We start from the raw sequence: 60948 nt of genomic DNA, 5'->3' as shown, positions 1-60948 counted from the left end.
TTTTAGTTCAATTATTAACTTAGGCGGATCAATATATTGTTCCTAAATTTTTTTAATTTTATTTTCCAGAAAATTAATAAATAAATTACAACTCAATTGACTAACCACTGGCAAAGTCGTTGGCTTGCGTTTTCGCTATGGTAAGCTATATTTTATGTTTTTTAACTGATCGTTTTTTTTTTTTTTTTTTATCTTCCATCTTATTTATATAAATTTCTTTTCCCTCGTCGGTTGTTTTAAATATATAATTTGGTTTGTGAATTTAATTGTATTTTTCTTGGTTTTATTAATATATCTATATTAACTAAGTATTCGAAAACATGCAAATATATTTTGAATTAATTAAATTGGTATAAAATAAAAATTTGTGTATGTGTACATTTGCTTCTCCGATGTCCGTGTAAAAATTATTTAACACAGAAAATCAATTAACCGAGAAGAAATCTTAGTTTTACCGGCTCTAGCTCGTCTCAATGACATATTACAAATTACAATTCTCCCACCATTAATGCATCACCTAATTCTAATAATTAAACAAATTGTATTAACATTTGTTTAAATATCAACTATTAGATAAAGCATCTTGAAAAACAAATTATCATTTTTTTTCCTAGAAATGGTATCAAAACATTTGAGTTTTTTTTTTCAAAAAAAACAATCAAATTATAATTTCACGAGGTAGATACATGTGACGTTTTAAATTTGATTGTGATTTATCATATGTATAAAAAGACAAATGTCCTTTAATCAACACAAGTTTAACTTTAACCTTATATAAAAAAGACCAAAACAATATTTAATGGGCCCAATTAATATGTTATTACAAAAAGCTTTGTAATGGAAATATCAATCAATTCTTTCTAAAAAAAAATAAAAAAATATCAATTTTCATTTTCAAAAAAAAAAAAAAAGAAAAATCTTTTTAAATGCGAGATATTGTCGGTAAACTTTAGACTTTACTAGATTCTGAGCACGAATATCAAAATGATCGGCATCATATTTAGCGCAGTTATAAAAAGTGGTGCTACGTAACTATTCAAATATATGATTGGGAAAATAAATAATTAGTTTTCTTGTCATACTCATATTTGAGTTTAAAAGTCAGTCATTTTTTTCTTTAATTTTTTAATTTATTAAAGTTGTGTTTCAGTCGTATAACTTTATTATTTTTTTGGGTTTGAGTTTTAACGTAATCTCAGGCTCATTATCAATTTTATAAGGTCCAATCAATATTTTTAAATTTTATGATAGCTTTTCAGTATCAAATCAGCAATCTACGAAATAGAACTAAAAACCATAAAAACCAATAAAACGAGAAATTACATCTAGAACATAAGTACACAATTAACTTTGACAAATTAAAAGACAAAAAAACAAAAATGACAACTTAGAGGACCATATTTGCTATTTTTTCCTAAACAATTTACGCATATTGTATTTAAAATAATAATTTTTGCATACATGAGATTCACTTCTGAATTAATTTTGCAAATATTTTATGGTGTGGATGTGAAATAAAAATAGACGATGAAAGTCATCAAAGTAAATAGTTTTTATATAGAATAAAAGCAAGACTTTAATTTCATGATAATACAAAACTGGGTAAAGAATATATTATATGTCAAGATCCAGTAAAATCTCACAAAGAACGACTATGATTATAGTTTATTTGACATTAAAATTCTAAATTCGAATGAATATATCGAGTTTAAAACCAAATTAAGCAAAAAAACTCATACAAACAACATGTTAAATCATGCATGTTTTCTCCCACATTTTTTTAAAAATAAATGCATGTTTTCTCCCCGTAGAAAAAAGGAAAAGAAATTCTGACGCAGTGCACAATGTGGAAAAATGGACTTCCTTTGATAATCGTGAATCCGTAATTTCGTATTTATTCCATAATAAATTATTTTTATAAACAATAGAAAGTTGTAAAATTTTTAATTATGGAATGATTGCACCAATTCACCCATCTCCTTGGCTTGATTATGCTATTATGTGAGGTACCTATCAATCAACGTGTGATGCATTTATAAACAAATCTTTTGTTAATTATTTGGCTCGTGATGAATGTTGGATTACCAATAATTGCATTTCTTAATTAAATGATTACTTAAAGCCATCTCGGTATTTTGTGCGCATACTTTTAAAAACTAAATTCTAATACACGAATTAGAAATACAAAAAAATTCTAAATCTCAATTGGAAATTACCATTCCAATACGTAATTCATTAAGTGAAATGCTTATTATTAAATAAGAGATATTAGTGAAAAACTGTGAAAGTCACAAAATTACGTTGAATTTTGAAAAATAAAAATAAAAATCACTCTAAGAAAAATTTCTACACGCGATCGACCGAAAATCTTAAAAACAATATATGAGTAATTTTCAGCTGCCCAAAGGAATCCACCTCGTCCCCGATCACGAGTTTTAGTTGTTTTTTTTTAAATTTTTCGTATTACTAAAACACGGTACCGGGGTTTAGTTATCGGAGACGAGTTGAGCAGCTGAATATATATATATATATATATAATATTATAGTGAAAAAATTTAAAATAAGGATTCAATAAAAAGGATGCTATTTTAATTAATTTTTACCCACATAATTCTTATAAAATCCTAGTTAGTCACCGTTAACTCAATGCAACGCATCGGTGTAAGAATAATGTTAGAAGTTTATTTTTTTATTTTATTGTTTTTAAAGGAATGCTAGAAGACAAAAGATTCTTGTTGATTTTTCGCGAATTAATAAAATATAATAGATAAACAAATACTAATAAAATTTGTTTTCCGTAAACAACTAGTAATAATTAAGATCTGTATCTTCTACAACCACAAAAATTTGGCCACTAAACTCACAAAAACATGTTAGACTTTCCACCGTCCAATCATGTCACCAAGACATTCCTCGGGCAAATAATTTCCATGTTAATTAGTCAAACAAATTAATGACAATTATGGTATTGATAATTAACTTAACTAATATCGCTGTAAGAAGTAATTTAATTTTTGTCAAATGTCAACTCTATTTTAAGTAAACCACACTCCCAAATCTCGAAGAATCGGACCATTTTAAGCTCTTACAAGTCTTTTTTTATCTTTATTTTCCATGTACATTATTAATTCAACCAACCATGCCATATCTCTCTACATAAAAATTTGTATGAGACAGACTCACATTTCAATTATTTGAAACATATATTTTATTTGATCACTTCCATGAAAAGTATTGTTTTTTTGCCAAACGTATTATTTTTCGATGTAAATATGAAACCAGATTGATCAATATCACAAATATAAATTCGCGAAAGACAATATCAAATGAAATCGACTCATGTAAATTAAGCCTTTAACATTTTCATATGTGTGCAAGATCTTTTGGGGCCAAAGAGATCAACTGTGTCTACCAATTTAATTTATAAATTAATAATATATATATATATGCCCAACTAGATATTAAAAAGTTTGTGAATGAATCATTAAGAAATAGACCATGAATTAAAGAGGAGATGGTGATGATGAGGTCACCAATCACTAATTAATATTACACACAGCAAATTGAAAACAACAATAATAACATATAATAATATAATCTCTCTAACGATTATGTATGCATTTGTCAACTTATACGTTTATCTTTCTTGCTTGCATCATATGGATTCCGCAGCATGTATAATAATTGGACCGTGTCCTAAATAGTTGAATTATATATATATATATATATATATATATATATATATTTTCGTGGTAATTAAAATATACATGACTACTCTCTACTTAATTTAAATAGGTAATTAATATAAATCAATTAGATTAATTAAAGGACAAGATTAATTAATATAAATTGGAATATTGATAATAAATACCAACAATATAAGTCGTGCCCATGGTAGCTAGAATAGTATAGGTTGAATATTATCAATTAATGTCCATAAAAAATTAAAACAAAAGCAATAAACGTCGTTTATTTCATAATTCAATGAACCCATTCGAGAAAAAGGGCAAATATTATTTTTATGAAGTTGTTCCTGATCATAATCTATAATTGCTCTTACAAAACCAAAATATATAAAATATTTTTTTTATATATAATACATATGATGTTCTTATTGCAAATTAAAGATGCAATCTTGTAATAAAAAAAAGGGTAATTAATTATTATCAAAGTGTGTGGTGAAATTAAACTTGGGAAGTACTAATTAAATAATGAGTAAAATTTTTCTAACACTCCCATGAAAATAATGGATCTTCGACCTGGAATCCTATGTTAATGTCGGATCCAGCCAGCTGCCACGAAGAAGCATAATAACAGTATTTATCACTATGATCTATGTTACTATCCAGGGATAAATCCGGCAAGTCGAAGAAAGTATCGTCGTCATGCTGCGCCGCCGTCGAATCCGAGTTTCTTGATGATTCTTGCCTGTCATGATCCAATGCTAAATGCGTGGAGGAGTGAGAGCTGGGAATCAGCAGCATGGCTCGTTCGACTTCGTCGGGGAACGTGGCGGCGGCGGCTTTAGCTGCGGCGGCTTGTATGTCCTTGGGAGCGGTGGAGGCGGGGCGGGGGAAGTCATGAGCCAAGTGCGGGAAGTTGAGGCAAGCCGACTTGCCCTTTATGGCTAAGGCCGCCACGTCGTGTGCCCGAGCCGCCATTTCGGCGGTCTGGTAAGTCCCGAGCCATATTCTTGATTTCTTCCGGGGCTCCCGGATCTCGCACACCCATTTGCCCCAGTTGCGCTTCCGTACACCGCGGTACGTCGGATGTTTGATGCTGCCGCCGCCGGTTTTCCGCTTGCCATCTTGGTGGTGTTTGCCTTTTTTCTTTGTGAGGTTTTGAGATTTGGAACACTTTTTGGTGCTCGTTGTGCTTTGTGGTCCGTTGGTTAACGAAGAGTACTTGGAAGAGGTGGAAGGGGAAATCGAAGATGCGGAGGAGGAGGAGGAGGTGGTGGTGGTGGAGGACGCAGCCGCCGCCGTGGTGGCGGAAGTAGAAACTTTGTCTTGAGCTACATTCATCGACAATGTTTGTTCCATGATAAAGCTAGCTAGTAGCTTATAACACAGAATGTGAACAAGGGGACATGAAAATAGGATCCTCCCATAAGGTCCATTACATTTATATAAATATAAAAAAATATATAATATATATATTATATTAATTATATATAAAAATGTACCTTTAATTTATAAGTCACACACAGACACAAACATACATATATATATATATATATATATATATATATATAGAAATTTTCAGCTGTTCAACCTATGATGTTCAACTCGTCCTCGACCACTAAAACCCGATACCATGTTTTAATGATGCGGAAAAAAAAAACTAAAACCCGATATCGAGAACGAGTTAGACAAGAATATGGTTGGACATCTAAAAACTTTTCTCTAAATATCCTATAATCATAGTTATTTATTCCTGCAAAATTGCACAAATGATGCAAGACATATACCTAGATGGCGCCGTTGGCATTATTATTTGATGGGTAACAATCTATACAACATGCCAAAGATTCCCTTAAAAATTCACAATGTTGAATATACTTTTTATTTATTTTTATTTGTATCATATTATTATAGCTATAATTACAGATAAACGGATGATAAATCTATAATAATAAAATCAACCCAATCCAAAAATCATCAAAACAAAACGTCTTTCTGAAATTCGATCTATTTTTAAACCGAAAAGGGCAAAACACGTATTTTTGTGTTTCATAATTTTATCATTATGCTGTTCCAATCGAAAATATCAAATATGCAAATCATAATACATGCATAATTAGTGAACCATATATATGTCTCTGCTATCTAGCGAGTGAAACACGTTAAATTTTTTTTTTTTTTTATGCGGATAAAACTCATAATCCCTATCCTTCAATGCGCATTGATTAAATTTTTGGACTAACACAATAGTCAATCAACCATGTTAGATAGGTAAATCACACTAAGTTTGACAGATTTGCCCGAGAAAATGTCGACAGAGAAAATCAAACTCGTAACGATTGAACAAACCATCATTTACTCCACCACTCGCTCATAGTCACATTAAACCTATTTGATTATTAATTCTTAATTTTATTAAAGAATAAGTAGTATATAATACCTTATTTAATTTGTGAAAAGAACAAAAAGGGAAGAAGAAACGCATCAACACAAAGCTACAAAGCTCTAGCTAATTATATAGTGATGTCGTATTATGCATGCAAGTTGTTGTGCCGACTAATATTAAATTACAATAAGGCATTGCAAAATGTATGGACCATGGACCAACAAAGTCACATACGTTGTTCGGGTAAAAGGGGCCATCTTTTTTTGTGCACATTCAATATTCCATGAATTTTCACATGCAAAATGGGTAGGGGCCCCTCCGTTTGTAGTAATTGTAGGGATATAAACATGTGGAATCATCAAATATCATGACGAGCCCATATATACACGTATATGATTGGAAAGATATAATTAAAATTTATCGATGATTGTATATTTTTTTAAAAAAATTCCTTAATAATCACAAAATATTCGTTTACACTTTCATAATTCAGACGCTAATATTTTAAGTGATGTGCGAAATAATGAATACTTTCGGTCTAAATTGTGGGCTACCTGGGGTCCTAATATAATTCCGGTCGAGAAAATTTCAAGATTTATATCTAACTAAACGATAAAAATATCTAGCTAATTACTTTTCGATCTAATACATGCATGGAACATATATGATCACCTTATATAGATATACAATACTTCGGTGATCACTCAACTTTTATTAAATATTTTGAATCCATCTCAAGTAATTAAACAATCTATGAGAATGTATACACCTCGTAACTGTTTAATGTTATTTTTTTTTGTCAAATGCGACGTCGAAGAGATTGTCATTTCCCAAGATTTCAGTTAGTGAACATGGGGAGACTAGAAAATATCAAAATATATATAATAATAATTATATGCATATACAAATAAATAAATAAACAATAAATAAACAATCATAAATACCACAAAAATAATGGGCCCATCCTTCTATATATCTTGACTAATTTAATGAAAATTAGGACCAAACAAGAAAATCGTTTGCTAGAATTGAGTCGCCGCACTAATTGAGGAACAATTTTTTTCATGTTTCCCGGTCATGGCCGTGGATAGAGGCTGCAAAATCTCGAGAATTCATGCATTTCATAAATTTGATTTGATACATTAATTATTAATCCTAAACATTTTACTTCACTGGTTTAATTTGCGATTTCGTTTACTCCTAAAAATTGTTACACGTGCACCACATAAAATGAATCAAATGAATATTGTAAATCGAGGGAAACTAAATAACTAATTAAGTGTTATCTGCAATATTTTGGGGTAAAAATGATGGTATATAATCATCTTAAAATATACCTATAATTTTCTCTATTATTATTTGTTTTTGGTGTTGCCAAATACTTATTACCTGGATTTTGTTCGGAATGATGCGAAGACATAATTAATACTTCCAACACATGACAATTATATATTGATAATTGAGCGTATTTAGAGTTTACACCCTTCATATAGCTCACTTTGAGTGTCAATTAGACCTTAGTTTTTTCTTGATCACTGTTTTCAAACGGGAAGGATGGTGTGGGGGAAAAAAAAAGAAAGAAAGAAATTAAAAACACTTTATATTTCAAGATTTTAATCCATGAAAAATAAAATTTTAGGGTTCACATTCATAATCAACCTAATCAGATTAGGTGCAGAAGAATGAATTTGATATAAGAGAAGAGATATGGAGCTAGCTTGGATCTTAATTAGAATCGACATTTGATAAAATTCTTCTGGCTCAAAAAATTATTCAAACAAGAAATACTATTTCATTCATAAAATTATAGCCTTTTGGTGTAGATATATCTCTGTGATGCTCGGGCCGAACGAAGGTGGAGATTGATAGTCGATGTTAAGATGTTGCATGGATAAAGAACGATTACTCACAAGTTCTAAGCGAAAAAGAATACAAATGCATCAATCTCACATTGGAATTAGAGAGATTTTAATAGTGTAAATGTATGAGACTGTATAGTACTTGAAAAAACTTAAAAACTTTAATAGTCAAATACATATATTAATAAGATGCAAGATGCAAATTTTTTTCGGACACTCATAACTTGAAAACTTCAAATTAGTTAAGCTTGTTTGATTTAGAGCGAACAATTTTAAAATAAGAGACCCGTGGAGAAATTTTTCAGGTTACTTGTGAGTAAAAGACATAACTCATAAGCACATTTATGTTGATACAGTGAAAACAATCATCGAATTTAGAGCGTTACAACCTTCATTTATTTTCTCTTAATTGTATTTGTTAAAAAAAACATGGCAAAAGAATAATATTAAATTGGCGTATCAAGGATCTAAAAAAACAAACTTGAGTTTGCAAAATTCATTTAAAACGTAGCGGATAATGCAAAATGTCAAAGACATCATTATGTTTAAAGTGAAATTATATGGAAAATAAAAATTTTACTGTGATCATTATTAATTCATGGCAATAAATAATAACATTAATATAATATCCCCATCAACCATATTATATTTCGGAAATTTGGAGCCATTGAATCTGAAAATTAAACCACCTGAATGCTATTGAACTATATAAATATGAGACACATGGCTCACGTGCAAGTGGGTCCAAACTTGTTGAAAGGTCATCCCTTTATATATATTTTTTATTTATCGAGGTAAGACGCATTGATAGATTTTAATTCCATAAAAAAAAATTCATTAAAAAAATTATATTTGTCCCTTTAAAGAAAAATCTATGCTTAAAAAAAGATAAAAATCAAAATCCGAATTATTTGCATCTGATTCTCCGTATCGCGTACATTCTAAAATCTTGTATTATGATGGGACAGAAAGCGTTTGAATTTATCTCTAATTTTCCCTTTTAAAACACGAGGTTTAAAAAAGGATTTTAATTCTAAATAAATTTGTTTTAAAAAGTCATTGATAATTAAGATAACAGAAAATTCAAACTATTCGCAGTATCAGACCAGTATGTTAGTCAATTAACACGCAATTTTTTTTAAAAAAATGTCATTGTAAAAAAATCATCAAAAATAAGATTATATATAAAAAAACTCGTATAAAACAGTTTCACAAGTGAAAATTTTGAGTATCCTATTTGACCTGATCCCGTGAAAAAAATATTACTTTTTCTTTTTTGAAAATGAAAAAAAAAATTTACTTCTATGTTAAAAGTATTGATTTTAATTTCAAATCTAGGTGAGATTGACTCATATGATATCCTAATCTAATGTAAATGTCCTACACAATACCACGTGGTGCACTATCAATATTCGGAGTTCCGTTAATTTATATTAATTCGAACTAATTTAACTATCGATATTGTTACATATCATGGTTTACATCATCAAAGCCTTAGTACTATGTAGATACCTAAATCAATACGTAGAAAATGTCAACTCAAAAAATAAAAATAAAGAAAGGTTAGAATGTAGAGTTGTTGGACTCATTCTTTTAGATTGGGCTGATTTATACATAGATAGAGTGAATGGGCAGAGACGGAGCCAAGAGGCCGCTCGTTGCAGCTACTCTTTTCAATTTTGTTCCATTTATAAAATGTCATCCTTTATTTTGCAACAACAACCTTTTCATAAATAAATTAAACACGGTCGCTCTGCTCGTCCGATAAAAAATCATTTTCGCCCCCGTTTGGCTCCGTCCCAAATGGGTGGTGTTTAATGATTACAGAAACCACACTTTCGAGGTTTAATCGATCAGACAAACTACATCACTAGTTGTAGGAAAATTTCAACCTAAGCATGTGTAAAATGACCTTGGTTTTATGTTAGATCCAACGACAGAGTTGTGAGGTCTATGTCGGAATATATATGTGGATCTTATAAATTGATATGAACCCGACAATCCCGCTAGAAACTTCCCAGAGAAATTTAGATATTGTTTGTAACCTCTAAAAATAAGTGATTATGAAGATTCTATTAACAAATTTGTTAAGAGAATCTCCATAATCACTTATTTTTAGAGAATTTGTTAAGAAAATCTCCATAATCACTTATTTTTAGAGGTTGCAAACACCACCTTAATATACTAAAAAAATATTAAAATACATTGTGAAACTTATAAGACTTAAAAGCCATTAGAGATTACCAATATAATTTATGTAAATCCAATTTATTTTTCATAATCCAACGGTAATCAAGTCGATAGCTCACGTTACATATCATCATGGGATATTATGCTGTTTGTTCACTTGATGAGCTACCCTTTTCCTTCTTCTTTCTGTTTTTTCCCGAGTCATCATGTTTCAAAGAATCGATGATTTTCAAATGAACACCTGGATCATTTGTTGAGTAACTTCCATCCAACATGATGGAGTTGTTAATGGCCTGAAAGTTACCATTCACAAATGCAGCGAGCTCTTCCCCTTCTCCATCTCGAGGCACCGGGTTTTCCTCCGCCCCAGTACCGCTCCCACGACGCATGGTGGCTCCGACATTGCTTCCAGTCAATGTGATGATCCCAACTCCATTTTCGATTTCTTCTTTCTTCTCCGTACTTGAATCTCCGCCTTTTTTATCGGTATGTTGTATCTTGGACAGATGATTCGTGAGAGAAGACATCATCTCACGGATCCCTTGCTCGAAACTTTGTGATTCTTGAGCCATGTTGGGACTTCAGTCGATATAATCTACGTATGGGATTATTTTTGTGGAGGTGTTCGGCATTGTTATATATAGAGAAGAGCAAAGGTTGAGTATAATTCAAGGGAATTTAGTAAAGATGATACTGGTTTTCTTGAAATGAAAGATAGGTATTTCTTGGCATGTGAAGCAGTGAAGAAAGGTATAACTTGTGCAAGGGTTCGTCCATAAAGATCTTGAATCTTATAGGACATGGTCTTTTGTGACAGCCAATCTTTCACTTTTGCTAGTCCTTTGTGTCAAATCCAAACCACATTAATTCTATATTTATCAAATGTTCTATTATGAGATACACATATTGAACGTATGGTCAGTTCACGACGCATAAGGCGGATTTCCAGTCACAATAATATCATATGTATAACATCAAAGGTGTTGGTTTCAGAAGACAGACTGTCAAAATGTTTTTTCACCAGGAGAACAGAAGATTTGAAGCGTGCCATTACCACATTTTCTACTTCATACATTCTCTGATTCTCTTGTATACTGAGTGGGTTCGGCTATAAGACATTTGATATAGCAAAGGACGCAACATCGAACGTAGGGGTGTCAAAAACCAACCCAAGCCGTTAACCCGACGCGAGTCAATCTGAAAAATATCAAGTTTGGGTTGGGGATTTTGGGTTCGGGTTGAATCGGGTTGACCCGAAAGCTAACCCGAAAAAATTAATCGGGTTCGGGTCAACCCGAGATGACCCGAAAATTTTTATTATTTCTTTTTTTATATATAAAATTAAAAAAAAATTGCTACATTTTCGTATGGTATATTTGAAAAACATTTATTGTATATTGATATAATATATTTTCGTGATTTAATGTTTATTTTGTACAATTTTGATTATTTAAATATTTTATATTTTTTTTGTAGTAAATATACTTTAAATTTTCTCATGGTTCTAAAATTCGCTAGGCGCTAGTCGGGCGCCAGACCAGCGCCTAGCGCCTAGGCGAGGATTAGGCGGCACTAGGCGGATTCCACGGTTTCAACTTAATAAATGAAATATTATAACTCCAAGACAGTAATATTAAATTTAAAATGAGTTCAGCATTTGAAGAAAGAGCAAACACCAATTTTTTCTTCAAATATGGCACTCAAAATGTGGCTTCTTCATTCGCTTTGATTCTTCAGCCTTATAATTTGCGAGATGCTCTGGTTACTCAATCATGCAGACAATGAAAGATAAATTTTGATCTAGGGCAAGCCAACGAATCAATTTTCTTGTCGTACATCAGTTTAGGGCTTATAAAACTTAAGCCCAACAAAAAAATTACATTTCAGTTTTTTTTTTTGTAATTTGGGTTTTGAATTTAAAAGCCCAAATTTAAAAAAAAAATCTGAAAATCCTACCCTATTTCCGCCTAGCCCCGCCTAGGACCGCCTAGGGCCGCCTAGGCGGACCGATTAGCATGTTTTCGGTGCGGCCACCTAGGCGCTAGCCCGAGTTTTCGAACACTGAATTTTTTACAACTAGACTTTCAAATTTAAATTATATATAAACTTAGATTTTGTTATCATGTGATTAAAGGTCCAGTCTATGCTGGCAGATCGGGCATGTGATCTCCCGGGTGATTCGGGTCGTTGATGCTGTGCCCGACTGCCAGCATAAACTGCTCCGTGATTAAATTAAATATTACTATTATTATTGTGCGTTTTGAATTTTTATTTAATTATTTTTAAAAAAATAACAAAAAAAAATTGGGTTGGTTCGGGTTGATCGGGTTAGACGAGTTCGGGTTCGGGTTGAGAAATTTTAAATATTTTTTTCGTCAACCCGACCCACCCGAATTCACACCCCTACTTAAACGTAGGAAAAATGGACAGGGACAGTAGAAAAAGACAGTGGTACTCGCAAAACATAATTTTTTTTTTCCAATCGATTCCACGTTTATTCTGTGGGGTTGCAATTGTGAGTTGTTACAAACGGTGGAACATGTGATAAAGAAGATAGAATTGCAGAATTCATCTATTACTAAAGTTTGAAAAAAATAAAGAAATGTGCATATACCGTATCCGCTGAGTGAAAATCCAAATCATAGCTTAAGTGTGTCAATATTTCGCTTTCCTTCCGGTCCTTTTGTGTACCATGATGAATAATAGTCTCCATAAACCACTTGGTGGTACTTTGGCGGCCCAAAGGCTGGGCGTATGATCTTCGTTTTTGCAGGGTCGTGAAAGGAGGAAACAGATAATCGTGCTTTTTTAGAATTAGTTATAGCCCGGTGGACAGCGCTATTATACTCCCCATTCGTTATGATCTGAAAGCAGAAGACAGTTCTAAATCAAAGAACATGAATTGAAATTAAAACTTCTTTGAATATAATTGTTTATGCGCTCACACATTCTTTATTTGTTAATGTAGCAGATATGATAGCCAAAGACACACGAAAGTGGATATCAAATACAAGGTACTAATGATTCCACAGAGAATGTATAACTTGAAATAACTTTAAAAATCGCTCCAAAATTTGCATAGTAGAAGATCAGCAAAACCCAAAGATCAGTTGAATATATCTCCTAGATCTACCTGGTCTAAAATGTCTTCACAATGAGCACAATCAGTGAATATGGATATCAGGATATGCATATATAAATACATGTAGGCACAGAGTATACTGTACATACATTCATGTTCGCCGGTTTTATTCTTGGATGCGTGGAAAGGTGATCTGACGTGGTCATGGTAAATGAGTAAAGTACAAATGTAACAGGTGTCACAGCGGTCCACCCATCGAACATCCATGTTAGAACAATCCAAAATTATATGCTCTATTATATCACTTGGTGACATGATACCATTCTGATCTCATGTGAGCAATTAAACTTCACTCACACACCACATACATACAATCTGATACTAGCTTCCATTGAAACCATAAAAAAAGAATTACAACGTTTAATAAGAAATTAAAGATGAAAACTTGATTTTTATAAACAGTAATCTGAGTTGAGAAACTCAGCCAAGGGGTAATCCATTTTACAAGAAGAAGATGGAGCCCTCTCATTGCCATAGCCCAAAACTAGCCAAAAACAGAAAACAATGAGAGGGGGAGATTAGCCAAAAACAGAAAACAATGACTGAATGCCCTCTAGCCAACTCTAATCTCATATCTATCATTTTTTCCCCGCTTCCCAGCCGCTCCCCTTCTTCAAGTTACCATTTCTAAAATAGTCTATCACAATAAGATGACAATGGCTATCTAGGCCCAACTTATTTGGGCCCGTAACACAATCAGATTAATTGTATGTTCAACATTCGAGATTTAAAAGAACTGCAAGTAATAAAAAAAAATATAAGAATTCACTGATAGCAGAATGCAGATGCTCAAAGACTCTTGAGATAAAAACAATGAAGAGTACCTCAGTTTGGTCAGCCAAAATAACTACAATGGCATGAGGTAATGGATTAATGGGTATCCATTCCCCATTTTTCAAGACCTCAAGGCCACCAACATCATCTTGGATGATAAGTGTGATTGCACCGATATCAGAATGTGATTGTAATCCAAGAGTAAGTTCGGGCTGAGGGCAAGGAGGGTAGTAGCTAACAGTGATGTTTTGATAGAATTCACCAATACCATCTTTCATTGATGAAGATGGCAAGCCTAGGCTTTCAGCGATCAAACCGAGTAGTTTTTGAGCGAGAAAGTGTATCTGCTCACTGTAATCAGATACTGTTTTTCTGTACATGAGTTCTTACACTTGGTCATTTCGCATAACAATAAAGATGTTGGGGTTATGAACTCATAGAGAGAGAAGTTCACCTGTAATCAGATGAAAAATGTGGCCAATTAGATGGATTGCGGCGGGATAGGGGTAAAGTATGGTGATCAAAATAATCCCTCCAATCCAAAACTGTATCATTTGATGAAACTAGCATTCGGCTGCCGTAGCCCTCAGAAGCAGGGGAATTAGGGTCACATGCGTAACTGAGCTTTTGATCCACAGTACAATCCTCGAAAAAAGAACGGCCCACCCTTATCATTCCATCCAGCAGTTCAAGTGGAACCCCATGATTGATCACTTGAAAGGCACCCCATTCCCTGCAGGCTTTTCCCAGCTCTTCATGGAAAGAACTAACGTCGCTAAAATCTATCAGGGGCGCAGTTGGAAGATGCTCATCAGTTCTTTTTTCATGATTTTGATTCGGCCTCGTGTCGGGCGGCTGGATATATTGCCGTGGCACTACCATTTCACCATCTCGCGCTAATGATTGCACTCTGATGTGATTGCCAGCAACTGCCATTTTTGTTTCTTCAAGGCCTAATTACAAGAATAGCCTATGAAAAAAATAACCCAAATACACACATCGTTCGCTGCAATGGATTTTTTTACCCCCAACTTTTAGTGCGTAAATAAAGTAGATTTTTTCCCGTTAACCCTTTTGCCAAAAATATTTTCGATGAATAAAGAGAGCTGTTTGATATTTCAGAACCCATTACAAATAATTATTAAACAGACAATTAGCATAAAAGAACCATGCAAATCAGATCAACTCGTAGGTAAAGGAGAGATTTATAATGAAATCAAGATTCAGAAATGCTGAAAATGTCCAAAGGCGAACAATTTACCAAAAAAAAGTTTACCAGGGTTCCGATGAATTAGTCTAGCATCAATCCTCAAAGTCAATCGTATCCGCAAAGCTCCGAGCCCAGAACCTCCTCCTATGTCAAAAACAACCAAGAACTCCAAAAAAATTTAAGACGTAAAATTTATTATCATTAAATCAATAAATAATCTTATATATGTCGAAAAAAAAACATAAAATTAAAAAATTAAAATTTTAATATATAAAGTAAAAATAACAAATTTAGAAATACGTGCATTGCACGTGACCTGCAACCGAAAACCTCAGGCCCGGGTTCGGTCTTCAGTCTTCACTTCCTTCTCCCCTCACCTCCAACACCTATGATTTCTGAATTATTCTTTCTGATATTTAATTCAGTAAAAATAATGCAGAAAGATTTCGTATAATCATCCGAGTTATCATTGGGTTGAATCTTTATCTGATTATAATTTCCTCGTTCTTTTGAAATCAAAGAGCCGAACTGCTTGAGTCTTGAGACATTAAAAAAACCAGCGAAAAAAGGGTAAGCGGAAGGGTGTTACGGATCATATACATCATGATGAATCTCTTTAAAAGAAATGGGTTTGCAATGAAGAAGAATAAATGGTTAAATACTGCTGGATCACTATTCAGTGGATTGGAGCACACGCCTTCAAAGTCCGTACCTGATGTGGGCTTTGCTGAAGTTTCATTTTTGGCCGCAGAAAGATCTGAAATCGGTGATTTTTCCAAAAGGGTATGTCCAAGATTGGATTTTTTCATACTGTGTTTTCAGCTTTTGTTATTGCTCTTATATGTGAAGAAGAAATATGCTGCTCTATTGTATTGTGCCTATCTTGTGGTATTATAATTGATCATCACTACTCCAGAGTTGAAACATGTGGCATTCAGTGTTTTCTCTGTTGAGTTCGCCTTTCGGAATGGTCGCATTAGTGGTAAACAAATTGGAATGCATGGGAATGGATTTAACTGAACGAGAAGGGCTAATTCTGTTCGATAGTTCCATCCTTGTCAAGGTTGAAGTATGAATAGATTGTATCAGTCAAAAATTCAAAACAGGCAAAGAAAGATATAGAACCAAAAAAACTGTGGAACAACCAAATTGTTGGATATGGAATTGAGGATATAATTCTATTTTTGCTATTTTAACTTGGAAACAATTCTCCATATTCTTACTTAAAGAAATATAATTAACGGCATCGCAAGTGGTTGATAGGGAGGGCATAAACGCAATTTTACTGCCTGCCACGTGTGAGTCTGTTTTAGTCCGTTCAGTGTTCCTTCTCATTGCTTAGAATGATAGTTGGGTACGGTCCGTCAATTCAAGTTGCAGATAACTATGGAATCAGTGCTACTACACTATCTTTAAGAATTTTTTCTTCTGTCCTTGGCACAAGGTTTTGGTTGCTATGCATTAATAGAAAGGCTGCTACTGGACGGTGCTTGTTGATTCTATTGTTATTAATTAAGACATTGCGACGAATCATCTTTCATGATAAAATAACACAAAACTGGGTCTTTAAATTCAATAGTTAACATTTAGCCTTGGGAGATAAAAATAGATGCCTGCTTCGAATCATTTTACTTCCAAAAAGACACAACATTTATTCCTTATGACATTCTCATGTATCGATGATCTAGCGGATTCTCAGTAAAATGTAGTCTTCACTGCTAAAGGAAACAAATTAATGGACGTTATTGCTAGAAAGGCTTCTTTGGTCTGCTGCATATAAATTGTATGACCACACATCGTCAGATATTTATGTTACGCTCATGTTGAAATCTTGCTTATGAATTCTTTTGATGAGTTAATTCTTCACTCATTAACTATGACTAATACTATTATTCCTTTTCTTTTCTTTTCTTTTTTTTTTTTGCAGGTTACATATCGAATTGGTGGTTAGTATGTATTTACTGTGGCAAAATTTATTTTCTGTTATACGCCTGCAATGTGCCTGGGATTGTCTATAATTGCTGAAAGTTGAACCTACAGATTGTTCATTTTTTAACGTATTCCTCTCATTTGTTCCTCCCGGGCAATGTAGCTCAGCACATATTTTCTTGATCATATATCTGACTCATTCGTAAATATAAAAATTACATGTAAAGGATAAGACATCCTACCGAGTACCGACCGATCTCTGAAAACGGTATTGACAACACAATTTGGATACCTTGCCTTGACATTAGAAGATTAGGAGTTATTGATTTGAGCTAATATAAATATAGCTCAAACACTTTTGTGTAGCTTACTTACCATCCCCGGTTGGAATTTTACGATAGATACAAAACTTCATCATTCAGTTACTTTCATCGGTAGATACTTGCCATCAAATTCACCTGCTTAATGACATTGGTCAATTACATATTTTTTGTAGACTGCAAGATCATTCATTGATTGTTTGCTAATATGGGAGCACATGTACGGTGATCCATGTTTAAATCAGCAGACAGTAGACTTTGTTCTTTGTTTTTCCCTTTTTACTTAATTTTTTAGATTTGGGGGATTTTTTTCCAAATTTATAGCTTAAATAGGCTTTCTATTAACTATGAATTATATTGATATTCATTGACAGATCAATGTATCCAACGCAGAGATCACAGGGCCAGGCGAAATGCTATTATCTATCAGTCCCCATTTCAACTTGCCATGAGTGGCAGAGAAAATATGAGAACTGCTTGTCTTGTTAGATGCCTTTCATCCGGAACTACCGAGTCTACTAGGAAAAAAGAATCTGAGGTTCTACCCTCGGTTAAAGAATTTCTACGTTGATGTTTATACAATGGCTTCACCATGTTCTAGAAATTGTTCTATGATTTCTTATTGGTTTAAAGATACTAGAGTCAAATTTTTCTGCCAGAAAAAATAGACAGACTTTACAATTTTCTTCACGGCTACCTTTTTTTTTTAATATTATTATTGTAAAGTAAATGGCGGAGATTCCGCAGGTAAGTTTTAACGCATCTCATGAAATTTTCAGTTCCCATGTATTATTTGTTGCCCAGATATTTTAATTAATGTAGAAAAAACAATTGCGATTAGTGGTTGATCTTGTCATGTAGGCTAGGCTAATTAACGTTGGATCATCAGCGATATGAATTATGATTCTCAGCTACATGCCAAAAGTAATGGCCTTATGAAGTTCCTTATCAAGTTGCATTCATATTTATGTTTAAAAAATGTGTTACAATCATATCTGTATAACATATCTTTGATATGGTATAATTGTTATTTAGGTAGGAAATTGACGGTGATATTTGTATTCTAAATTGAGAGAGATTTCGACAATCTAGGTATTGTGTCTAGATGTAGGTCATGTCGAATTATGTAAATCATGTGTTGTGATGTGTTAACTCTTCAATTATATTTCTACTTTTCAAAACTCAATAGAATGATTAAATAATTAGGTGTACTTGTGGCTCATTGTATGAAAAAAATACTCATAATTTAGAATCCATTCCCATTTTGACAGACTCAAAAAAATATATCCACCATCGAGGATCCCTTTGATGCTCCGACATATAATATCCCAGAGAAGCCGGTGACATTTACAGAAGGAGCTTCATACAGTCTTATCATTCTTGCAGGGCTTGGCATTGCTGGGGCTGCAGCGTATGGGGTTTTCAAGGAACTGATATTTGAACCAAAAGAGTGAGCTGCATTTCATTCGTTTCTATTTCTTTTCCAATTTAATTATTTATCTGCCTGAACATGGATATTTCTAAGGTTGCCATTTTTTTGTTGTTTGGTGATTCCCATTATTTAGTTGACACTCTTTGATCATTTTAGGTACAAAATATTCGGGAAGGCTCTTGAACGGATTCAGAATGACAGTCAAGTAAGTATCCACCAAGATTATATCATGATATCATTCTTTCTGTTGTTGAGCATCAGTGGATGAATGAGATATATTTGCTTCTTCAAATTTAGAAACTAAGTTGTCGTATGCAAAATAGTGGTTAATAGACACAGCTACGTGTAAGACATTTTGAGTGTCTAGAATTTTAAATTTGAGGGGGGGGAAATTGTTAAAATGAGAAGTCTTGATATACACAAATTAAATAAAGAAGTTGAATGAAAAGAGGGGCCATTTAGGGAAAGCCAAACACACTTCATCAAGATAACACTGAGGTGCTTTTTTGTGTTAAAGACTAGTTACGTTTGTGCAATGAATTGTTGGGGCTGAAATGTTGTTTATGCAATTAATCCAACAAGATATATTAAAATTTGGGGAAAAAAAAGGTTTCAATGTGTGTGTGTTTGTATCTTGGCTGCTGAAAATGATTCCTATTCCCTCCAATTCAACAGGTCAGGGTTAGAATTGGAACCCCAGTTACAGGTTATGGATCAGAAAGTAGGAATCGTGCTGCCCGACAACATATACCCAATACTAAATGGACTGACGAAGATGACGTTGAACATGTTGTGGTAAGTGGTAACTAAAATTTTCTATAATCCTCATCCCCATATTTGTAGGGGAGAAGAATTTGATGACATTTCTTAGGCTACAGAGCAGATTTCTCTGATCCGGTGAAGAGTCATTTTGCACGCAAGGTGACAAGGAGACAGGGCAGTCAGTTGGGGAAGAACAGATGCATTTTATACTTATTTGTTTTTTAAAATCAAAGTTTTGTCCCCGCGCGCGTAGTAAATTGCCCCATGCTCTCTCTAAAAAATCTGGGGATTGGGATCCATCCATGATCATGACCCCTGAGTGACAATTTTAGCGGATTCAAAATTGCTATTCGTATTTTATGTGCTAATTCATTATAGCTGAAACTAGATTTGAAACATTTCAAGGCTGACATATTTTTCTTGAAGGTTAATTTCCAAATCCGTGGTCCAAACGGGGCTGGCAAAGTTTATGCAGAGATGTTTAAAGACAAGGCGGACAAGCAGTGGAAGTTCATGTACCTAATTGTTGAAGTCACATCGCCTTCACCAGCTCAACTAATGCTCGAGTCTTATGTTCCAGCGTGAGACAACGTACAACCCTGAAGTTGAAAACATTCCATGGATGTTGATCTCATTTACTTGCAAGAACCCATCACATAATGAAATTTTGGGTTTTTTGTTTAAATTTTGGTATCAAAGCAATGCAGGACGTGTTCGATTGAGTCTGCGCTGTGTACATTTGACCATAGCACTAGTTGTTCAGAAATGTTGTTTTGAAGTTCTGTTCGATGTAGTTGCTGTGAGGGGTTTCTTTGAGTGCTGTACTTGTGACTTTTACTGGGAGAGGAGTGCAGTATGTTTAAAATTTATCGATGGTTTCTTGGTTTTTCTTTCTTTCAATTTTTCTTCTCAGCGTTTTCTTTCTTTTTTGTGCTCTTTTCTTTTCCCTTTTTATGGATCACAATTACTGATGAATCAATCCTTGGTGTAGCAAATCATTCGACATCAATATATTCCAAAATTTACATCGTTCTCGAGTTCGAGATCCAATAATAACAAAACCACCCGAATAAAAAGTAAAAAACAGAACTTGGTAACGTTATATAGAGAACTTAAAAAACAAAAATGTATTTGTATCATGGCCCTCTGCCGTTGCCTTCTCTAGGACGTACTCCTAATCCTGTCCTTATATTTGCACCCACCACCTTCATGTCTTCTACCTACAACGTATCATCAAACCAAACAAAAAAACAACAGTGACAAGTTTAATTAAGGAGAATGCAAAAGAAAAGATTAAAGAAATTTAATAAACTTTGATGATTTGGGAGATTTTAATGGAAGGAAAAGAAAGGGAAATTCGTATTAAATTTTTAAAGTAAAAATTCACTCAAATGCTGGTGGAAATGGATGGAAAATTTTGATCTTTTTCTGCTTACTGCAATATTCAGTTGCATCTAAACAGAAAAGAAAGATGGATATTAAAGAACACATACAGAATGGATGCCGGAAGCTCGGAGAGAAGCAATGGCGGCGCAGGCGGAGGCGCCGACGAAGAGGGAGGCGACTGAGAAAGCCTTAAAGGGCATCAGACGCGAGTCTCCGGCGTGTCCTTTTCTGAATGAGGAGATCCCCCACCCTAATTGAGCTGCGCTGGCGGCGGCCCACCACCAGTACTGCTCCACCCCACTCACGACGGCTCCCGCTCCGCCTTGTCCTTGCTCTTCCATTTCACTTCCGTTCAGCGTTTACCATCAAAATAAAATGCAGAGTTCTTCTATGAAACGGGCCCTGGCCCAAATTGTGTTCTCATATCATTGGGCCTAATTGTCTCTGATTTTAGTCCAGTTAGGATTCCGTATCAAAATTTTGAAGTATTTATTTATTTTGGACAGGAACGTTATTTTATGATAATATTAATCCATAATTAGATATATAGAAAATTGATGTTTTTTGGTAAAAATTGAGGGAGGCATTTGAAAACGAACGATATCATAATTCATATCGTAAAAAATCTAATAAAAAAACTATTCAAACAGACCCAAAGAGATGCTAATGAGCACTTTATCCCTTAATTTGCTCGAAGACTAATAAGTAATACCTTCAAAAAGGATAGATGCGCGAAAAAAATGGACTGTCTCTAGATAGTATTTATTTTGTCGCGATTATATAGTTTTATTTTTTTTCACATAGATTAATAAAAATAATTGAGAAAATAAATTTTATACAAACTACCTATTTTATTCCTATTTAATGTATTCAAAAAATGATTGTACAATTTTCAAAGTGTAGGTTATAAAGATATACTAGTAAAGGGGTATAAAAAAATATTATTAAACATGATATATGTCTTTATTTGATACAAATAAAAAAAAGAGATGTCTATATAATTATGACGGAGGGAGTAAATAATGCATGCACACGCTGCATCAATCTGCACAGATGACCGACTTATGTTTTACAAATGCACATATTTTAGATTAAAAAAAAAAAAATTGGAGTAAATCAATTGTGAGACAGGTCGATTCGAATCATTTGTAGAGTAAACAAATAATATTTTTTTGCATAAAAATATAATATTTTTTATCAATCGGATCAAATGAAAATCTTTTTTACAAACTAATTCATCAAAAAACGATCAAACCAGAGTTTGTGTAAAATTGACCGATAGGAGATACAGATGCTGTTATTGCGAGTGTATGTACCCTTTTCTAATTTTCTAGTTGTTATCATACTAAACAGATACAAATGGTTTTATTGCGTGTTTTTACCCTTTTCCGATTTTCAAATTATAAATCATACCAAACAGAAAGAGACACTCGAATATCATAAACAATGGGAAACCCAATTGAGTTTACAAAGGAAATGGGCCATCTGCCAATAATAATGATCTCTGGTAACCAATCTTGAAAAGAAAGCATACAAATTTCAATACGTCTAATGGAAATTTTTGACCAAAAAACTAGAAAGATTCAACTTCTCAGTTCAACCCGGAGAAGAAGTTAAAACAAAAAATCAGTGCCTAAAACTGAAGCAAATGCTTCGGATTTAACGTCTCTAGAAGTAGAATCCGCCAACAATTTGGTTTCTCGCACTTAAAAAGTCAAGAGTTGAAAGTGTCACCACCGGCACCAACTTTAGTGCAACAGCTCTGGTTCTATATTCACCAAGGCATTGTTCTAATCTGCTGGTGTGAGGCTTCCCATCTCTAAAGACAGCTTTCAAATATCAGCATTTACATCCACTGATTTGTATAACCACTCTTCCGATCTTCTACATGTCTACTCAGGCACAAAAGCAAATTCGGACAAAAGAAACATTTGTGCACAAGTTCATTCATTTTTGCTACACACAGGAAGGATGCAGAAGATAACATTCCAGGAGATTTTGTTGATTATTGCTCATTATCTCAAAAGTAGTTCAAACAAATATTGATATGCTCTTAGTAAATACATGAAATCTCAAACATATAATAGAAACCATTACATATGAAACAAACAAACAACCGAAAGACATGTATCAGGTGTTTTATCTCTTTAGTCACTCTTTCTCTATACATGTGGGCTGCTGGTTATCAGAGAAAATATTGCTTCAAACCCATGCCTGATGCCAGTTTCTAGGTCATGATGTTTTCCCTGAAATTAATCTTCAAATTTGGATTAAGAAACAGCGGACGCGGAGGGCAAGAGCAGCGAAGAGGGAGAAAATAAAACTTGAAAAAGTCAGGGGATCAAACACCATATTTTTTCTGTATATGTATGATATAAAATTATATAATTTCAACAGAGAAATTAGTAGGAATAAGAGATGACATGCTCTTACTCCACCATTGTAACAGTTTCTCACACTTCTCAGTCTTGAGCCAAATACGATTACACAACATCGACAATCAGTGCGGTGGCAAATGGAATACAGATATATCACTGCCAAAAAAATCCCAAAGAAGAATAATTGGTAGAAGCTCAAAAACTAACTCATGTCGAACACGAGTTGCTAGCACCATCTATGCATTGTTCTGAACCCATAATTCAAGAGAAAGTGTCTTAAAATCCATATTTACATTAAAAAAACAGACACAAAAAATGGGACGCCAAGCACCTATACTTCCAGTATAGCATCAGTGCAAGATCATATGTCCAATAATGGTATCTAACCCTGTAACAAAGACAAGAATTTCTGTAAGAAAACAGTGAGAAACTAACACAATGATCCAATCACGAAAAGAAAATTTTGAATAGCTTGAAATTATTAACCTTAAGACAATTCTCGGACACTTTGTACGAATCCGGAGTTATAGATACCAACCACATTCCAGGAAATACAAACTGCAATCACAAGCATTATGTCAAAATAATTATGCTTAAAATAGAAAACTGATATAAAAACACCATACTGAAAACAAACAATTCCATCCAAATCAATCTAACAAAATTAAATCACGAGTGAACAAAGCTTTTCTTACATCCACTTGTTTCTGTACGTTCTTGGCCCTCTTCCTGGGCCTCCTCGCTGGCTTTGATCCAGTCATAGAGAAAATATCCTCTTCGATCTCCTCCTTGGTCAAGGCAATCAAAACACTGAGTTTTTTCTTCACTTTCTTTTCCCCCCCTCCACCTCCACCGCAATTCCCTTCAATTTCCCCTGATCTATTGGTCTGATTCCTCGAGGGTGAATGAGCTTTATTCTTATCAGACATAGCCGATGCAATAATTCTTGCCCCATCTCCGTTCATATTGACGCACTTGTTGATAGGCTTTCGCGGCCTCAAATTCCAAATCTTTGTTTCTTCATCGATATTATTACCCGTCTTTCCCTCTTCTTCCACCACGCGAGTCTCATCCCCGTCATCATTAATGTCGAGCTCCCTCAGTCCCTCCAATATACTACCGTCTTCTTCAGATTTGTTCTTGGGAGGAATTTTGATCAAGATTTTTGATTTATTAACTGTGTTTGATCCGCCATCTATCACTTTCTGCTTCTTTCCCGGTTTCTCCTCCGCTCGTTCAGAATTTGATGCATAAGCACCATTCTTTATGCTTACACGCGAAGGATTCTTCGAATGGTTCCTCCTGTACTCAATCAAACAACCTTTATTCTCCCCCAAAGCCTCCGATTCAGCAGCAAACTCACGCTTTGAAGATTGCCTCACAGAGTCACCACGGATCGGTAACTTCTTGACCGAGTCGCCACCCATCAGCGACTGTTTCGTCCATACGCCTTCAGAAGACTGGTTAGAAGATTCTCCGCCACCGACCTTAGACCGTTTCAGCAACTTATCCGTAGACTCAAACGCTAACGGCGACGCAGAATCGCCCAAGGGTGACGCCGAAACGGAATCTCGCAAGGGAGAATGACGGAGTGGGGACACGGGAGACGGATTAGGCCTCCTTAACGGCGATTTGACGGAGCGGCGGCGCTGGTGGTGGGCATTGGAGTGGCCGTCCTTGTTCCACTTGAGATGAGGCAGATTGAAATTATGCAGCGGCTGGGACTTGGCTGGAACCGTAGAGGCCATATCAACGATCAAAACTCCAAACACGTAGAAAGACACCTATGTGAAGCGTGATCGGCGGAGAAATTTCATTGCAAGACTGAATCGCGCAAACCCAAAACGCCTACGCATATGATGTATCGTAGAGTGAAAGAATGTGCGCAGGGATTGATTAGGGTTTTTGTTAAATTAAAAGCTTGAGGAAGAAGGATTTGTGGCTGCGCAGAGAGATGAAGAGTTCACAGAGAGAGAGAGAGAGAGAGAGAGAGAGAGTGGCGTAGAGAAGAAGGCCTAACTCATCAACTTGATGAGTGTTGCATGCATTTTTATTAATTTTTCTTTTTATATATTTTTGTTATTTTTATTATTATTGCTTCAAAAAAAATTTATTCTTTTTATTATTATTCTTATTCTTATTATTAGGGAAAATGGTCCACAAATCTCTATTAGTAAATTTTTATTTGCGTTCATTACCCGTGTCATCAAATTTATTTCATTGTCTGACAAAGCTCGACATTTGTTTTATTTCCTTATTTGAGTCGTATCTCCAAGTTTATTTTTCAACCATAAATGATTAATCCACCCGCCACAATATTGTAGATCTGCTTCGAATTGGATTGAAGAAAATATTGCTAATCGTTGTGAATTATTTTTGGAACGTGAAAATCTTTTTGAAAAAAAAAACATTATTTCAAATATTTAAAGTACTATTTTAGATTTTTAAAAATTTACAGCCAAAAAATTGCATCGCAATGTTTGATGTATTGTAATTGTTTGTATCATTTTCAATTGAACGATTCTTTGAAACTGATTATGGTATTAGTGGTTCTATTAAATTTTCATGTCATCGTGTGAATTATACAGATTTATTGGTCAATCTCTGGTTGTTCCGTCTGTGAGTGGGAATGAAGCTCATTTACCACAATTTTGGGTAAGAGTAGTTGAAATTCCTTGTTGTTCTCGATTATAACGATTTAATTCCTACTAAATATTGGTTTTAGTGTTGCATTATGACTTATATATTGATAATTTTATCATTAAAATAAAAATCGACTGCTTGAATTTGTTATTGTGTACTATTTTTTTGTGTAATATGTATTATATGAATGAATGTATGATTTTCAATTTTTATCTTATTGTATTAAATAATTTTTTCAAATAGTTTGATAATGAAATCTAGAAGTGGTTCTTGTAATATTATGTAGTGACCCATTCCGAATTCGCCTACTAAACAAATCTTACGCATGCCATTAAAACTTAAACAACGATAATCAAAGAAACTTCGGAAAACTTAAACCATCCAACAGCCGGCAGAAATACAACCGGTAAATCACTGAAACCTAATCAATACAACCCAAATCGAATAAATAAATACAGAAATAAAGTCTAAAACTAAAAACCTCTGGTGATCCCTTACTGCCAAGCCTTAATCACTAGTCAACCATTGAACTCGATCCTGATCCACCTGCAAACATGTCTCATCGAATGGGATGTCCGAGATAAAAACATGAACGTGATCGCTAATGCCCAGAACGTAAAGTATGAGTACACAAGTCAATATAATGCATGCAACATGGAATAATGAATCCTCTGGTACACTGAGAACAAGTTTTGGAACATCATTCTCAGAACACAGGCGCTACTAGTATGTGCACGCTGCTCCGAAGATACAGTGGGTGCCACACATACTAAAACCTGATCTTGGAATATCACCATCCTGGGTAAAACCGCACACGTTGCTCTGTCGATACAGTGGGTGTCACACGGTACCCGATCGTACAAAGAAACCCTAGGGCTGAGCAGCCTTAGAAACAACAGGCTATCTTTTGAAAGAATATACAGGCTCGACGTGATATGATAGCTCAGCCTTAGAAACAACAGGCTATCTTTTGAAAGAATATACAGGCTCGACGTGATATGATAATGCTCATTATATGCCATGAACAGTAATATCATGCATTTCATGCAGATAGTAATGCAATACATAATAATACAACACATACCCATTGGATATCTCAGTCAGTACTTACGTACCTCAACTCACTGACCTACAAGAATAATTGTCTACAATCTGAGTCTACAAGTCAAGATAACACCACATCACCAATACTTATCTAAAAGTCTTAACTAGATTAATAGCTACTCCCAATAGCTACTAAGAGTCCAGAATTTTACCTGCGTTCGTCGTCAGCTCGCTGATATCGAAGACCCTGACCCAAGCTCGGCTCAGCTACAAGCCCAGTAGCACCTCGCCAATGCCCGACCCTCGAAAAGGCGACTAAAAACACTAAGAATCAGATACTGGCTCGAAACCCACACCTAAAACACACACTGACTATGAGAAATATCACTTCTATTTATAGACGAAGATCGGACCTTTCGATCGCCAGTTCGGACGTTCCGAATGCTCTTCAGAGCTTCCGATCGCCCTTTCAATCAAAAACCCATACCCTGTCTGACCGCAGGACTTCGGAACTTTCGATCGTAGGTTCGAAGCTTCCGAACTACATCGCTTTTTTTCGAACACTTCAGAACCACCGATTTCCCTAGCTCTCAAGTTCGAACCTTCCGAACCACTTTGGTCCTTGGAACCTTTCGGACCATTTTTGAACGTCCTGAATCCAATTTTCTACTTAATAAACCCAAATTTAATTCCTTGACCATGTTTTAACCATTCTAGCTTGCTTAGGTACTTAATTGCTTAAAACAAAAACCGGGTTACTACAATTTTGTTTTTTGGTTGCTACAAGTACAAGAAGAAACTTTTTGTGATTTCAATATTTACTGATAGTAGTTTGATGGATATTTTTGTGAGCCTGAGAAACAATGTGCTGAAATTTCACTAGAAACCATTATTCTTTGATACATATCTTCACTATCATCTGAGAAGTATTTTTTCTTTCGTATCAATGCATTCTATTCGACGAGTTCACTTTTTCTCAAACAGACATCCTGAGATGATCAAGGAAGTTGAACGACTATTTATGGGGAGTCATCAGCTTATTGTTTGTAACAATTAGTAGATAATTTTGTGAAGCTAATAATACTAAATTATTTATTATTCTCCAATTTTATTAAAATTTGTATATACTATATATTTTTAAGATCAATGTAAATTATTTTGCTTTCATTTTAGGTGTTGAGAAGTTACCGCCTAATAAAAAAATATTAGGCTTCTATAATCTAGAAAGCGACGTATGCTCCATATTTACACTTGCACAAGAAAAGCGGTTTTTGGAAGTTGGCTCGGGCACGACTTTACCTTTGAAGAGATATACATGTTCCAGTGAAAGCATTGTTGATTTACGCTTGTTTAGATGATTTTGTGGAACACACTGTTGTTTTATGTTAATTTTACTTCTGTTTGTAGTGTACTATTATATATTGTATCCTCTTATGTTGTCGTTTCGTATGAAATTGGTTCGTAAGTTGTAGTTTATGTAGAAGTTGTTTGGTTGAAACTTTATTTTATGTTTATGAATGAGGATAGACACTTGAATGATGTGTAATTTCATTGATTAATTTATGAAATGTGTTCTTTGTTTAAGTTAGTTTTTATTTAAAGTTCAATGTTTGATTTATGATTGAGGCACAATCAACGTTTGATTTATGATTAAGGCACATTTTATATGTAGTGATGCAGAGTATGTCATAATGATGTCATTTTTTGTTTGTATTGTGAGGGTAAATATAATTTTATGATCGTAAATCAGATAGACTTTTTGTATTAAATGTACGTACCATGTACCACATATTAACACTTATGCGACTGTCTCTGTCCTTATATCCTAGAACTTGACACATTGGAACATAAATACAAATTGATGTATTACAATTTCAATGTACTCGACATTTTAACATGGCAACTTGAATCATATAGTCCCAAAACAGTGAGTTTCACTTTCATACTGCCTCAAAAGAACGAGTCGTCAAAGTTTTTGTCATATTTCCCTAAAAAATGAGTATTTCATTCTCAATCATCTATCTATTTATTCCGTAAATATATGGGATTGTTCCAAATATATTTGGAATTATCCCAAATCAAGCACAATGCATGCGTCTCATATATTTGACAAAAATAGTGCACGTGATGTTGGATGACCAATACAAATATAATTGGACGATAATTCATATGACAATGAAAATTTATCATAAAAATCATAATGTGTGTTATGCAACAAATCATATAATCTTTGTACATGTGCAAAGATTGGGTCTCTCATTCCAAATTGTCTATCTGCTTATCCCACAAATATCCGATATTGTTTCAAATATATTTGAAATTATCTCAAATCGAAGACAATTCGAAACTAACTTACTATTACTTGTGAAGGTCGATCATAGTGGTTCAAAATTTTATCCTGAAAAATATAACGTTATGTGCTCAATTGAGACGCATTTGTACTCTTCTAGCTTATGTATTGTACTCATACCCCATGATCACACATATCTTTTTAATAGTGGAGTTCAAATACATGTGTCGTATTACAAATTGAGGTAATCGATGCCAAAATATCAAGTTCAACACTTTTTGAAGTTTAGAATTACATTTAATTATGCAATTGTAGACATTGAGCAATGAATGATATCACCACCTATGATCTCATTGAATAATGAACAATGTTCATCTCTTAAATTTGACAAAGTAGTGCACATGACATTGAATGACCTCATTAAATGTAGACATTGGGCAATGAATGATATAACTATATGTAATCTTATTGAATAACGAACAATGCATTCATCTCCTACATTTGAGAAAGTAATGCACATGACATTAAATGATCAACACAAATGTAATTAGACGACAATTCATATGACAATGAAAACTCATCATGTATATCATAATGTGTTATAATGGGATATGACACAAAATTTTTCGCATGATGTGGGCGTCTGTGCAAAATATGCGCACTTTCAAATGTGTACACACACGCACGTATACACTTGTATAGCTTTCATATATGTATAATAATTGGGGCATATACTTTTGGCTACATAAATTACATATATGCGTACGAACAAACTTACAAACCAGCTATATTGTGTGTACATTCAGGTGAAGAAGATTAATGCACAATAGCTGCACAGAGGACATAGGTTTACTAGTTATCATGCATATGTAGTGTACATTTTAACGCCCAATTATCTATGTTGATATACAATTATACGAACAATTAAACATAGACAACTACTTATATTTGTATCTACATTCAGGTTGCTGAATACAAGTGTCTAAATGAACATGCACACACAACAGATTCAGATACATGAACACATGCATACACTAATATATCAACATATCTATTTCCTAATATGCTGCGCATATGTCTAAAATGCACACTAGTGTTATATATGAAAATAACTACTTGTAATAAATTTTTTTTTGTTTTTGGAAAAAATTAATGCTTGATAAATTAACAAACTTTTTAAAATAATATTTAATTTATTTTCCAGTCCTGACTTAAGTCGGTTTATTAAATCAATAATTTTGATAAATTAATAAGATAGTAAATTTTCGAAAGACCCTTATGGTACCGTCAATATCATAATTTAATAATCTTTTAAAATCAAAACATATAACTACGACAAGTTAGTAAAATACGATTATATTGTTATTTGTTTTTTTTTTTTTTGAAATTCAAATCTAATTGAAATATGGTTCTAATTAAATTTCATCTCTAACTTTTCACATTGCATCCAAAAGCACTTTTTTCGTATCGCATCCAAAAACTCTAGTGTTGTATTCTGATACTATAACAAAAAATTGTGACCATGAATGAAACTTTTCACGTAACTAGACCTTATTACTTTATACTTTATATATGTTTTACTGTACTTGTGTCTAAAACAAATTCTCGGATCCAATGTACATTTGTGCGCATATACATGCAGACAGACATTTTTTTTTTGGATAAGAAACGAGATCGTATGATATATGTACATATATATAAAGAATCATGTGATAATTACAAAAAACCGGATGTGATATCCGTAGAGAGAACTCTTTAGTACCCACTAAATATCAACAAAATAAACACTCCGATCTCTGACTAAAATGCCAAAAATAGACATATGTGTTGCACATAGACAAAATACCGAAAATAAAAAATAAAATAAAATCAAAATTGAGGAGATCCTGTCTACTCACATGTATGGGAGAAATGAATTCCCTTTCTCTACAGAAGACCCTGTAACAAGAAAGGAGAATGAATGAAGTTAACGTATTTCAACTTGAGAGTTTGTATTATTGTATATGTGCAGTTACATGCATGTGTAAAATATCATATCTATATAGAAATTTCAAAGGAGATAAAAAAACAAAGTTTCAAGTTTTATAAGATTCTCGGATCCATTGATCAGAAAATTCTCTGATCTTTCAAATGTAAATAAGAAATTATCGAATGTCGGTAAAAAAAAAAAAATCCGAATCTCAAGTTTTATTTTTATCAGTGTTATGGCTCGAACAATTTTCTGAATTTTCAAATGTGTGCGCTAAAATTTCTGAACTTCAAAAACTGTTTACATTAAAATATTGTTATGGGGAAAGAAGAGGACATTGTCATAGTAACTAGAGGAACTACAGAAGACAAGAGTTGCAGCAACTCTTAAGATGACAAAAACTATCCAAAATAAAGAAGTCCAAATATGATTTGAAACTGCAGAATGAAAAATGCTTACAGTGGCAGAAATAATTTGTGGACAAGGGGAAGGTATTGGTGCAAGAGTGAGAAGAGAAGGAAAATATATTGTAAGTTATATAGATGCTGGGAAAGAAGGTGGACTGATGTCATCACAATTAAATGAAATTTGGCCTTAATGGAAAAGAAATCAGATTTCGATTTATTTAATGTAGAAAAAATATGACTTTCTCCCACCAACACTCAATTTGTCATAGTTATTTCGCTTTGCAGTTCTTGGGGTTCTTGACTACTAGGACACTTCAATCCCCACGATTTAAGATCTACACAAATTTTTTTAAAAAAGTTGCGTTATACGGACAACCGCTTGAATGTACACATGTGTGCAGTCTATTTTCCTCGTTTAAACATAATTTCAATCCCCACAATTTAAGATCTCAATAATTGTAAATGTAATTTTTGTAGCTTTATCACAATCATATCCAATATATGTCCTAGCACCATATTGAACAAGCCTAACATACTACTTCTACAACTGACAGTCTAAAACAATATCACTAAAGAAGGGATCTGACATTAATCCTATCTAAGTCACAGGGACATAGTTAAGTGCATCTCGAATGTGTATCAATCCTATTGCATCTGAAAATAGCTGTGAATCTAAGCTCATCACGCCCTACTGAACAAGCTTATCATACTTCTACACTGACAGTCTAAAACAAGATATACCTCTGGTGATATGTCAAGGTATACCAGATCTGGGGCCAGCAATCCTGCCTCTGGAGCCTGCAAGAATAAGAGAATAACTCAAAGTAAGTATTATGTCCAGATGTTGACATACCTAGGAGGAAGAAGATAACTTACGGATGTTTGATGTTGCTGCCAAGTAATCAAAGGTATACAGATGCTAGCTGTGAACATATAATAAGCCTCGGCCACTGGGCCAGCATTCCTTTAAATCAACCCATTCTCAAGCTGTCCTACATCATCATTTTAATCTTGATAGTTGAAAAGGTGATGCTGTTTTTTAAGAAATATAATCCACACATAACATAGAAACTCGTGGTTCTGGCCTCTGTCTTAAGATTCAAGAGAATAATGATTTCCATGGTTAATATATATATATATATATATATATATATATATATAGTAATTCTCAGCTGCCCAACCATTCCTACCAACTTCGTCCCAGATCACTAAAACCCGGTATACCGGGTTTTAGTTGTTTTTTTTTTAATTTTTCATATCACTAAAACACGGTACCGGGTTTTAGTTGTCAGGGACGAGTTGGGCAGCATTGGTTGGGCAGCTGAAAATTTCTATATATATATATATATATTATAAAGAACTAAACCCACCCTCTTTCCAAAATTACCTACAATCTGCAATTGCCAATTATTTAAAGTCATCAACAACGCTGAAGATTAAGAAAACAACTCTATTTTGTGGAATTGTCAAATAAATGAGAAATAAACCAAAGCATTTTTCAGAAATCAAACTGGAAACTTAAGTCATATGTGTTGCTTATTAACCAACAGGAAAAAAGGACAATATATTTGGCAATGTAAAATACTTTTTAAATCAACCTTACTCTGCAGGTGATCATTTATCACGACAACATCACATTTTGCAACATGAAACTAGCATATGCTAATGGATTCTCACTTTCTCAGCATCATAAACAATTAGAGCTCAGAAAATCATCATATCTCATGCATAAAATCAAAGGATGTGCACATTGTCTTAAAGAACTGAAAAAATAATACACAGGAGAATCAGGCCTGTAAGAGCAGGTACTCCCAAATCATAGATAATAAAAAATATACTATACAATCCAACCAATTGAAGTTAGACGAACTTTGAGAAAAACACGTTATCACCAAAAAAACAAAAAAAAAAACAACAAACCATCATAAAAATGTAACATATCTTCTACTAATCAGACTCACCTGAAGTCCACTGTCTCCTTCGGGACAGGGGACAAGAAGGCGAGGCAGTGGAGCCCATATCTTATTTAAGAACAGAACTATAAAATTCAGAACCTTGGATAGACCACGATGAGGGACATCACACGAGCTCCTGTGGGTGGAATAAGGGGTTCAGGAACCTATATCCACAACACCGTCAAAGTAAATGTTATCCAAACTCAATGTTGTCAGGTGTCCAATTGAATAACATTGAGGAAGTGATGAACGATACCCACCTTAAAAATAGCACCACGTCGCCTTTGGTCAAAAAGTGGATTAAACAAATCATTTAGATTTCCTAACGACGAAGTGAAAACAAATAGAATAAAAGGAAAACAAAATTGGGAAGAAAGTCAACTTTTTGGACATGAAAGTTGAAACAAAGATTGCTAAGTGCTACTACAGGTCCGCTTTTGTTAGTGACTAGTTTCATAACTGGAAGAGCAAAAGCGCCACAACAAAATTACCTGATAGAAAAGAATATCAGAGGCCATCGGAACAGATAGGTTAGAAGTGCAACTCCAACATTTTAATCCCCCTACATGCAAAAATATGAAACGATAAAGCATTGATGTGAGTCCTCTAGTTGAAAAAGGATCGATATACATCACTAGATTGCAACACAAAAGATTGCCATCAATGTAAAATTTCCTATTATAAACATCAATTGAAGGTATGCGATTGCATAATGTTCAATATAAGAATTGGAAAATTGTGGCAAAAGATCTGATTAAGGAATTTGTATACTCTTATTCAATCATATAGTTTCTATTAAGGGCAAAAAATAATTGGTTTACACCAAATTTATTGGCTTAAGGTATCTGATGAGAATATTAGCTGTTAAAATTATCAGAAAAATGAAAATACTAAAAAAAAAGACAAATAAGAAGATTTAAGTAGTATTAAATGCACAAACAACCTATCTAGTATTCGGTCCAGATTTTCCAAAAAAAGAAGTAATACTTGAGAGAACTCTAAGGTTACATATATGAAACAATTAAACATTAGATATACTGATGAGCTGCAACCATAAAACTCACTGTCTTTCGTGATTTCTCTTTAAATTGTATCATCCAGTTGAGCCAACCTATTGGGGTTGCAGAACTCAATAACCACATCAGTTTTACATGAGCACGAACATGAGACTGAACAAAGATTGAACCCTGTAATTGGAAATTAGGCACAGCATATAAATCATAATGCAACAGATCCACCAAAAAATTGATATTAAAGTAGCGCAAGAGAAGGGCAGACCCTGGGTATATGTGAAGCAATTGAGTAATAATTGTACAGAACTGGGTAAATGGTCTCTTGCAGGTTCAGCAAACAGTAACAAGAAGTTACTCAAAACATTTAATTAGCAGAGAATTCTTTACATTGGAAAAAAAAAAAACACGACGCAGCAGAAAAGAAATGTCATGAACAATGCTTCGAGTCGCGCAGAGTCAGGCTCCTAACTCGAGATTCAAGGCTTAGATCGAAGCTACAGGTTATGGGCTTGGTGGAGGAGGGTCGGCAGACTCATTCCCGGTGGCGGTGACTTGGAGAGGGGAAAAGGAAAGTGACGGGTTGGGGGTCAGGGATTGAGTTTTCTTTCTTCTATGGTATTTACATGTATGCATGTGTATATAAATAGGCAACAGTGTCTATCACTCTAAAAAAACAAGCAATGGTTTGCAAAAACCGTTGTCTATTAACACAACGGTTTTTGAAAACCGTTGTTTATTACCACAACGGTTTGCCAAAACCGTTATCTATTAACACTTTTTTGTGTCAAAAGAAATCGGTTTTCACTAAAACCATTGTTAAATGATGAAAGACAACGGTTTTATGTAAAGCCATCGTCTTTTTCTGTGTTGTGTATTTTGTTTTTTATTGTGGTGTAAACATGGTTCACCATAATCAATTACATCAAATATAAAAACCCTATAATTGCCACCAATGATAAACATTTAATGTTTCTTCCATCATCCTTACTCACCTTCCATAAATAGTTTAAGAAGAAGGCATATCAAGTTTGTTTAGAAAAGGCTACGTGATTTAACCTCCTTATAATACCATACGCAAGAAAATTCATAGAGTTAACTGCATACACCACTCTTGTGAAATCATGAGATTACTAAAAATCTCCTATTAAAAAAAATGATCTATTAACCCCCGTGTTTTCAAATTTTGAGCACATGCATCCCCATGTTCTCAAATTTTGAGCATTTGACCGCTTGTTCGTACTTGTTTCCAAAGTGTTTGTGCTCAAAATTTGAAACACGTGGAGTCAAACAGTTACAAGAGGTATTCAGCAATCTCGTGATTTCAGGGATAATGCATGCAATTAGCCCAACTTCTTAAATTTGTTGTAGGACAGTTGCTAATTACAGAAATTTGTGTAATTTAACCTGGATTTGTCTCATTCATGCCAGATATTTACATTGTAGTGACAACCCCCATAAATGATGACATAGAAGTGGAAAAAATTGAATATTGCACCATACAATAGTAGTTTCAAAATTGAAGTATCTAAAAGATACCGTCCGTTAAACGTGAACGTGAAAAGAATTTACCACGACCAGGGCTTCATAACTACCGAAGATTTATTTTCAGGAAAAAAAAAGGAAAGATATTGGCGTTTCTCTTCTACATCCCTCCATCAATATATTTGAGATACTGATTTCTAGGAGAGAAGGGTTCCGAATATCTGCCCTAGGGTTTCGCAGGAAGATCTTCTCTGGGTAACGTTTTTTTTGCCTAGCATTTCCAACTTTTAAATGTGGATTGAGAGGCACTATTCTTTTCACACCGCCATACTCAAATCACATCACACAATGTTGGTTGTGCCTCGGAATCCAAAACGCTACCCAGATTTATTAAGAAAAACGAGTTTCTTCAAATCAATTTATGGGTGGGGGGTTGTCATCAATAAGAATTGCATGAGTTATTCGCACCAAAAAAATTCCAACGATAGCACATGCAGGAGAACAAGGATTAAAAGCCAGACGCAAGGCACCTCCCAACTATTCGGATTCACGATAAAGTTCCCAAAAAAAGTCGGAATTCAAAACGCTATGCAGATTTATCACAAAATAGAGTTTCTTTGTAGCAATTGATTTTGTATGGGTCGGGGTGATCGTCAATAAGCTTTGCATGAGTTATTCGCACCAAAAGAATTATAATGATAGCACATGCAGGAGAATAAGGATTAAAAGCCAGATGTAAGGCACCTCCCAACTATTCCGATTCACAATAAAGTTCCCAAACAAAAGTCAGTACACTGAACAAACTAACCCGCGAAAACCAGCGAGATAAAATTATCAATAAACTGAAAGTCTGTAATATTATAAATTCATAGTTTAGGAGGAAAACTATCATAAAATCCACGATTACACCTCAAATGCAATCAAGGATGGGATCCCAAGCACCTTATAAACTTCCACATATGCATTTGGAGGCTCAATTATATGTCCGTCTGTTGCATCTAACCCTGTATCAGGAATAACCATTTGAAATAAAACAACAGATCAAACTACCACAACGACACTGTAATAGAACCAAATTAAGTAGATCAATGGTACACCTTGAGATAGTTCTCCGAAACCTTGTATGAATCTGGAGTTATGGATACCAGCCACATTCCAGGAAACACAAACTGCAATGACAAACATTACAAAAGAAAAGAGCTTACCATGGAAACCTAACATTTTAAACTTGCATAAATCAAATATAATATTCAAAACAATATCAAAGATCAAATCTTTACTCACATCCACTTGTTTCTGTGCGTTCTTGGCCCTCTTCTTAGGCTTTCTCCTGGGCTTTGATCCAGTCATAGAGAAAATGTCCTCCTCTATCTCCGCCTTGGACAATGCAACCGAAATGCTCAGCTTTTTTTTCACTTTCTTCTCCCCACCAGCAGCACCGCCATTACTATTCCCCTCAATTTTCACGGATCTATTGGCCCCACTCCCCAAAGGTGACTGACGTTTATTTTTATCAGACATGAGCGGAGTACTCATTTTTGCTCCAGCTGCATTCGCATTGAGGCACTTGCTGACAGGCTTGCGCGGTCTCAAATTTCTTATCTTGATTTCTTCGTTTATATTTTTATCCGTTTTCTTCTCTCCTTTCAGCCCATCAGTCTCACCACCTTTATCATCATTGTCGATCTTCTTGGGGACTTCCGGTATCATGCCCTCTTCAGATTTGTTCTTGCGAGGAATTTTTATCAAGAATTTTGAATTTTTAATTCCAGCCGCATCAACTTCTGTCACCTTCTGCCTTTTCTCTGATTTCTGAACAGTTGGCTCAGAACTCGAAGAGAAAACCCCATCCTTCACACTTTCACAGGCAGAATTCCTCGAACGATTCCTTTTATACTCAATAAAACCACGTTTATTCCTCTCTAAAGTCTGGGAGTCCGAAGCGGAATCACGCTTCGGAAATTGCTTCACGGAGTCACCGTGAACTGGAGATTTTTTGACCGCGTCACTACCCATCGGCGAGTTCTTCACCATCTCGCGTTCAGGAGACTCTTTACATGGTACGCTTGAGCGTACCGGAGACTGTTTGCCCACATCATCCTGAGACTCGAGGAGTGACGGAGACACGGAATCTCTCAACGGAGACTTCAGATGCTGGGTCGGTGCAGAAACGAATTCCCGCAACGGCGACTGACGGAGCGGCGAGATAGAAGACGGATCACGCCTCGGCAGCGGCGAGTTAACAGAACGACGGCGCTGTGGGTGGCCGCTGGAGTTTCCTTCTTTACTGCATTTAAAGGACGGCAGATTGAAATCATGCAGCGGCTGGGACTTCGACGGAGCAGTAGACGCCATATCACCGATGTAGGTATTCAAAACAACGCGGTTCGTTCTCGGCACGAACTGGTTGCAATCCAAACACAAAATGAAGAAAAAAACACCCACACACACACGCTAACTGATGCTTGATCAGCGAGCGATTCAGCCCAAGAGAAAATCCACAAGATCCAAATGTGTATGTATATGTTGGCGCATAATTAGGGTAGATTTGGGGAAGTTGGGGCTTGGAAGAAACAAAGCATGAGGAAGAAGGAAGTGTGTTTGCATAGAGAGAAAATGGCTTTTTGCAGAAGATGTTATGTTGTAATTCTGCACAAGCTGCTGAAATAACTACGACTGAGTCTGGTGTTAAATCACTATTTTGCCCTTTTAGGCTGATGTCATGTGATATTCTCGATGTTATTTTTTTATTATCTTTTTTATTTTTCTTCATTTGTGGAGAAATTAATAAATAACATGCATATACAATATTACAATATCGGGATTAATCTTAAGAACCAACTTCATCGATAAATAATTATACATTTGTGATCTATGTGGTATGGTAATATATACCATAGATAAACACACAACATTTAGCTTTCACAATAATCTTAAATAAATACGCAAGCGTTAAAAAATTAATTGCGATATAGTTATTTGATCGATGATTTTAAAAATCTATCAAAAAAGTGCGGTTGTCGGTATAATAATACAAAAAAACATTCGTTATATTTAATCTGTTTTTATTTATATTTTATCATATATTGTAACCGTATGAAAAAAGCGCGATTCTTTCATTTTTCAATTTATGTTCAATTTATTATTTGACAACAATAGTGCTAAATGCAACTGAGTTTTGTGAGAAGATCGTTTAATATAACACAAAAATTTATCTGAGATTGTCTCACAGATCAATTTTATTAGATGGATATTCGATCTAAGACGGTTTATAAAAAGTATTATTTTTTAGACAAAAACTCATATGAGACGGTCTCAAGGATCATTTTTTTGAGACGAGTCTCTTATATGGGTTATCCATTAAAAATTATTACATTTTATGTCAAAAGTATTACTTATTATTATAAATATGGGTAGTCAACACGGATGAGATCGTCTCACAGGAGTGTTACTCTATTTTTTTAATATAAATATAAACCAAATCAACTCATCTCAACTCATAAATATAAATTCGTGAGATCGTCTCATAACAACCGTTTTTTGAGCTTATGATTGATTATGTGTTTATGCATGTTAATTCGTATGTAATTCATTGTGATAATAGGTAAAAGAATAAAGGTGATTCAATATAATTCCAACACATAAGAAAGACATTAAGGATTTTATGTCAATAATTTCATGCTAGAATTAGGGTTTTTATTCCTTAATCTTAACACACACACACACACTTATATATATAATGGAAGTCGTGATGGCCTATATTATCTCCCATATATTTTTCATCAGCAGATATCTCGTGCGACGATTTCGTGGATTTTTATCCGTGAGACAATCAATCTTATCTATATTTACAATAAAAAGTAATACTATGAGCATGAAAATAATTTTTTTTCATAAGTAACATAAATAAGATACATGTCTCACAAAATTGACCTATGAAACTGTCTCACATGAATATTTTTTTATGTTCTATACCATTTTGTATGTGTACAACTCTAATTTTCAATCGTATTATATTTTATTATATAAACACATTTTTTAAGAAATTATTCAAAACATTTTTTTCGAGTAAATTATTCAGACACATTTGATGAAAAGTAGAAGTGCCCTTTCTTTTTCTTTTTTTTTTTTTCATTTATTTTTATTTGATAGTTTTCATTTTCTTTTTTTCCATTTATATTTGATAGATGTGTCAAACTCAGACAAAATATGAAAAGTTAATTCTATATAAAAATGAATAAATAATTCACACGCACTCACTTCAAAGAACACGATGATTTATTTATAAGGGACAAAAGAACGCAAAAACGAATGAAAAGCATTTCACTAGCCATTTCCCATGCATGTATAGACACAAACGACATTCACGCCCGAAAAAAATAAAGTTTAAAATGGTTAAAAACATATAATCATAATATCTTAGTGCATCCACCATTCAATTGTTTTCTTCAAAACTCCAGCATCCTGCAGGAGCCCCACATTTCAGACCAAGTGCCATGGCTTACAACTGATGAAGATGATCTTCGGCACTAAACCCAAACTTAGATATGATTTGGAAAGTACGTCCAGGAAGTTGAAAAGTCGCGTATGTAAGCAAAACAAGTGTGTGCGCATGTGCATAATATGTGTAGAAACATATGCATGTTGTAGTCTCAAAAACAATGAATGATGGAACTCAAAAACTTCGCAATTAATTCATCTTCCACCTAGGTTGTCATACAGCAAGTTATAGCAACTGCAGCCAATGAGAATTATGTCTCCAATACAAGTTGAACTAATAGTTATGGTCCACAGGTACTCAAAACCTGGTAAGTTAAGATTCATGAAATACATCGAACTAGTATATAAAATAAGCTTCAAGACCTTAGCAGAGTTGCTAAAAGACCTAAGAACTAAGAAGCTAAACTAACATGGTTTGTACCACGAAGTGGACATTTCATTCTTTAAACGCCACTTGTACTGGTTGATAAGTCTTGTGCATCGCTATATTAAAACAAATCCAAATCCTCTAAAACCTTCACAACTATTCAACACCTTTCAGTAAGCTCCAATCTCATGTCTGGATCTTCCATATTCTACAAGAATTGCAAAACAAAATATCATATACAGATCAATCTTCATGTTTCTAAGGCTCGTAATTAAGCTTAAAAAACCTCCCTCAAAATATAGCTTGTCAAGGAAGGGAAGAAAGGAATATTTGATGCGCATCAATTTACGGAGACATCTAATTCATGTGTGTAATCCAAAAAAAGAATTGACAATGCTTAATACATACAAGTACTTTGTTATACTACACTTTGTACATACGCGCACTTGCCACCCACGAAAATATAGAACTACTCATATACAGAAGCCGTATTACATAAACAGAAAGAACGATAAATGATGTACTTTAGTTCGTTTAAAAAGTAGGATGCCCAAAAAATATTTTCATTCCGTCAGAGCACAATTATTAAATTGATCTTCGCTATTATGTCTAATACTCTTTTAGTCACAAGTTTTAGTGTTCAATGAAATCTTTACTTTTTTGACAGAAAAAGAAAGGGATCTAGCCTGTCTAAACAATAATTCCTGTTTTGATTTGACCTATTTACACGAGTTGCGTGAATATATACAAGAAGTTTTTGGATTTAAAAAAAATTCTTCTCAGGATACAAATTTGAAGGAAACTCTAAGCAAAAAAGTTATATTCCCCCTAAGAAGCAAAGTTTCTTGAAATTCATAACCGGTAACATCTACTGCAATATTTCTTTTTTCTACTCATGATGTGTGTAATAAAATGCTCATTAAATGTAAAAAAAAACGAAGAGGATGAAATTGTACCTTCCTAGACTTTATATTTGCCAACTGTTATTGCTTTTAAACTTCCACCAGGAAAAATTAACTAAAAGAACAAAAAAGAAAAAAATTAATCACAAAAAAAATCAAAATGGTTAGATCAATAAACTGTTTGCTACCTCAATCTGTTTCTGGACATTCTTTTCCCGCTTTCTTAGTGTCCTCGAAGGTGTTTTACCGGTCATTCCGTAGATGTCTTCAGAGATTTCTTCTTGCCTTAACTCAAGAGAGAAGTTAGGGAGTTCGGGAAACTCCTCTTCTTTCCTTTTTTTTTCTTTACCTATTTTCCCATGCAACTTTCGTTGCTTGCTATTCTCTGTGACATCTTTCTGTCTCTGAAATCCCATACCTTCTTTTACAAGAAACAAAAATATGTTGGTAACTATTAACCATATAATCATAAATAATGTATATGACAACAATTTGGCAAATTTTATTTAAATACAGGTGGACAACCCAAATTTAGTGCCTATATTGAAATTGGTTCTTTCTCCCTCTTACCTTCAGGTACTTCCACAATTTTAACAGGATTATCATCTTTCTTGGGGGATTGAATCTCCTCATTGTCATTTATCACGAGTGGGCTTGATCTAGAGGATCCTGATAATGGCATTTTGCTCTTCTTGTTGATTGAATCAAAAGCTTTGGAAAGAGAATTAAAAGAAAATAATAGCCATCAGAGCAATAAAATATAACCAAAATTTATGCAGAACCATAGCAACTCATGCGAGAAAAATCAAGATGCACCCATCAAATGTGCATTATCCACGCAAGGGCTTGCATGTGTGTAGATGTAGATGAAATTACACATACAGCATATAGTTAGAGATATAAACTACACAGATTGCATGCACTGAAAACTTTTTGAATGAGATTCTGATGTACTAACGTGAATGGGAGGATTGAATTCTCTTCCACTTCAGAAAGCCTCAATTAAGAAAGCCCTGAAACAAACCATAGAATAATTAAGTTATAAAAAGAGAAGCATCTACACGATTTCATTCAAAATCTACAATAGGAAAATGCACGTATATCCATACAAGTGTTTTTGCACTTGCAATCACCAAAACAAATTAGGTCTCTTATAAGCAGAAATTTAAAATAGGAAACAAGGTTTCAATTTTTTTTTTACATTTCTAAGATGTGTATATCAGAAATTTCTCCTATCTTTAAAATGTAAGGGTTGGAAATTTCAGATTTTCGAAAGGCAAAAAAACAAAGTATTGAGTTTTCTCCCTAATTCTCTGGTTTTGGTTCAGAAGTTTCTCAGATTTTCAAATGTATGTATTAGAAATTAGTCGAACCTCAAAAACTGAAACCCCTAAGTATGATTTTTGGAAAGGCAGAAGGCATTAGCATAGTAGCGAGAGACATCAGAGATAAGAGAAACAGTTACACGTTTCTTTAATAAAAAAAAAAACTTGAAAAAAAATTCCCAGGAATCTTTTGAAGCCGCAGAGTGAAAGATCCTCACAGAGAGTTGAATAAATTGTAAGAGAAGGCACTGGTGTAAGGGTAAGAAGAGAGGACAGAAAATGCAGTTTACAGAGATGCAGAGAAAGAGGAGGTGGACTGATGTCATGGAATAATAAATGAAATTTGTGCTCTTATGGAAAAAAATCAAGATGCTGGATTTATTTAATTTGTCAGCAATTATGTGTCAAAAGATTACCAGCATGTTTATGATAATTTGACAGCTTTTTCACCACCGCATTATATCATTAATAATTGTCCAAAAACATCAAGTGTGCTATTGAAATCTGAAATTTTCAAGGGTTCTTAAAAACCAGACCCTTTTTAGTTGAATTTATTTAGTTTTTGTATTCCCTGATATAAATTTTGTGTACATAATGGTACAGTTACAAGTACAGAAAAATTTCTTTAGCCACTTTCAAAAAAACCTCAAACTTTTATAGTAGACGTGCTCATATCCTTACAACATTGGTGTTCCATTCAATTCTACTTACTCATTTCATGGATTCTGAGTGACGCGAGATAGTTCAGCATAATCCAACTTAAGCAAAAGGTAAATAATTTACTCTTCCCATAACAATATGAGCTAGAAAGTAGGGGGACGACTTCTTAAATACATTATAGAATAGTTGTTAAGTACTTGATTTGTGTAGTTCTTTATTGTTTGTCTCCTACATCGACTAAAGGTTTACCATATAATGCCATAACTTGCCGAAATTGCTTCAAAGTTAGAGTGTCTCGAATATGCAAGATAACTTCGCCTCCAGATAGTTGACACTCATTCTGCCATCAGATAGCTAAAATATAAGCATGCAAAAAGAAAAGGAATAGTAACACCTAAATGGCTATAAGATGTTGCAGAAATCTGAACAAAATTAATTTAGAGGATATGCGGTGAAAAGAATAAATATTGAAATGACAAGTAAACTCCGACATATATTAGTTTTCTACATCGTAAAAAGATTAGCATCAAATACATGGGACACATTTGCATCAAACACGTCCATAGTAAAGACTCCGTTGTATTACGAGGAAAAACTCAATAGCGAAATTTAAAGCTATTGAATTGTACTGGAATAAATTTGGTATAGGTGGAGTAGGATTGACTCGTGGGAACCTCGAAAACTTACCTTTGGATCAACATTAAAAAAACGGTAGTTTCTAAAGGATAACCCAAAATCCAGATATATATCAAACAGATTTCTTCCTAGAGAGGGGAAGATAATTGAGTTTTTCCTGATTAAAGAGTATGGTCTACACCGCCATCGAGCCTTAAACTAGATGAGTTATACAACAAACTACCATTTTAATAGGTTTAGTCATAGATAGAAAATCATCTTCAAACTTCAGCTAAACAAGAAAAAGTTAGATGACCGTAAATAAATGGGTTTGTGACAACTTCATGTGTTGTCTTGTATGATGATAGGATAGAGGAAGAGAAAGGAGATGTGAAAATTATCGTGGAGATGTGAAAATTATCGTGGAGAGCATTAACCGTATCCTGACACATTAACGGTGGAGAGCATTATCGTGGAAAGCATTACCAGTTGGGGATGGGAAAATTATCGTGGAGAGCATTAACGGTATCCTGATACAAAGCCATATGAAAAACAGAAAGCCTAAATGGGACAAGGGACACAGGGAAAAAAGAGATAAGCAACGCATTAGAGAATGAACGAGAGTGAATATTATGATCACCAACATAACTACCTTTGCACGTGTCACCGAGATAAAGAGAAGGGACAAAATGATTTGATGCAGTTGCAACTGATTAAACATATATCAATCTAAATCAATTCCAATTTCAGTTGTTAACTTGTTTTTTCAGAAGATTGATCGGAAGGATGTATATACTTCCATTTTACATTTTTATCAAGAATTGTTTTTCTTTTCGAAACAAAACCGCCACCGATTTATGTTAATACGAGAACAAATAGTCTAACCCAAGAAACATGTTATTCTTTCCAACAATGTTGAAAGACAAATCAGAATAGGTCAAGCAAGTTTCACACATTCCGCCAAAAGGTTGATCTAAAAAAAAAGTGACGGAAAGAAGAAAACTTAGCAAGGATAGTTACATCTATGATAGGTTGGAACTCAGACTAATAATCCATTTGTTTTGAGTATGTAGATAACACTTTCCTTACTGTAATACTGATGACAGTTGTCTAGGACTATATCAAGATTTACTTAAGTTGGTTATAATTTTAGATCATTTAATTCGATTAATATATTCGGGTAACATATTGAACAAATTAGAGATACACGTCAGTGAGAAAAAGATTCAAATCAGTAAATGTAACCGCTCTGCCTACCTTTCCAAACTCTAAATACATCAACACAATGCCTTAAATAGAGAAGAACCAAAGGTATCAATATCCAATGATGGACGTGATAACAAACAAAATGATCAACATTATTGCCTGTATCGAAAACGTTAAAATCTTTAATGTGCAGTTCCATTTTTCCCATAACATACATATAAATCAAGATAAACCAAGAACCGTTATATACCATGTGCTTCAAATTTGGGACTTCGACCATAATCCAGATCAATATCCCTCAACTTCCATAGATTCCCACTCTGCAGCCACAATAAATGCAGTTCCTGAAAAAAGAAAAAGAAAAAAAGGAAATATGCTTGCAACAAATGTATGATATTAATTCAATTTAATATCATAAACATAAAACATTAGATACAGAAATATGATACAATTTAATTTTTCTACTCTTATGGAATCCCATAAAAATAAAACATTCCAAGAAATAGGAATCACACAAGTTTGAAGATTTACAACTTGATCTCATCATTGTCTAGAGATTAGTTCTTTTGTTGCATTTGACACATATGCTTGCAACAAATGTATGATATTAATTCAATGTTTCTTCTTGTTTCACCAAGTCATTTGACTGGTGCAAATGAAGACAAAATATCAAGAAGACACCAAGATAAATGCATATCCGTTGCATCTATTTGAAGTTCGAAAGTGATGCTAAGACAGTACAATGAGACAAAGCAATTGTATAGCATATCACAAACAACTCACATTTATATGGGCTAGAGACAAATGCATTAATTTTATAAAATATTCCTGAGAAATTACAAATGCATGAAATATTGATGTTGTTGACAGCTATAGTGAGGGACAGATGCAGTAGCACAGACTTTCCTTGATATTTATATAATAATCACAAAAAATCGTAAACCATGAGAAAACAAAAGGTCACTTTAAACAACTGAAAATTTAATAATCAGAAACCAGTTGCAGAACCCGATCGTTGTCAATTATTTTTACAAAATAATTAATCTCTACATGCTAACTATCATTCGCTGTTTATAATGATTTTCACTCAAGGAAGATATCATCATGCATTCAGTTTCGATACGTCTTTCTAGAGCCACCATAATGAATCCAAAACTAGTAGAAGTGAAGGCTTTATCAAAACTACAGTCGTTAAAAGATAAGCAAAGATTCCACTGCATAAATAAAGAATCACTACAAACTAGTCCTGTAAAAAAAATTAGTCCCAAGAGTACAAGGACCACATATAAACAAATAATACATGAGTATGAGCATGAGCAATGCAATGTCATTCGAAACACCAAAAATAATGTGTATACTCATGCATACATCTATCTTCATAGAGGTAAAACTGCGGGCCTCAAAAATGATATTCATCATAGATTTTATTTGGACAAGGCCAAGTGCTGATTACAATGTAAGCTAAAATGCATTCATCACTTTTTATAAATGAATCTTACTGCTATAATTTACAAGAAAACACAAAATAAACTAGGGAAAAAAAATCATTTCATAAACTCAATGCAACTAAAACAAAATGTTAAAAGTCTATAACATAGCTAGCATGGGGGATGCATCGAGGAATTGCAGAAACAAACCCATATAGCCATTTAAGGGATTCAAGTATTCAATCCCACGATCAAGAGAATAACGGAATGGCCCAATTACATGGATGCGTGTTCTTTTAGGTTGCGCTTTCAACAAATTGTCTGCATAGAATCCATCCATAGGCCATATAGTGAATGCAATGAGTTCCCAACAAAGATTAATACTTTGTTTTCTGAATCAGAAGTGACCCAAAAATCAAGAAAGTAATACATACCAACTTCATGACCAAAACCGGACTCTTTTGGTATCGAGGGAAGCAGCAATGTAACTCGATCCTTCATACCATAATTCGCTACGGTCGGACCCAGTAAAATCGAAGGCAATTTATACTTCACCTGTAATTTTTCCAATATCTCGGGTTTCAACGCGGGAAAAGAAATTTCCTGAGCTCCATGATTATCCAGAGAAATCCCAAACGCTACAGTGGCGAAATATTTTTCAAATGATATAAGTTTATCGATTAAATTAAAATTTATTTTTGCAGTAGAGGGAAAATAAATATAATATTTTCAGATAAAATTGTATTTTTGATTTTGTATGTTTATAGAGTCATGATTTATTTTTATGTTCTCGAATTTCAAATTTAATCTGTGTTGGTAATTTTAATTATTTTTCATTTGAATATGTCAGTGTTGTATTGATATTATATCACAGTCATAATTACAATTATTTTTTTAAAAAATAATAGATTAAAACTAAAAGTTGACAAGACAAAAATAATAAAGAAATGAGCAATGTTATATATACAATCAAATTTGTACATTAATTTGTACAACACAACAAATTCAATACAAAAATTTCATTTATCAAAATCTCATGATAAATTGAATGTAAAATATCGCGATATAATAGCAAAATCTCACGATATATTTGTTGTAAATATCGTTGTACACGATATATGTTGTACTTCTGACATTATTCTAAAGAAATAGATATATCGGAAAGAATAAAAATCTTCCGAAATACTTTTTTTGAAAAGTTACTCTCCCATTGTGTATTTGAGTAATTTCAAATACACATTGGTGGGTTATTTTTTTTAAAAAAAATTATTTTGTTTAACCGAGATAATTTTGCTACCTTGCTTTGACTTATTATGTGTGTAGGAGCAACTATTATGCCCGTTTAGTTAAAACAATTTTTCTTCTCTAGATGCAATTTGATGTAATAATTTATCGAATTGATTATGTAGCATCATTATCAATTATTTTATTTAATTATTTTATTTAACACGTAAGAGATAATTTAAAAGAACAAACTGTGTTTTTCTTTTAAAAAAATTGGACATCTCCTATATATTTCAATACATAAGGCCATAATTTCTGGGAATTGGAAAATAACTTCGGTTGATTAAATTTTTTTTTTAAAAAAATAACATCTCCAAGTGTATTTGAAATACATTGAAGTTATTTTTCAAAAAAAAAAAAATTTGACAGAGGTTAAAAAAATAAAAATTCCCTCATAATTTACTCTAATTTAAACCTGTAGCACAAGTCTGCAAACGGTACCTTATTGACCAAAAAAACAAAAATGATAATTTATTCAGTAATCAATAATATGACATCTAAACATAGACGATGTCATTCATAATGGCCACATTTTCATGGTAAAATTCGTGGTAAGAATGTTAGTATCTCAATATAGCTTGATTGTATTCTCGCCATCATGTCCAGACACGAGCCTCAAAGGAGAGAGTTTCGATGATCTGTGTCGCGCAGTCGAATTCTCCAACAAGTATGGAAGTATGTGTTCTTCCATTTCATCATAAGAAATTTCAAGATGGCTTCCGCCTGCTTTTACAAACTTCACTTTCCCAGCTTCATCCAGCGTTTTCAGGCCGATCCAATCCTCGGTATAGAGGGTTGTCTGTAAAGATTCAACAATGCAGCTTGCTTCAGCAGGCATGATCACAAGATTGAACTGACATTTTTTGGATTTGTTGTTAATGATCATACTAGCACGATATCTATATTTAGTTCACGCATCTTAATCCGTTCAGACCCTATTCTTGATTCACGTCCATTGGTGAGCCTTATATATATAGTACCAATCATCCACTTATGATAAGAAACAGATACCTGTTGTGCGGACAGAATGGTGTCCCAGGAATTGTCTGGAAAGTAACCAAACCAAGAGGTCTCTTTCGGCACTAGAACGCTATCTTTCTCGAACTGGGCAAGAAACATTAGCTTGAGCCATATGTTTTATGTTAAAACAATCATGAAACTGGAGGAAAATGTTGACATTTCTTGTAGTGAACAAGTAATCGGAACCTTTACATCAAACTTACCATTATAAGTACCAAATTCTGCAAGCTAGAAAACCGCTCCTTGTACTTGGAATTATTGTGAAATTCATTATTTAGCTTAGGGAGGAACTTGCATCCATCCTTGTAGTCACTTAAATCCTGATAAAGTGGTCGACAGAATCTTAGGTTCAAATGGAGGGATCACACCTTAAACACATGGGGATATGTTAAGACTTTAGATTATATCAATCTAAGCCAAAATAACTCGCAATTCAATCGTGTGCTTGCTTCAAGAAGACGAACTTGGTCTAAACTCCAATTCATGCGTCACTCCACTTTGTTATCTTTTGAAAGGATCAGATATTTTTTCACCACTATTTTGAAAAAAACCGATTGACAAAAACTTGATTAGAAAGAGACATTTGAAAGGTAAATGTCTCCAACTTGCATAGATTAGAAACATAAAAAGTTAAATGCAAGAGCAATAAAAAACAAGGTCGTCGCTAATGTTTCATACTCGTACGCATAAATTCAACTCTTGCAAAAGAATTTTACTCACAGTTGGAATTTTAATGTAGTTCGAAGGTGCCAAATGTTCCTGCGACAACACAAAGCTGAGATTATTCAAAACGATGTAGATTCCCATGATGTAAAAATGAAATCAAGAAGAGAAATTTAACAAGTTCAGGAATTGAAAATATGGAATTTGAAATTTTTAAAATGCAATGCCATGTTGAATGATTTCAAAACCTGAACGAAGTCGGTATAAACTGCCAACTCGATCAAAAAGTCCACAAGAATGCAAACCAAAGCAGACTGCAAGACCAAGAATAAATTAACCAGATGGCCACCTTTTGAAGTACCTCCACTTATCAAACGAAAGGGCAAGAGTAGCTTAATTATGAAGAAAAAATTAGAAGAAACAGGTCAAATACTACGTAGCCTTAGTATCTTTTTATAAAGCATTGCAACAATGGATTAAGCAAACAGATATAAAAGTCCTCGTCTTTAAGAAACAAATCTAGAGTGTTTCCCTACTTTCATCAGCCAAGTAATCGGGAAAGAATTGAACTTTGGATATTTTATGGATCCTTAATTCAAAAGATTTAAATGCAGCTAGAAAATATCTTACTCCGCAGAAGGGAACAGAGGCTATCCCGGCATGTGGACCTGCCAAAGAAATAAGATTCCTCACCTGTGTCAATATTAAAAAAAAGAAGACATAATAATCGGTATTGTGAGCATATATTAATATTGGTATATAGAGGCTCCAAATTCTTAAAGAGTTAGAACTGTAAGTAATAAATGGTAGTTCGAAAGAACAACATACAACTTGAACAAACAGTTTATCAAATCTAAAAACCATTCGAAGGAACAACAGTGTTTCAAGATGGGGGGTTCGTGCTTCACGAAATTGAGTTGGATTAGGCACTTTGAGGGCAGTTAGTTGCATGTATGACAACAGAGTAACGACTAAGCGATTCTTGGGTAGCATTACAGAACCAATTGCTCCAACTGTCCTGTGTGACTCCCTATGCGGTGCAACAACCAAAATGAGATGTTTGAGATGTTGTACAGTTCAAATAATTTAATTTGCACCATTGTCAAACCTATAGCTTTTGGAACATCTATAAATATTCCATCCTACAATATGCTAAGGAAATCATCAAGTTGAAAAGAGTAGAATAGCATAGTCTGGGGCTTGGAAAGTATTGACGGCTGGATGAATTTGTAGAATGGAGTTTTACCCAAATTTTTTATCAAAGTGCTCGATCAGTACTTACTGGAGGTCCGTCACAGAACTCAATGACTCCTCTGCCAACCATATTACCCTGGAAATTAAGAGATTGGAGAGAGGTGTTCATCAGCAAATGAAACCATAAAAATTGAAAATGATAACACCATTTTTTCATATATCAAACATAAGAACATCAGAAACAATTACAGAATGTTCACATATTTCTTCCATAATAATAATAGAAATAAGTTAGCCACTAAACCAAACTCGATTTCAATAAAATTCCTCCCGTCACGAGTTTTTTTAAGGAAAAAATATCAGATATAAGAAATGATATAACAAATTAGCCCATAAAATGCATTTAAAATATGGTTCAATTTTGAGATATTGATGCCAATAGCAAAAGATTCCCACCTGCGAAAGCCCGATGATGTTGTAGCCATCACTTAGCTCAGTCATTTTCTTCACCTATTTGTTAAAAAGGCATTTGTTCTAAGCAAGATATTCTGGTGAATTAAGATAACTCTTCGGACAGAACGGCAATACCTTTTTGCAAGCAATGGCAGTCTACACCATACAACAAAAAAGGAAAAAGAAAATCTCATTAAATTGTAATAATAATGTTCTTCTGTATAACACAAATCGATTAATTCAGAAACAACGGACCTGTTTCCGAAAGGGCACGGTCCAAGAATCCCATTCACCATTTCCAATTTCTCTAAAACACAAAAACAGGACAAAATGAACCGCATACACAAGGTGTGCCATCCACATTTTATATCCATTTTTCGATACTAAAAGAAAGCGAAATCTGAAGTAAATGTACTCTATGTAGATCAAATTTATATCCATGTTCACACGAATCGAATTAAAAACATACATGCAATACCCAGGTGAACCAGACCAATTACTCAAAACCTTGGTGAAATGTGAGACTCCTTTATGATTGCAACTGTCCGATACTCCTGAAATATTACAGGTCAAAATGAGAACCATATTCAACATCTAATCGATGATTACTGTAAGGCCTCATAGTTAGAATCTTGAAACTGAGAATTCAATGTATCCTCTGAATTCATCATATTAACATAGTTCCCATCAGATCAAAGACTTAATATTTCCAAGAAAAGTGAATACCTGCGACTGAAAAGCACCAAATCCGCCAAAAAAAAACATAAACCCTTAATTTTTTTAGCCATCTACGAAATCATCAAACTCTGAAACTAACTATTACAGAACCCAAATTTTAAAAAATGGATGCAACCGCTGATTAGTAACTGTTCGAAACAGAAGAAAGTTCACAAAACAGCCCAATATCTAGTCCAAGAACTCAACAGAAGAATCACATATAGGCAGCATGAATCGTATTATCACCATATAACATACAAAATCCACAGCAGAATCTCAGAGTTACCATGAAATACAACAAAGGGGATGGCATGAACAGTTCTTGAGCTCAAAAGAACCGAAACTATACATAGAAGTAAGAATATTTTCAAGAAGATTTTGAGGGCCATTTGTTCTTGCAAACGCTGGTCCGAATCCACCACTCAGGAGCCAATTATCAATCTCTGAGTTCCGGAAACTTTTGGGTTTTCATGGAAAATTATGGTTGGAGAGTTGAATGAATGGACAGTGAATAATAATTTAATAATAATCCAAATGAGAATGATGAAGGACACTTGGATACGTGGGAAACTAAGAAATGAGGAATAGGATAATGTATTTCAATGGAACAACGGGCTCAACTAACAGTCAATGTTAAAAAATGCAGTTAGGCAACTAGGTTCCGTTTGAAAACGTATTTATAAAATGTTTTTATAAAAATGTTTTTTAAAATTTTTTTATGAAATATTTTTAAAATTGTTTTAAATATAAATATCTGTTAGGACAACTATTTTATAAAAACATTTTAACATTTCAAAAGTCATGTTGTTCATCTTTGTCTTTCATGGTTCCATGCTAAAAACATCTAAAAACACCTTTCAAGTATTTTTTAAAAACTATACTTTGAGAACACTTTCTAAAAATTAGTTTTCAAATTCATCCAAACACATATTTTAAGTTTTTTTCACTTATAAAATACCAAAAACGTTTTTAAAATATATGTCCAAACGAAACCATGATGTTTTACCTTTTATGACTTTTACCCCTCGGGTGTGTTCGAACAAATATTTTTAAAACGTTTTTAGTTTTCAGTTTAAAAAATTTCAAATATTTTTAAAACGTTTTTAGTTTTCAGTTTAAATTTTTTTAAATATCTGTCTGAATGTTTGAATGAAATTTTGTACATGGTTTATATATTTTTTTATAAAAAAATATATATGTTCTCCAGATGCATTTTTTAAGAATAATTGAAATATATTTTTATATTTTTTTATTAAATAAAACGCTGGTCAACCAGGTAATAAACCATAAAAAAAGAACAAAAAAAGAGAACGAAAATAAAATTAAAAAAATTTCAAAGAACAATTATCAAAACACTTTACTAAACATTTTTGTATAATAGTTGTCTAAACTCATGTTTATTCTTAAAACAATTTTTTAATTGTTGTCTAAACTCATTTTTGTATTTTTTTAATAGAAAAAAATACTTTTATAAACACATTTTATAAATACTAAGTATAAATGAAGCTTTGTCTCTAATCTCTGCTTCCAGTTCCCATTAAATAATGTGGATTAATATTATTTGTTTTTTTAAAGATTTTTTTTAGGAAAGTGTTATTTACACTCCAAATAGTATTTGTTTTTTTTACAAGAACTTGTAAATTTATTTCATAGATAAATAGTCATTAGTTAATTACAAGACTAATCAGTCAGGATGACAAATTCTCAGGTACCCAATCAAAAGATACAGAGGAAGAAATAACAAATTTCGCAAGGGAATCAGCTCCTAACATGGAAAAAAAAAATCAACATTTGCTAATTCAGATAGCAAAAATTTAATCTCTGAAGCATACAATCCAGCATAACTGAAATCACTCGAAGACTCAGTGACTGCTTGCACCGCCAAGAGCGAGTTTGAAGTAATAATAACATTCTGAAATCCTTTGTCTTTAATCACCTTAAGACCTTCCCATATAGACAATAACTTGAGAAGAACTATAGATCCCGTATTCGCCTTTTGCCTACCAAACGCTGCTACCACACGTCCCTCATTAGTACGAATAACTCCTCCAACACCACACATATTATCAGTGACGTTAAAACAAGCATCATTCGCAAACGATCGCACGGAGGTGCTTGCCAAGAATCTGGAGATTTTGATAATGAAGAATGATTAAATAATACACATAATTTAGCCGCCTTCTGAAAACTTGCCAAAAAACGTGGGGCATCCACCGATTTGCTGCTCAATTCACTCCCCTCGCTAGAGTGCTTTCCTCTGCATATTTCTTTCCAAACAAACCATGCATTGCACGCAAAATCTTCCATTTCAGATCGGTTAAGGTTCTGCATCAAAACCTCACACACCGATCTCGAATCATTATGCATAAATCCCTTGATCCGTCTCCAAACATCATTATTAATCCACAATTTCTTCACTTTGGGGCATAGGAACACAACATAGAAAGTAGAGTCATTATAATATCGACAAAACGAACACCAACCCGGTACCGGCACATGATGAATTCTTAAGTTCGAATTGGTGGGAAGAATATCATGACTCAAGCGCCACCAAAAAACACGCCCCTTTGGCAGAATGGACAGCGACCATAAAAATCTCCACTATTTTTCTGAACTTCTATTGATTTTCATGCGAGTTTAATGCTCCCATCCCAACTTTATATCCACTCTGCACTGTGTGTTGCCCCTTTGACTCAAACTTCCAAAATCGTAAATCTCTCACACTTTTGTTTGATAAATGTATAGAAGAGATTTTCTGACATATGAACGAGAAACAGGACTCAATAATCTTGTTGATATCCCAGTGATTATCTGTTATAATAAAATTAACACAATACTCTTTCGGTAGATTCACCTCTGGGTACTTAACCCTGGATTGCATCATCGGTATCCATCTATCCTTGAAAATATTTACCGAGGACCCATCACCAATCCTCCAATCACTTTGGGCTTGCAAAGAAAATCCCAACTCTCATAGTGTATCTTTTTACGATCATTATCCATGCCCCACCAGAAATCAGCACATTCCCGTTCAATAGATTCACAAGTTGTCTTTGGTATACGGAAGCATGACATGACATAAGTGGGAATAGATTGCAGTACAGCTTTGATAAAAAACTCTTTTCCTCTTGCAGAAATAAATTTACTCTCCCAACCCTTTATTCCACTGGAGACTCTTTCCACTAGGTGGCCAAACTGTATCTTTCTATTACGAAGTGAGAACGTCGGCTGTAGTAACCCAGATTTCATTGTATCTTTCTATTACGAAGTGAGAACGTCGGCTGTAGTAACCCAGATTTCATTTTAAGATAATAATATGTTAAACATGATTAAGGGTTAGTGTAGTGACCCGTATCCAGAATTAATGATTAATGAGTAAATAATCATGTGATCATGTTTTTATTTATTAGTACATGATTAAGAAAGTTTCTGTTGGATTAACGGACTTCAGAAATTGATTCAGAATAATCGAAAATGGCCCGAAGGGTGACCAAGAACGAAAGCAATGTTCATGAACGGAAGCAACGTTCTGGCAGTGATGTCATCCGTGACGTCAAAAATATTACGTCATTGCTTACGCACTTGATGGGACATCGGAAGCAACGATGGGGATCGGAAACAACGTTCGTCAGGCAGAACGGACACAACGTTGAGGAACGGACGTTTCGTTCCATGTCTATAAATAGAGGGTCCGAGAATTCATTTCTTGCACCTCTTTCTTCTCTTCTCTCTCGATTCCTTAGCCTTCTAACTCAGATCTAGGGAGACCTAGGCATCCTATGGGGAATTCGAAAGTGGCATAAAGATCCAGGCGTCGTAGCGGAGCTGTGGCCTAGTTTCGAGGCAATTGTCATCAGCGGGCTGACGACGGACGCAGGTATAGATATGGTCTCCTTAAATTATTTAGAAGTATGCAATAGCTTAGTTAAGGATTTTAGAGCTTAATTAATGATGCATGGGTAATTGCATTGTAGAGTTGATGATAGGCTTGGAACCTAGAGTGGGACTGCTAGGAACTGCCTGTAAAAAGGTACGTAAGTACTGACCGAGATAGCCAGCGGGTTTTGCATGTTTATATGTTGCATTTGTGTGTCATATTATTATGCAGCATGTACATATCATATTGTGCATGTCCATCTTTTGAGATGAGCCATGTAGGGCCGCTCAGCTCTGTTTGGACGGTTGATATATAGTGCCCAGTGACCGACGGGTTATGGGTTACTAGCATCTGGGTGACACGGTCCACGTCCTGTAGGAATGAGCAGTGTACGCAGGGTTTGCTCCCTGGGGTGTACCACTCATGTCCTAGGCGCCATTACTGAGCAGTTGTATACAATTATCCCAGATATGGATACCCTGTCATTTGCATGCATCATATTTGTATGTTTTACCCGTGATTTCGTATTGAGCTTAGAGCTCACGTTCAGTCTTTTCTGTGTATCTGGACACCTCATTCGACGGGGCAGGTGTAGGTGCAGGATTGAGCACCAGGAGCTTGGAGTAGCCAGTGATCAGTGAAGACAACATGATTAGCTGTAGGTTTTGCCCTTTAGGATTATTTATTCGATTGGGTTGTATAATCGAATTTGTTTAACTGGTTGCATTCTGCCGGTCTGCTTTTATTTAAGTCTTCCGCAGTGATTTATTTAATGCAGACTTAATTATGCTCTTAACTCTGATTAGGAAGTGGATTTCGGTAGGGTCGCTACATTTATTGGTATCAGAGCGCATGCAGGCAAGAGACTTGAGATATAGTATTAAGACTTTGGGTTATCCTTATAGGATTGATGAGACCTTGGAAGAGGTGATGATGCGGCGATTAGGTTGCCCGAAGACTATCATCATCGGCAGGAATTCTGAAGATTTGACTTATGGGATTCCAGCAAGTGCAGAAAGGAGCGAGGAATCGTGTCCGAGTTTTCGAGATTTCTACTCATATGGGTCCTAGCTTTGGATCGAGTACCAGATGCTAGAGGCAGTGGCAGAGGATTGGTTGGGATGCACTTGATGTTTGCATCTGTACAGTCCGTACCATGATGACACTACTCTGAAGATTTTCCAGTCGTAGTTGGAGAGATTGTCAGATAGACCTTTATCAGGGAATGCCTCGAGTGTCTAAGGCATGACAGGTTTCGAGCGTAAGGTCATTAAATTCATGTGGAACATAATTTTGTCGGTATGCTTGTATCGATGCATTCGGTAGGCACACGGGAAACTTCATGTTCAAAAGCATGATTTGAATACAAGAAGAAAGCTGACGGTAGATCGTGAGCAGAAGAGGTCGATTGACATGCACTCACACAGAACATGGTTGGTTAGCTATCACGTGCCATTTATCCGGAGTTCTTCGTAGGAGGACATGTAGAGAGACTTGGACGGGAGTACGCTCGCATTGATGCATGTGTGTCGATTAGGAGCTTCATGATCAAGGAACAAGACTAGTACGGTGATTTAGATACTGTATTGATGTAATTTGTAAACAGTATTTTAGTTGTAAATCATCATACATTGATTGTATCATTTCAAGTTCGGTTGTACATTTCATTGTATTTCGAATACTGTAATTGTATTACATGAAATTGTAATAAAGAGAATTGTACATAACTTGAAGCAATGATACATGTTTTATTTATCCAGCAATTCGTGGATGATTGCATGATTGTGCGAAAGGTTGGCTTGGTTTTAGTTGATTAGTGATCAACTATTGTAGTTCATGGGATTTGAGTGGGTCGGTTGTGACTGTTTGACTTGTGATTAGTCTAGGTGTTTTTCTAGGATTGACCTAGTTAGTCAGAAGACTAAGATAGTGCCAGCGATGAGTGGACTCGTCTAGAGGCATTATTTGTATTGTTCGGTTTAGAACATTGGAATTTGTTCTAGTTTGTTCCCTTAGAACAGTAGGCTGTCTGACCTTCGTTAGGTTGAGACTTGTGATGATGGGTTTTCATCAGGATTCTAGATCCAGTATATGCCGAGAGTTGTGGACTATGACCATGACTAGACGTGATGGGGCGCGACCCTATGCCAGTGTTACTCTGGGAGTCTTTGTACTTCAGAGGTTACCTGGGAGGCTTCGTGCTTCAGGATTGGCGGTGGAAAGGCTATTCAGTCTAGGGATTTGGTAACAGTCACGACAGGATACGACCTTGGATTGGATATCAGGTTTGATATCATTTTCTAGATATCGTCTGATTTTGTCAGAGATATAGGTTGAGTATTCTGCTATGGGAACAAGTCTTGGAGGGATTTCCTTGACGAGTGTGTATTTTGAGCATATAAGTTTTAACCTTTAAGTTACTGCTAGACGTGTGGATCTAGTAGGTGGACGGATTTCTACCAGCGATGACTAAGGGTTGTCATCAGAGTTGTGTTTAGGGTTTTCCTGCGATAGGAGTCATCCAAGAACTTGGATGGGATGTTGTTTTAAGACTTCAACTCGAATACGAGGACTACTCCTTGATGATTGACTTCATCAGTATTGGATTATATCAGATGTTGAGGATTGTACAGGACTATTTGAGATGTGAGGGAAGGGTGGCCTATAACCGTGAAACCTTGGTGATTATCCAGGTGGGTTATCGTGGTAAGCTACCTTAGTCTTGAATTGTTGCACAATCTTAGCAAGGGATATAATCAGGAGCGTGTCCGAAGATTGTGGAAATCTTTGGGATTCTTTTAGTGTAATATTTTAGGACTTGACGAGCCGTGGTGTTCATCCTGAATGAACGAGGCAAGGTTAGTAAGTCCAGTGTTTGCGCTAAGCACTGTCTGATATTTTCTGAGGTTGAGCGTAGGATTTTCCAATGGATGGGAATGTTCTAAGTTGATAGATCGCGAGAAAATCTTGGGCTTATTTCGTCTTGATGTTTTTCTTGAGTGAACAAGACAACGATTAGTAGTGCTAAGGTGGCACGGGATCTGTGCTAGTGACTACTAGTGGCTATTGGCTAACTCTTTCAGAGCTAGGTTGATTAAGTTCAGTATATGAGGTAGCTGTCAGTAGTAAGACACGAGATTGTATCGATAGGCTACTAATAGCTATTGTCTGGATTATCAAGTATGGGTGTGTTGAAACTAGAGCGATTTGGGTATTCCAAGTGTTTGGAAATAGTTTTTTGTGGTAGCTGACTCATGGATTTTGACCGAGCCATGTAGGTTGGATGATCAGTGGTGGTCTGAACTGATGAGTGCGAGCCAAAGTAGATCGACGAGTTCGATTGGTTGAGCCAATCAGTGATGATCGATGTGTAACAATTAAGAAATACTTGGGGTAGTATTTTTCTATTAGTGCTTAGGAGATGAGTACTTGGTACAATCTCAGAGCATTCGGCACTTTGGATGATTTAGAGTCTCTAGGTTTTCCAGAGACGAATCTATCGAAAGATTTCAATTGACTTGTATGGTCAAGTTAGGTGTTAACTTGATAGGAGAAGCAAGCGAAGGAATTTATAACTTTTCGGATAGTGTTCTTGTGATTATGTCTTCGTATACCGATGGGTTTGAGATCCAACGAGAATTGTGTACTCGTATGGGCATCAGTTGTCTGATCGTGAGGTGTGACATTAGCTGGGATCTAGTTCTCGAGATCCAGCAGGTTGTGTCACTAACCTTTCAGCGAGTGATGTGCGATATCTCTGATTGACTGAGATAGTCAAGGATCGACTTAGTAGCCAACGAGGTTTGCCTTTGGGGTAGAAGATTTCGCAAGATCGTGACGGATAGAATTTGTTCTTTTGAGTCAGTGAGTCACATCCATGCAGACTGTTTGTCAAAGATATTGAGTTTTAGCAATGAACGACAATCAGAGGCATTTTGTGTGACAAGTTACATCGAGCATAAGTGTTTCCCCGGAGTGACTAGGGAATAGATGAATTAATCCTTTCAGCGCTAAGGCTGATGCTTTCAGCAAAGAAGCGATTTGACTGTTGAGAATCCGTTGGGATTTAGTTTCCAGAATCTTTATGTTCAACCGTGGTAGGTTGGGACGAGCGGTGATGGTATCACCAGAGACTCCGAGTTGAGTTATATCAGGTGCATGTAACTGTCGAGTGTCGAGACGGAACAGGAAGCGTTTCCATATGTATGTGTACTGTGGAATGTCCCAGTCGAGCATATTGGTGGGAGCTTGCCTTATTCTTGATGTGTGGACAGTGATTGCGAGTATGTATAACTAGCAGGAGGATGTCTATCGATTGAATTCATGAGGTGAATAACCTATGGTTGAGATGATGCAGATCATCAGAGATGTAATAACTTCTATTGCAATGTATGCGTGGCTTCGCAGGCCAATGGCTAGAAGATGACTTAGCGTCATTATCGGTGAGCGATGATAGTTTTCATCAGGGCACAGTGCGGAGTTAT

The 60948-nt window shown here is 34.5% G+C and overlaps 8 protein-coding genes across 21 annotated transcripts; 1 reads left to right on the top strand and 7 right to left on the bottom strand.

Annotated features, from left to right (window-relative positions):
* Positions 1-4114: 4114 nt before the first annotated feature.
* On the bottom strand, positions 4115-5065 carry LOC140862356 (ethylene-responsive transcription factor ERF039). Its single transcript, XM_073265375.1, has one exon. The coding sequence runs from the start codon at positions 5040-5042 to the stop codon at positions 4227-4229; it is 816 nt and encodes a 271-aa protein (XP_073121476.1). The 5' UTR covers positions 5043-5065; the 3' UTR covers positions 4115-4226.
* Positions 5066-12578: 7513 nt separating this feature from the next.
* On the bottom strand, positions 12579-15451 carry LOC140863060 (jasmonate-induced oxygenase 1-like). Its single transcript, XM_073266191.1, has 4 exons — positions 15311-15451; positions 14489-14987; positions 14085-14406; positions 12579-12982 (listed from the first exon to the last, which is right to left on the bottom strand). Exons 2-4 carry the CDS (start codon positions 14968-14970, stop codon positions 12758-12760), a joined length of 1029 nt encoding a protein of 342 aa, XP_073122292.1. The 5' UTR covers positions 14971-14987; positions 15311-15451; the 3' UTR covers positions 12579-12757.
* Positions 15452-15589: 138 nt separating this feature from the next.
* Positions 15590-20574, top strand: LOC140863061 (probable mitochondrial import inner membrane translocase subunit TIM21). Of its 3 annotated transcripts, none has more exons than XM_073266194.1 (7): positions 15590-16027; positions 17172-17190; positions 17868-18031; positions 18765-18943; positions 19082-19130; positions 19601-19720; positions 19804-20106. In XM_073266194.1, exons 1-7 carry the CDS (start codon positions 15848-15850, stop codon positions 19816-19818), a joined length of 726 nt encoding a protein of 241 aa, XP_073122295.1. In that variant the 5' UTR covers positions 15590-15847; the 3' UTR covers positions 19819-20106. The 3 variants fall into 3 exon arrangements, with proteins under 3 accessions (XP_073122295.1, XP_073122294.1, XP_073122293.1); XM_073266193.1 differs by lacking the exon at positions 19804-20106 and adding an exon at positions 20114-20574 and having other exon boundaries at positions 15595-16027; positions 17172-17194; XM_073266192.1 differs by lacking the exon at positions 19804-20106 and adding an exon at positions 20114-20573 and having other exon boundaries at positions 15599-16027.
* A 99-nt stretch (positions 20575-20673) lies between these two features.
* Positions 20674-21414, bottom strand: LOC140863062 (uncharacterized). 2 transcript variants are annotated; one of them, XM_073266195.1, is made up of 2 exons: positions 21181-21414; positions 20674-20907 (listed from the first exon to the last, which is right to left on the bottom strand). In XM_073266195.1, the coding sequence occupies exons 1-2, from the start codon at positions 21412-21414 to the stop codon at positions 20824-20826; spliced, it is 318 nt and encodes a 105-aa protein (XP_073122296.1). In that variant the 3' UTR covers positions 20674-20823. The 2 variants fall into 2 exon arrangements, with proteins under 2 accessions (XP_073122296.1, XP_073122297.1); XM_073266196.1 differs by having other exon boundaries at positions 20674-20900.
* A 1143-nt stretch (positions 21415-22557) lies between these two features.
* On the bottom strand, positions 22558-25469 carry LOC140863741 (uncharacterized). 4 transcript variants are annotated; one of them, XR_012144013.1, is made up of 4 exons: positions 24147-25469; positions 23938-24009; positions 23745-23839; positions 22558-23607 (listed from the first exon to the last, which is right to left on the bottom strand). XR_012144013.1 is itself a non-coding variant. In XM_073267358.1 (3 exons), the coding sequence occupies exons 1-3, from the start codon at positions 25197-25199 to the stop codon at positions 23834-23836; spliced, it is 1131 nt and encodes a 376-aa protein (XP_073123459.1). In that variant the 5' UTR covers positions 25200-25469; the 3' UTR covers positions 22558-23833. The 4 variants fall into 4 exon arrangements, 1 of the variants encoding a protein (XP_073123459.1); XR_012144014.1 differs by having other exon boundaries at positions 23783-23839; XR_012144015.1 differs by having other exon boundaries at positions 22558-22892; positions 23783-23839.
* A 5609-nt stretch (positions 25470-31078) lies between these two features.
* LOC140864556 (uncharacterized) lies at positions 31079-38871 on the bottom strand. Of its 8 annotated transcripts, none has more exons than XR_012144279.1 (10): positions 37539-38871; positions 37352-37423; positions 37197-37258; positions 34824-34946; positions 34251-34321; positions 34020-34081; positions 33766-33923; positions 32681-32796; positions 32546-32602; positions 31080-31366 (listed from the first exon to the last, which is right to left on the bottom strand). XR_012144279.1 is itself a non-coding variant. In XM_073268814.1 (3 exons), the coding sequence occupies exons 1-3, from the start codon at positions 38607-38609 to the stop codon at positions 37253-37255; spliced, it is 1149 nt and encodes a 382-aa protein (XP_073124915.1). In that variant the 5' UTR covers positions 38610-38871; the 3' UTR covers positions 35469-37252. The 8 variants fall into 8 exon arrangements, 1 of the variants encoding a protein (XP_073124915.1); XR_012144280.1 differs by having other exon boundaries at positions 34020-34041; XR_012144277.1 differs by having other exon boundaries at positions 34020-34321.
* Positions 38872-40942: 2071 nt separating this feature from the next.
* LOC140865215 (uncharacterized) lies at positions 40943-47889 on the bottom strand. Its single transcript, XM_073269780.1, has 9 exons — positions 47691-47889; positions 47537-47577; positions 46080-46173; positions 45881-45988; positions 42982-43036; positions 42594-42734; positions 42212-42441; positions 42078-42138; positions 40943-41329 (listed from the first exon to the last, which is right to left on the bottom strand). The coding sequence occupies exons 1-5, from the start codon at positions 47755-47757 to the stop codon at positions 43026-43028; spliced, it is 321 nt and encodes a 106-aa protein (XP_073125881.1). The 5' UTR covers positions 47758-47889; the 3' UTR covers positions 40943-41329; positions 42078-42138; positions 42212-42441; positions 42594-42734; positions 42982-43025.
* A 1031-nt stretch (positions 47890-48920) lies between these two features.
* Positions 48921-53154, bottom strand: LOC140860172 (uncharacterized). The gene is made up of 12 exons (XM_073263022.1): positions 52874-53154; positions 52340-52424; positions 52126-52177; positions 52006-52026; positions 51874-51927; positions 51506-51553; positions 50854-50916; positions 50472-50537; positions 50281-50319; positions 49764-49880; positions 49552-49644; positions 48921-49339 (listed from the first exon to the last, which is right to left on the bottom strand). The coding sequence occupies exons 1-12, from the start codon at positions 52974-52976 to the stop codon at positions 49109-49111; spliced, it is 972 nt and encodes a 323-aa protein (XP_073119123.1). The 5' UTR covers positions 52977-53154; the 3' UTR covers positions 48921-49108.
* Positions 53155-60948: the final 7794 nt, after the last annotated feature.

The sequence above is a fragment of the Henckelia pumila genome, chromosome 4 (assembly GCF_033568475.1).
Source record: "Henckelia pumila isolate YLH828 chromosome 4, ASM3356847v2, whole genome shotgun sequence".
NCBI classification, from domain to species: Eukaryota; Viridiplantae; Streptophyta; class Magnoliopsida; order Lamiales; family Gesneriaceae; genus Henckelia; species Henckelia pumila.
Note: the sequence above shows the minus strand (reverse complement) of the source record. Positions and strands in the feature narration are given on the sequence as shown.

Coding starts and splice junctions, on each gene's coding strand:
- LOC140862356 (XM_073265375.1), bottom strand. CDS start 5,042: ATGGAACAAACATTGTCGATGAATGTAGCTCAAGACAAAGTTTCTACT.
- LOC140863060 (XM_073266191.1), bottom strand. CDS start 14,970: ATGGCAGTTGCTGGCAATCACATCAGAGTGCAATCATTAGCGCGAGAT. Junction 14,407..14,488: donor CATTTTTCATCTGATTACAG/GTGAACTTCTCT, acceptor ACTCATGTACAG/AAAAACAGTATCTGATTACA. Junction 12,983..14,084: donor TTTTGGCTGACCAAACTGAG/GTACTCTTCATT, acceptor TTCTGCTTTCAG/ATCATAACGAATGGGGAGTA.
- LOC140863061 (XM_073266192.1), top strand. CDS start 15,848: ATGATGAATCTCTTTAAAAGAAATGGGTTTGCAATGAAGAAGAATAAA. Junction 19,131..19,600: donor GGATTCAGAATGACAGTCAA/GTAAGTATCCAC, acceptor CCAATTCAACAG/GTCAGGGTTAGAATTGGAAC. Junction 19,721..20,113: donor ATGACGTTGAACATGTTGTG/GTAAGTGGTAAC, acceptor TTTTTCTTGAAG/GTTAATTTCCAAATCCGTGG.
- LOC140863062 (XM_073266195.1), bottom strand. CDS start 21,414: ATGGAAGAGCAAGGACAAGGCGGAGCGGGAGCCGTCGTGAGTGGGGTG. Junction 20,908..21,180: donor GAGCTTCCGGCATCCATTCT/GTATGTGTTCTT, acceptor GATACGTTGTAG/GTAGAAGACATGAAGGTGGT.
- LOC140863741 (XM_073267358.1), bottom strand. CDS start 25,199: ATGGCCTCTACGGTTCCAGCCAAGTCCCAGCCGCTGCATAATTTCAAT. Junction 24,010..24,146: donor ACGTACAGAAACAAGTGGAT/GTAAGAAAAGCT, acceptor TTGTGATTGCAG/TTTGTATTTCCTGGAATGTG.
- LOC140864556 (XM_073268814.1), bottom strand. CDS start 38,609: ATGGCGTCTACTGCTCCGTCGAAGTCCCAGCCGCTGCATGATTTCAAT. Junction 37,424..37,538: donor ACGCACAGAAACAAGTGGAT/GTGAGTAAAGAT, acceptor TTGTCATTGCAG/TTTGTGTTTCCTGGAATGTG.
- LOC140865215 (XM_073269780.1), bottom strand. CDS start 47,757: ATGAAGGATCGAGTTACATTGCTGCTTCCCTCGATACCAAAAGAGTCC. Junction 47,578..47,690: donor CGGTTTTGGTCATGAAGTTG/GTATGTATTACT, acceptor GATTCTATGCAG/ACAATTTGTTGAAAGCGCAA. Junction 46,174..47,536: donor CTAAAAGAACACGCATCCAT/GTAATTGGGCCA, acceptor TTCTTTTTTCAG/GAACTGCATTTATTGTGGCT.
- LOC140860172 (XM_073263022.1), bottom strand. CDS start 52,976: ATGGCCCTCAAAATCTTCTTGAAAATATTCTTACTTCTATGTATAGTT. Junction 51,928..52,005: donor CTGCCATTGCTTGCAAAAAG/GTATTGCCGTTC, acceptor TTTAACAAATAG/GTGAAGAAAATGACTGAGCT. Junction 49,340..49,551: donor CCATTCTGTCCGCACAACAG/GTATCTGTTTCT, acceptor GAATCTTTACAG/ACAACCCTCTATACCGAGGA.